General features: G+C 49.4%; 1 protein-coding gene across 1 annotated transcript; it reads left to right on the forward strand.

Annotated features, from left to right (window-relative positions):
• The first annotated feature begins 21,636 nt into the window (after positions 1 to 21,636).
• Positions 21,637 to 40,727, forward strand: NUAK2 (NUAK family kinase 2). The gene is made up of 7 exons (XM_038749122.1): positions 21,637 to 21,867; positions 30,596 to 30,716; positions 32,406 to 32,557; positions 34,178 to 34,243; positions 36,101 to 36,220; positions 36,652 to 36,784; positions 38,261 to 40,727. The coding sequence occupies exons 1-7, from the start codon at positions 21,646 to 21,648 to the stop codon at positions 39,373 to 39,375; spliced, it is 1,929 nt and encodes a 642-aa protein (XP_038605050.1). The 5' UTR covers positions 21,637 to 21,645; the 3' UTR covers positions 39,376 to 40,727.
• The last annotated feature ends 9,965 nt before the right edge of the window (positions 40,728 to 50,692 follow it).

Genomic DNA, 50,692 nt, shown 5'->3' on the forward strand with positions numbered 1-50,692 from the left:
GCTCAATCAATCAATCAATGGTATTTATTGAGCCCATGAGGAGAGTACTATGCAACAGAAGTAGCATACATGTTCCCTGCCTATAAGCTGACAGTCAAAATCAAGACCCATAAAAATCTTAAATAATTCATGATAAAGACGTCACCAAATAATTGCTTTGATAAAAACAAATCTCACAGTCAATTAAAAAATCAGCAGCATAAAAGTAAAGGAAATATGCAAAATTGAAAGACCATTACAAAATGACTAGGTTTCCATTATACAGTTAATTACAGGAAAAAAATACAGTACATTTTTGTGGCTGCTTTTTCAACACAACTTACATTTTAAATTACAGCTCTTGAAACCACAGTAATAAAAAATACTACTTTACCATAAAATGAATTCTACAATTATTCTTTGAAGAAACACTCAAAAAAACCTAAAAACTAAAAATCAACCACTCAGTTGTTTTTAAATTAGTTCTGTCAATGACTTAAATGACCTCCTGTGAGCGGTCTTTTAGACTGGGAGTCCGTTATTGGGTAAGTTTTGTCTCTATTTGTTGCTGAATTGTACTTTCCAAGTGCTTAACAGTGCTCTGCACACAGTAAGTGCTCAATAAATACAATTGAGTGAATGAATAAACCAATGACCAAGTAATCATCTAGAGCAGGCCAGGGGGCCAGCGGATATTTCCAGACTGCTGTCCGTATCAGAGACCAAAGTGAGATGTCGTTATATGTTTGTACAGATTTACTACTCTATTTTACTTGTACATATTTACTATTCTATTTTGTTAATGATGTGCATTTAGCTTTAATTCTATGTGTTCTGACGACTTGGCGCCTGTCCACATGTTTTGTTTTTTTGTCTGTCTCCCCCTTCTAGACTGTGAGCCCATTGTTGGGTAGAGACCATCTCTATATGTTGCCAACTTGTACTTCCCAAGCGCTTAGTACAGTGCTCTGCACACAGTAAGTGCTCAATATTCATGATTAAATGAATGAATCCACCCAACTGTTTGACATATTAAGCACTTAATACCACAATTATTATTAATTATTATTAAAATCAGATCAGACGTGGGGCTCAATCCCTCAAGTAGCCTACTATAGATCTCTTTTCTGTGAATTTAGTGAAACCTCCTATTCTGTCTGCCCCTCTCTGGCCTAGGCAGCCCCTGGAGGAGGAAAGGAGACTTCAGAACAGGCATCCATCTTCTCCAAGGTCTGGACTATGCTGTTTCCTAGCTATGTGAGCAAAGGTAAATTGCTTCATCAATGGACCTGGGTTCTAGTGCGGCTTGTCACAACATAATTTAAGTCTCTTGACTTCCCTGGGCCTCAGTTTCCTCATCTATAAAATGGGGATTAAGAACCTGTTCTTATTAGCTAGACTGTGAGACCCATGTGGGCCAGGGACTGTGTCAACCTGATAATCTGATACACTAGTGCTTAGAACCGTGCTTAGCACATTCATTCATTCAATCGTATTTATTGAGCGCTTACTGTGTGCAGAGCACTGTACTAAGCACTTGGTAAGTACAAGTAGGCAACATATAGAGACGGTCCCTACCCAACAGCAGGCTCACAATCTAGAAGGGGGAGACAGACGACAAAACATATTAACAAAATAAAACAAATAGAATAAATATGTACAAATAAAATAAATACATAAATAGAGTAATAAATACGTACAAACATATATACAGGTGCTGTGGGGAGGGGAAGGAGGTAAGGTGGGGGGAGGGGGAGAGGAAGGAGGGGGCTCAGTCTGGGAAGGCCTCCTGGAGGAGGTGAGCTCTCAGTAGGGCTTTGAAGGGAGGAAGAGAGCTAGCTTGGCAGATGTGCAGAGGGAGGGCATTCCAGGTCAGGGGGATGACGTGGACCGGGGGTCGACGGCGGGACAGGCGAGAACGAGGGACGGTGAGGAGATTAGTGGCAGAGGAGCGGAGGGTTCAGGCTGGGCTGTAGAAGGAGAGAAGGGAGGTGAGGTAGGAGTGGGCGAGGTGATGGACAGCCTTACATAGAACTTATCGAATACCACAATAATAATGGTGGTATTTGAGCTTACTATGTACAAACCCTGTATTAAACATGTAGGTAGAAACAAGATAATCAGATCCCATGGGGTTCACAGTCTAAGTAGGAGACTGAACTCCTTATCTTCCCTCCCAAACCTTGCCCTCTCCCTGACACTACCATCCTTCCCATCTCACAAACCCACAACCTTGGTGTTATCCTTGACTCCACTCTCTCATTCACCCCACACATCCAATCCAACACCAAAACCTACCAGTTTCACCTCCACAACATCGCCAAGATCCGCCCTTTCCTCTCCATCCAAACTGCTACCCTGCTCGTTCAATCTCTCATCCTATCCCGATGGATTACTGCATCAGCTTCCTCTCTGATCTCCCATCCTCCTGTCTCACCCTGCTTCAGTCTATACTTCACTCTGCTGCCCGAATTATCTTGTACAAAAACACTCTGGGCATGTCACTCATCTTCTCAAAAATCCCCAGTGGTTGCCTGTCAACCTACATATCAAGCAAAAACTCCTCACTCTCAGCTTCAAGGCTGTCCGTCCCCTCAGCCCCTCCTATCTCACCTCCCTACTCTCCTCCAGTCCAGCCCTCACCCTCTACTCCTCTGCCACTGCTAACCTCCTCACTGTGCCTCATTCTTGCCTGTCCCGCCGTCAACCCCTGGCCATGTCCTTCCCCTGGGCTGGAATGCCCTCCCTCCACACATCCGCCAAACTAGCTCTCTTCCTCCCTTCAAAGCCCTACTAAGAGTTTGCCTCCTCCAGGAGGTCTTCCCAGACTGAGCCCCCTTTTTCCCCTCTACTCCTCCCCATCCCCCCTGCCCTACCTCCTTCCCCTCCCCGTAGAACTTGTATATATTTGTACGGATTTATTACTGTATTTATTTTACTTGTACATATTAACTATTCTATTTTGTTAATGATGTACATATAGCTCTAATTCTATTTATTCTGACAATTTTGACACCTGTCTACATGATTTGTTGTCTCTCTCCCCCTTCTATCAATCAATCAATCAATCGTATTTATTGAGCGCTTACTATGTGCAGAGCACTGTACTAAGCGCTTGGGAAGTACAAATTGGCATCACATAGAGACAGTCCCTACCCAACAGTGGGCTCACAGTCTAAAAGGGGGAGACAGAGAACAGAACCAAACATACCAACAAAATAAAATAAGTAGGATAGAAATGTACAAGTAAAACAAATAAATAAATAAATAAATAGAGTAATAAATATGTACAACCATATATACATATATACAGGTGCTGTGGGGAAGGGAAGGAGGTAAGACAGGGGGATGGAGAGGGGGACGAGGGGGAGAGGAAAGAAGGGGCTCAGTCTGGGAAGGCCTCCTGGAGGAGGTGAGCTCTCAGCAGGGCCTTGAAGGGAGGAAGAGAGCTAGCTTGGCGGATGGGCAGAGGGAGGGCATTCCAGGCCCGGGGGATGACGTGGGCCGGGGGTCGATGGCGGGACAGGCGAGAGCGAGGGACGGTGAGGAGATTAGTGGTGGAGGAGCGGAGGGTGCGGGCTGGGCAGTAGAAGGAGAGAAGGGAGGTGAGGTAGGAGGGGGCGAGGTGATGGACAGCCTTGAAGCCCAGGGTGAGGAGTTTCTGCTTGATGTGCAGATTGATCGGTAGCCATTGGAGGTTTTTGAGGAGGGGAGTAATATGTCCAGAGCGTTTCTGGACAAAGATAATCCGGGCAGCGGCATGAAGTATGGATTGAAGTGGAGAGAGACACGAGGATGGGAGATCAGAGAGAAGGCTAGTGCAGTAGTCCAGACGGGATAGGATGAGAGCTTGAATTAGCAGGGTAGCAGTATGGATGGAGAGGAAAGGGCGGATCTTGGCAATGTTGCGGAGGGTTCTAGACTATGAACCCGTTGTTGGGTAGGGACCGTCTCTATATGTTGCCGACTTGTACTTCCCAAGTGCTTAGTACAGTGCTGTGCACACAGTAAGCACTCAATAAATACAATTGAATGAATGAGGATGAATGGGTATTGAATCCTGATTTTGCAGATGAGGGAACCAAGGCACAGAAAGTGACTAGCCCAATTTCACACAATAGGTGTGGAACTCAGGTCCTCTAACTTCCAGGCCTATGCTTTTTCCACTAGGTCATGCTGTTAAATTACTGCTATTAATATATTCATTCATTCATTCAACCGTATTTATTGAGCACTTACTGTGTGCAGAGCACACTGTAGTGTATATAGTATATACTTTAGTAGTATATAATACTGCTAGTATAGTATTAGTAGTAGTAGTATATAATTTAGCATTATTATTACTTAGGCTGTGAACCCATGTGGGTCAGGGGTTGTGACCCACCTGATTATCTTGCATCTATCCCAGCACTTAGTACGGTGCTTGGCAAATTCCGCTATCATTATCATAATCAACTTTCTAATGAGCATTGTTATTATACCCCAGTGTTGTCTTCAGGAAAGACATCGCAGAAGGTTATTGTGCTGAAGAATTCAGGTTTTTATTCAAAATGAAAGAGGACAATATGGTAGTTCTTTCCACCTCAAGGGCAAAAAGCAACCTCTTCTTTCTCTCCCGTTCTTTTTTTTTCTCTCTCTCCCCTCCCTGGCCCTGAGGCTAGTTTCAATGGCTCTTTTCCTGGCACTTCCCTTATCTTAACTTTTCCCTTGTCCAGATCAGTTTGATCACTTACAGTCAATAGGACCCTTCCTGTTCTGAGCCCCAGAGCCCCTGGAGGCTTTGGAGGAGGGGCTCTCCTAAGGCTGGGAAAGAATTTGAGGGAGTGGGGAAACCCGGATACCAACTTCCCCTCCCTCCCTTCATTCCCATCCTCCTCCCCCCTCAAGTCAGTCTGTAAGGTGTGGCTCTTCACTGAGGAAGGGATTTGAAGGGTGAAGGTTACCTTTGGGAAATGGAAATGTATCTAGGAAAAAGAGTGAATTCGTCTCCCAGCTGGACTGGTCTCACAGGCAGGTTGAAGCCTCTTTAATGCCTCAGAATCCCGGAAGTGGGAGGAACTTTGGCTTCATCTGGTCCATCCCCTGTCTCCAAAAGTCCTCAAGAATCTTATAATAATAGTAATAATTGTAGTATTTAAGTGCTTACTGTGTTCCAAGCACTGAACTAAGTGCTGAGGTAGATACAAGATAATCAGTTCCCAGACAGGACTCAGTCTGAGAAGAACGGAGAACAGGTATTGAATCCCTGTTTTGCAGATGAGGGAACTGAGTCCCAGAGAAGTTAGGTGAGTTGCCCGAAGTCACACAGCCAGGTTTAGAACTCAGGTTTCTGACTCCCAGGCTCTTTCCACTAAGTCACGTTTCTTCCCTAATCTGTATAAATTCTCTAGGAATGATGACTACCAATTTCTTCAATTACCTGTGTAGACTAAATTGTTGTGGGCAGGGAATATGTCTGTTCTATTGATACATTGTACTCTCCCAAGTGCTTAATATAGTGCTTGGCATACAGTAAGCACTCAGTAAATAGGATTGACTGACTGACTGACCTGTCCCAAGGCAACCCTCTTCTGTCTTCCCAATTCTGTTTGCTGCACTTTCAGGCCATTTTCCACTCAGCCAAGGCTAGTTCTCCCTCCTGTTGTGATTTGGGGGGAATCAGAGAGCTGGGGTTCCCCACATTGGTGGCTGATCAGATGCTCCTGGTGGTTCAATGGTTCACTGAATATTTTCAGCTCAAGAGATAGGGCTTGGTTGTCTGCAGCCAACAGTAAGGGGTAGGGGTAAGGGGTAGGCCCTGGCCAGATTGCTGCCCTGCTCCCTGACATTCTGTATAAAACCACTGATTCTCCTGCTAGCTTGCTGTTGAAAAGGTGTGGCTGGGAGTCAGAAGGACCTGGGTTCTAATCCTGACTCTTTGCTTGCTATGCAACGTTGGGCTGGTCACTTAACTTCTCTCTGCCTCAGTTTCCTCAACTATAAAATGTGGATTCAATACCTGTTTCCCTCTTTCTTAAACTGTGAGCCCCATGTGGGACAGGGACTGAGTTTGACTAATTAACTTGTACCTAACCCAGCCCTTAGAACAGCATTTGACCCATAGCAAGCACTTGGGCACTGTACTAAGCATTGGGGTAGATACAAGAATCAGGTTGGACGCAGTTCCTGTCCCACACAGGGCTTCCAGTCTTAATCTCCACTTTAGAAAGGAGGGAACTGAGGCACAGAGAAGTGAAGTGACCACACTGGTTCTCTTCAACAGAAACTAGTGGGAAAGACAAAGGTTTTGGATAGAGTGGAAGGGAGCGGGGTAGTAATCTGGCAGGGGGGACCAAGAGGTTCCAGACTGCAGACAACCTCCCCACATTCCCTGAGATACCTAAATTCTACAGTTTTATTGTGTCTTCTGTACCCTCTGGCTTTTATCTAAACAGGAGATGGAGCCCGTGAGTTAGCTTTCCTAGTTGTGCAGCCCTTACTAATTTACTGTTTCATTCCAGAGATTGCCACTACCACTGCTGACTTCTGGGCTCCCAAAATCAAGTCGTATTTAGTGAGTACTTACTATATGCAGAGCACTGTACTAAGTGCTTGAGTGAGAATAGTACAACAGAATTCGCAGACACGTTCCCTGCCCATAACGAGTTTACAGCCTAGAGGGGCAGACCACCATTAATATGAATAAAAAGTAACTCGTATTATATAACTTAAAAATAGGTACATAAGCGTTGGGGCGGGGGAGAATATCAGGTGTCCAAAGGATATAGAATCATAGAATCTGAGAGCTATAAGGGAGCTTCAGAGATTCCCCTGCCTCAATCAATGCTATTGATTGAATACCTCAAACTGTGTTGGGGGAAGAGCACTGTATTAAACACTTGGGAGAGGAAAGCAAATGGTCACCAGCCTTAATCAGTCAGCCTTAATCAGTGAGAAGCAGCACAATTTAAGTGGAAAGAGCATGGGCTTTGGGGATCAGATGACCTGACTTTTAATCCCAGCTCCGCCATGTACCTTCTGTGGGACTGTGGGCAAGCCACTTCAAGTCTCTGTGCCTCAGTTCCCTAATCTGCAAAATGGGGATTCAAAACCTGTTCTCCCTCCTACTTAAACTGTGTACCCCATTGTAGGATTTGATTATCTTATATCTACCCCACCACTAAGTAGTGTGCTTGACACGTAGTAAATGCTTAACAAGTACCACAATTGTTATGATTAGTATTCACTGAGTGCTACTATTGAGCACTGTATTAAGCACTGTTCTAAATTTTAGGACTTACTATCACTTTAGACCCCTGCTTAAGAGAAAAATTCCCCAGAAAGGAAAGCATTAAGCATAAAGTGGGCAGTGTCCATGGTCTTCTGGCCCATCCCTAGGGGATGAATCACCAGTCCTCATAGATAACTAAGGGGCTCAAAGATAATGACTAAAGACATGGGGGAGAAGAGGTGGGGGAGGGGATGAGGGAAGGCTGCCTGTGAAGTTGCCATCCCCAACTCGAATCTTCCAGGGACCAGATCACTTTTGCTCCTGCAGAGCAGCCTGAGCGATGAGTCTCAAAATTCCCATTTCAACACTCCTAATAGTCCAAATCACGCCTCCTCCAAGCATCTCTGTCCAGAGCCCAGCCCGGAAGCACAAGAGTTTGCTGGAGTCCCAAAGAAAGACACTGTGTCATCTTACAGCACAATAGCTGAAAATTCTGGGTTGTCTGTCGGGGTGGTGAACACTATCGCTCCTTGGGCTGAGGTGGAGTCTGTAGAGGTTGTGCTTTGAAATTCTACTCTACCCAAATTATCCCAGGAGTCTGTATAGGCTCATTCAGACTTTGCCCCTGGGTTTTTCACCTTTCTCATCATCCTCCCAACTCAAACCGGTTTCATTTGGGAAAACTGTACATTGTCAAATGGCTAAGATGAAAGTGGAAACGGAAGAGAAAAATCAGACAGCGTAATGGTGATCTGGTCCAACTGGGAAGCAGACAAATGATTAGAGCATTTGTCCTGGGAATCAGAAGGACCCGAGTTCTATTCCCGATCCTCCACTTGTCCGTTGTGTAACCTTGGGCAAGTCACTTCACTTATCTGGGCCTCAGTTACCTCATCTGTTAAAATGGAGCTTACAACTGTGAGCCCCATGTGGGTCATGAACTGTGTCCAACCTCATTAATTTGTGTCTACTCCATCATTTAGTGCAGTGCCTGACATGCTATAAGCATTTAACAAATACTGTAAAAAAGAGAGGGTATCATCGATTAGTCTATGCGGTTCTCCTTCCAAATCTGCCACTCAGACAACAAAGAACCCAGCTCTCCTGCATGTTAGACATATGTGATAAGGAGACTGTACATGTAGCAGTAGGTATGAAATGTGAACGTGTGTTAAATTGTTGGGGTGTGTGTGTGGTTATGTTTGTATGTATTTATCTATCCCCCTCTAGACTGTGAGCTTCTTTTGGGCAGGGATTGTCACTTTTTATTGCTGTATGGTACTTTCCCAAGCACTTAGTATAGTGCTCTGCGCACAGTAAGCCCTTAGTAAATACGACTGAAGGAATGAATCAATGGGCTGGTGAGTTTGGGGGACATTCTTTGCACAATCTCTTTATGCTCTCTGGAGAGCCACCTGAAATATCCAGCTGGGCCTGTCCTCCTGTCTGCCTGCTTATGTGTCTGGTGGTCAGAGCTGGGTTTTGTCATTTCCCAGTCCAGGCTGCCTCTTCTCCCCTATTATGCGAGAATCTACAGAAAACTGCCGTGAGGCAGCAATGCTTACTCAAAGCTTCCTGGAGCCTGGACCCACAGCCCCATTATAACCTAGGGGATTTCCAGTCCACCTGAGACTGTCCTCCCCAGCACATGATCTAGGAATTCCATTGAAATCGGCTCAAGGCCGTGTGATGTAAGCAGATTCCATAGTCCGGAACTTTCACTGGATTGTTCAGTCTCCCTTTATCCAGAGCGAGTTGGGTTTCAGCGATTAAGATCGGCTCCCGCTCGTACAACTTTCCGGTCCTCAAGAGTCCGTTTGTGTGACCATCTCCTTCTCTGGGCAGAGATCCAAGAAGTTGCCTGTCAAATGAGAAGCTATGTGGCCTAGAGCTCAGGTCTGAGAGTCAGGAGACCTAGATTCTAGTCTCAGCTTCACCATTTTTCTTCTGGGTGATATTGGGCAAGTCACGTCACCTCTTTCTGCCTCAAGTTTCTTCCTCTGTAAAAATGGGGATTAAAATACCTGCTCTCCCCACTTCTTCGACTGTGGGCCCCTGGGACTGTCTGATTTGATTACCTCAGATCTACCCCAGCACTTAGGACAGTGGATGGCACATAGTAGATGATTAAGCAATACCATCATTAGTGTTTTGGGCTGGGTCAGATCACACAATAGATGTCCCGTTGGCACCTCAAGCTCACTATCTCCAAATTTGAACTCATCTTCCCTCACAATCCTCTCTTCCACTTCACTTTCCCATTACAGGTTAGCAATACCATCATCCACCCCATCTCTCTAGCCTGAAACTGTGGCATTATCCTTCCCTTTCTCTTTCAACCTCCATATTCAGTCACTAAATCCTGTCAATTCTTCCTCTTTATAGTTTCCTCCCCTTTCTCTCCACATGACCACCATGCTGGTGTAGGCACTTGCCACATCTGGTTTGACTACTGTATTGGCCACCTCCTTCCTGCCTCCAGTCCATACCTCACTCTGCTGCCCAGATCATCTTTCTAGAAAATAGTTCAGCATACATCTCCCCACTCCTCAAAATCCTTCACTGGTTGTCCATTCCTCTCTGCCTCAAACAGAGCTTCCATCACCATCCAGAAGCAGTGGGGCTCAGTGGAAAGAACACGGGCTTGGGAGTCAGAGGTCATGGGTTCTAATCCAGACTCTGCCACTTATTGACTATGTGAATTTGGGCAAGTCACTTAACTTCTCTGTGCCCATTACCTCATCTGTAAAATGGGAATTAAGACCGTGAGCCCCACGTGGGACAACCTGATCACCTTGTATCCCCCCAGCGCTTAGAACAGTGCTTTGCATATAGTAAGAGCTTAACAAATACCATTATTATTATTATCTACTCTCTTCTCCCACTAGACCCCAGCTTGCACAATTTACATGCCTCACTGGTCCTCATTCTCATTTTCCCTGTCACTTACCTCTAGCTCAGTCCCTCTCTTCAGCCTGAAAATCCTTTCCCATCTTACAGACCACTGTTCTCCTATTTTCAAAGCTCTTCTGAAATTACATCCCCTCCAGTAATCCTTTCCTGATTGAGTTCTAATAGCCCCACCTTATATCTCATTAGTTCATGTCCCCAAAGCATTGGTTCTCACCTCCTCCTACCCCACCATAGCACTTATGTGCAGGTCTTTATATCAATCGTAGAGAAGCAGTGTGGCTCAGTAGAAAGAGCCCAGTCTTTGGAGTCAGAGGTTATGGGTTCAAATCCTGACTCTACCAATTGTCAACTGTGTGGCTTTGGGCAAATCACTTAACTTCTCTGGGCCTCAGTTACCTTATCTGTAAAATGGGGATTAAGACTGTGAGCCCCCATGGGACAACCTGATCACCTTGTAACCTCCCCAGTGCTTAGAACAGTGCTTTGCACATAGCGCTTAATTAATGCTATTATTATTATTTTTATTGAGCACCTGCTGTGTGCAGAGCACTGTACTCAGTGCTTGGGAGAGTACAATATAACAGAGTTAGTAGACACATTCACTGCCTACAGTGAGCTTGGTCTAGAGGGGGAAGACTTTAAAATCCTATTACTCCCTCCTATCTGTAATTTATTTTAGTAAGCTCATTGTGGGCAGGGAATGTGTTTGTTATATTGTCATCTTCCAAGTACTTAGTACAGTGCTGTGCACAAAGTAAACACTCAATACAGTTGACTGCCTGACTGTTCACCCTCCACCCCACTACCAGATGGTAATTTCTAGAGGCTAGAGATCATCTTAATAATAATAATGGCATTTGTTAAGCACTCACTATGTGCAAAGCACTGATCTAAGCACTGCAGGGGATATAAAGTGATCAGGTTGTCCCAGTCTTAATCCCCATTTTACAGATGAGGTAACTGAGGCTCAGAGAAGTTAAGTGACTTGCCCAAGGTCACACAGCAGACGTGGCGGAGCAGGGATTAGAACCCATGACCTCTGACTCCCAAGCCCATGCTCTTTCCACTGAGCCTACTAATTCTATTTTACTCTCCTGAGTACTTAGTACAGTGCTCTGCCCACAGTAAGAGCTCAATAAGTGCTACAGATTGATTGATCTCCCAAAGTGGATTTGGGGTGGAGGAGTGTTTGGATCAGGGACAGGAAGTTTGGAAGTTGGGATTGTGAGGGTTGAATCTTTTCCCCCATAGTACTTTCAGGCATCAGTCTCTCCATCAGGGGAAGCTGAAGGCCCAGAGTGGTTGGGGGACTTGCCCTAGCATGTCAATGGCAGAGCTTGAGCTAGAACTCAGGATTCCTCACCCTCTCAATCCAGTATTCTTTCCACTAGATCAAACTGCCTTTCATCAACTTTTTATTCAGAAAAATCGATGACATAGAGCCTTTAATCCTTAACTTACCAGAAAAAGTAGACTTCTATTCAACTGTATATTTAAAAATTTTGAAGATCCAATCTTATTCCAAGGAAGGAGGGGTTCCAACAGGGAACTGCCAGGAAAATGGATTCTCTTCCTTGTGTTGTGTTCTCTTCCCTGTAGTCTCCATGTGTGAGATTCCCTCCTATCCCCTACCTTCTGGCCACAAGTAGTGAGCTGAGGGTAGGAGGAAGGTTGAGAAATGATGAGCACATGTCTCTCTCTCTCTCTCTCCCAGTCCAAACCGTCCCCAAACCCTGACCCAGAAAGCAACAGCCAGTTAAGGGATCTCACCTAGAAGCCTAAGTGCTGGCCTTCCAGGGCCTCCCCAGACTGAGAAATCAGGGTTTGGGGGAGGTCGAAGTGGGACGAGAAGTTGCCTGGGAATGTCAAAACCACACAGTTTCCAGCCCAAAGGAGGGTCTGACTTTAGAAGTTTAACTAGGCACCTCCCCCCACCCTGTTACCCTCTGAACTAAATGGAGGATAGAAGGGTGAGTGGGGGGGGGGGGGGGGGTAGGGGAGGTGGGGAGGCCCTGGCAGAACTATCTCTCTAAAGCAGAGAGAAGCACAATGGTCTAATGGATAGAGCATGGTTCTGAGAATCAGAAGGACCTGGGTTCTAATCCCTGCCCTGCCAATTGTCTGCAACCTTGGGCAAACCACTTAACTTCTCAGTGCCCCAGTACCTCATCTGCAAAATGGGGATTAAGACTGTGAGCTCCATGTGGGAGCTCTGCTCCCTGACCCCCCCTTAACTGGCCCACCCTACTCCAGCTCTTAATAGTTTGTATCTGCTCTCTGTGGCATCATTGTCTGCCAATTCTATTATTGCCATAGCATATTGATTGCTCAACTACACCCTGTGATGCCATCGCCTACTTTTATCATTGCTACTGTTTTATTGCTTCTGCATCTCAATTGTTAACCCCCCCGCGGTACTGTCACTCCCCCTGCTGACCTCACCATGAACTTTCAGTTCCCTTGCTCCCAACTGCCATTCCCATTCCTCACCTTCCCCTTCCCCTCTCCCACCCAGCTGTTTCCCTCCCTCTCACCCACCAAGACCGCTCCCCCTCAACCCCTACCAAGGATTCCTCTGTACCAGCGCAGGTCCTCCGCTTCTCCCTCCCGGCCCCCCTCCTCCCCTTCTCCCCGCCCCCACCCCATCCCAGTTCTCCTTTCCCATCGCCACCCCCCTTCCCACTCTCCCCGCCCAGGCCCCCGCCAACTCATCCCAATCCAAACCCTCCCCACCCCTCGCACCCTTCCCTCTCCCTCCCCACCCTCGACAGCTGATGCCAAGTGTGGCCTCTGGAACCCCCGCTCCGTTTTAAGTAAGATCCCTTTCATCCTGGACCTTTTCCTTTCCAGTTCTCTACTCCTCCTCGCCCTAACTGAAACATGGCTGTCGCCGGACGACACGGTCTCTTCTGCCGCTCTCTGCAGTGCAGGCCTCTTCTTCTCCCACTCCCCCAGACTCACCGGAAAAGGAGGAGGTGTCGGTTTCCTTCTCGCCCCCCAATGTCGCTTTCGCACTATCCCTCCTCCCCCTTCCCTTTCCTTCCCTTCCTTTGAAGCCCACATTATTCGCCTCTACCACCCCCTCCAGATTCTTGTAGCCGTCATCTACCGCCCTCCGGGCCCCACTTCCAACTTCTTTAACGACTTTGACCCCTTCCTCACATTCCTTCTCTCCTTCTCCATGCCCACTCTGATCCTCGGAGACTTCAATATCCACATGGATATCCCTAACGACTCCTCTGCCGCCCGCCTTCTATCTCTCCTTGACGCTGCTAACCTCTTCCTCCACCCCACCTCACCCACTCACCAACTTGGTCATACCCTCGACCTCATCATCTCCTACCGCTGCACTGTGTCCACCCTCACCAACTCTGTGATCCCTCTCTCTGATCATAATCTTCTCACCTGCCTCCTCACTCACACTCTTTTCCCCTGTAAATCCGTATTACTCCCTCACAGAGATCTCTGCTCTCTGGACCCCACCCATCTTTTGGAGCGCCTCACACCCCACCTCGCTGCCCTCTCCTCTCTACCCAGTCTTGATGATCAGATTACTGCTCTCAACTCTACCCTTTCTACTCAGCTAGACTCGCTCGCTCCCCTTTCCCTTCGCCGTTCTCGCACCACTAACCCACAGCCCTGGATCACTGCCACTGTCCACCTCCTTCGCTCTTATGCTCGAGCTGCCGAACGCTGCTGGCGAAAGTCTAAACACCATGCCAACCTCGTTCACTTCAAGTTTATCCTTTCCTGCCTTAACTCAGCCCTCTCTTCTGCCAGACAAAACTATTTCTCCTCCCTTATTGACACCCATGCCCATCACCCCCGCCAGCTCTTCTGTACATTCAACTCCCTTCTCAGGCCCCCGGTTCCTCCCCCTCCTCCTTCCCTCACCCCCAACGATCTGGCCTCCTACTTCATTAACAAAATTAAATCCATCAGGTCCGACCTCCCCAAAGTCTCTTCCCCCCTTTCTCCAACCCCCCGGCTCTCAACACTCTCTGCTACTCTCCCATCCTTCCCAGCGGTATCCTCAGAGGAACTCTCCTCCATCCTCTCAAGTGCTACTCCGGCCACCTGTGCTTCTGACCCCATTCCCTCTCATCTTATGAAATCGCTCGCTCCATCCCTTCTCCCCTCCTTAACTTCCATCTTCAACCGCTCACTCTCCACTGGTTCCTTCCCCTCTGCCTTCAAACATGCCCATGTCTCTCCCATCCTAAAAAAACCCTCTCTTGACCCCACCTCACCTTCTAGTTATCGTCCCATATCCCTCCTACCATTCCTTTCCAAACTCCTTGAACGAGTTGTCTACACGCGCTGCCTAGAATTCCTCAACAACAACTCTCTCCTCGACCCCCTCCAGTCTGGCTTCCGTCCCCTTCATTCCACGGAAACTGCCCTCTCAAAGGTCACCAATGACCTCCTGCTTGCCAAATCCAACGGCTCATACTCTGTCCTAATCCTCCTCGACCTCTCAGCTGCCTTTGACACTGTGGACCACCCCCTTCTCCTCAACACGTTATCTGACCTTGGCTTCACAGACTCCGTCCTCTCCTGGTTCTCCTCTTATCTCTCCAGTCGTTCTTTCTCAGTCTCTTTTGCAGGCTCCTCCTCCCCCTCCCATCCTCTTACTGTGGGGGTTCCCCAAGGTTCAGTGCTTGGTCCCCTTCTGTTCTCAATATACACTCACTCCCTTGGTGACCTCATTCGCTCCCACGGCTTCAACTATCATCTCTACGCTGATGACACCCAGATCTCCATCTCTGCCCCTGCTCTCTCCCCCTCCCTCCAGGCTCGCATCTCCTCCTGCCTTCAGGACATCTCCATCTGGATGTCCGCCCGCCACCTAAAGCTCAACATGTCGAAGACTGAGCTCCTTGTCTTCCCTCCCAAACCTTGTCCTCTCCCTGACTTTCCCATCTCTGTTGACGGCACTACCATCCTTCCCGTCTCACAAGCCCGCAACCTTGGTGTCATCCTCGACTCTGCTCTCTCATTCACCCCTCACATCCAAGCCGTCACCAAAACCTGCCGGTCTCAGCTCCGCAACATTGCCAAGATCCGCCCTTTCCTCTCCATCCAAACCGCTACCCTGCTAATTCAAGCTCTCATCCTATCCCGTCTGGACTACTGCACTAGCCTTCTCTCTGATCTCCCATCCTCGTGTCTCTCTCCACTTCAATCCATACTTCATGCTGCTGCCTGGATTATCTTTGTCCAGAAACGCTCTGGACATATTACTCCCCTCCTCAAAAACCTCCAATGGCTACCGATCAATCTGCGCATCAGGCAGAAACTCCTCACCCTGGGCTTCAAGGCTCTCCATCACCTCGCCCCCTCCTACCTCACCTCCCTTCTCTCCTTCTACTGCCCAGCCCGCACCCTCCGCTCCTCCACCACTAATCTCCTCACTGTACCTCGCTCTCGCCTGTCCCGCCATCGACCCCCGGCCCACGTCATCCCCCGGGCCTGGAATGCCCTCCCTCTGCCCATCCGCCAAGCTAGCTCTCTTCCTCCCTTCAAGGCCCTGCTGAGAGCTCACCTCCTCCAGGAGGCCTTCCCAGACTGAGCCCCTTCTTTCCTGTCCCCCTCGTCCCCCTCTCCATCCCCCCATCTTACCTCCTTCCCTTCCCCACAGCACCTGTATATATGTATATATGGTTGTACATATTTATTACTCTATTTATTTATTTATTTATTTTACTTGTACATTTCTAGCCTACTTATTTTATTTTGTTGGTATGTTTGGTTCTGTTCTCTGTCTCCCCCTTTTAGACTGTGAGCCCACTGTTGGGCAGGGACTGTCTCTATGTGATGCCAATTTGTACTTCCCAAGCGCTTAGTACAGTGCTCTGCACATAGTAAGCGCTCAATAAATACGATTGATTGATTGATTGATTAAAGCCTTATTTAAAGTCCTTTTAGACTGTGAGCCCACTGTTGGGTAGGGACTGTCTCTATATGTTGCCAATTTGTACTTCCCAAGCGCTTAGTACAGTGCTCTGCACATAGTAAGCGCTCAATAAATACGATTGATGATGATGATGTGGGGCATGGATTGTGTCTAACCTGATTAGTTTGTATCTCTCACGGTGCCTGGTACACAATAGTATTTAACACATGACCTTGTAACCTCCCCAGCGCTTAGAACAGTGCTTTGCACATAGTAAGCACTTAGTAAATACCATTATTATTATTATCATCCCATTAAAGAAAAGAATAGCTTTTGGTTGGCTCCAGTAATCAGAATCATCTTGTTTGTGGGTGAATGCTTACTATTTCAGAGCACTGTGCTAAGCGCCTGGGAGAGTGCAATGCAACAGAATTAGTGGACATGTTCCATGCTCATAATGAACTAGGTTGTTCTCAACTTGTACTTCCCAAGCACTTAGTACAGTGCTCTGCACACAGTAAGCACTCAATAAATACGACTGAATGAATGAATTCGGCCCAGCTCTAGAAATAAACTGAAAATACCCCATCATCCTACTTCTAGATTCATTTTGTAAAGAAAGAATAGAGACGTGATCAGGCAGAGACTTAAGTATCTTCCCTTCTCCCCATTGCCTGGGGAGAGAGGTGGAAATCCACAATCAGTCTCCCTGATCTTAATGGAATAATTGGGAATCCTCTGAACACCAAACTCGGGATTTCAACCATCAGAAAACGATTAATTGAATCCCGGAGGGTGATTGTTTAGTAAGGTTCAGAATGCCAGGCTGCCTGAATTATGTTCCTCCCACCTTCATAATAATATTAACTGCGATATTTGTTAAGCACTATACTACGTGCCAAGAGTTGGAATAGATACAATCTAAGCACATCAGGCCCAGTGCTTGTCCCACCCTTGACTCTCAGTCTAAGAGGGGGTCAGAACATGTATTGAATCCCCATTTTATAGATGAAGAAGCTGAGGCCCAGAGTGGTCAAATCACTTGCCCAAGGTCACCCAGCAGGCGATTGTATTATACAATTATTATTGTACAATTATTATACAATTATATATACATTGTGTATATATGGTTGTACATATTTATTACTCTATTTATTTATTTTACTTGTACATATCTATCCTATTTATTTTATTTTATTTTGTTGGTATGTTTGGTTTTGTTCTCTGTCTCCCCCTTTTAGACTGTGAGCCCACTGTTGGGTAGGGACTGTCTCTATGTGTTGCCAATTTGTACTTCCCAAGCGCTTAGTACAGTGCTCTGCACATAGTAAGCGCTCAATAAATACGATTGATGATGATGATGATGATGATTGGTTGGGCCTAGATTACAAGCCAGATCCTCTGACTCCCAGTCCTGACCTTCCTCCTTGTTCATCTTTCCCATAGGAAACCTCTCGACGTTCCCAGTTCTCCTGCATACATTTCTGAGCTCGGGTAAAGAAAGCTGGTCCTTTCTTATTCAAACCGTTTATTCTCAGCGGAAGCCTTTAGCCGCTGAGATCTCCTCCCTCCTTATCTCCAAAGAAAACATCACAATGGAGACGGAGCCCGGGGCTTTCTCGGGGCAGGGGCAGAGCCCGACCTCTAGGTATCTGTTGCCCAATTGTACTTTCCAAGAGCTTAGTACAGTGCTCTGCACACAGTAAGCGCTCAATAAATACGACTGAATGGATGGATGGATGAATGGAAGCCCCCCCAACCCCAATGCCGGCCTTGACGCCCCAGGTGGGGCATCATCATCATCAGTCGTATTTATTGAGCGCTTACTATATGCAGAGCACTGTACTAAGCGCTTGGGAAGTACAAATTGGCAACATATAGAGACAGTCCCTACGCAACAGTGGGCTCACAGTCTAAAAGGGGCAGAGGCCTGGGTCCAACCCGATCTGCTTGTATCCACCGCAGCGTTCAGCACAGTGCCAGACGCACAGTTAAGCGCTTAACAAATACCGTCAATGTCATTATTATTAGAGAAGCAGCGTGGCTCAGTGGAAAGAGCCTGGGCTTTGGAGTCAGTGGTCATGGGTTCAAATCCCGGCTCCGCCAATTGCCAGCTGTGTGACTTTGGGCAAGTCACGTAACTTCTCTGGGCCTCAGTTACTTCATCTGTAAAACGGGGATTGACTGTGAGCCCTCCGAGGGACAACCTGATCACTCTGTAGCCTCTCCAGTGCTTAGAACAGTGTTTTGCACATAGTAAGTGCTTAATAAATGCCATTATTATTATTATTACTATTATTATCATTAAAGATCACAGGCTTGGGAGTCAGAGAGGTCATGGGTTCTAATCCCGGCTTTGCCATTTGTCCGCTGTGTGACTTTGGGCAAGCCACTTAATTTCTCTGTGCCTCAGTTCCCTCATCTGTAGAAGAAGCAGCGTGGCTTAGTGCAAAGACCCCGGGCTTGGGTGTCAGACGTCGTGGGTTCTAATTCCACTCCGCCACTTGTCGGCTGTGTGACTTTGGGCAAGCTGTTTAATTTCTCTGTGCCTCAGTTACCTCATCTGTAAAATGGGGATGAAGACTGTGAGCCCCACATGAGCCAACCTGGTAGCCTTGAATCTACCCCAACGCTTAGAACAGTGCTTGGCACATAGTAAGTGCTTAACAGATGCCATCATTATTATTATTATAATATGTAAAATGGGGATGAAGACTATGAGCCCCACGGGGGACAACCTGATGACCTGCTAATGACCCCAGCGCTTAGAACAGTGCTTGGCACAGAGTAAGCGCTTAACAAATATTATTCTTATTATTCATTGACACCTCGGCCGGGGGCGACTGTGAGAACCAGTCCTTCCCCCCCTTCTCCTCTCCCCCTTCTAATAATAATAATAATGGCATTTATGAAGTGCTTACTATGTGCAAAGCACTGTTCTAAGCGCTGGGGAGGTTACAAGGTGACCAGGTTGTCCCACGTGGGGCTCCCAGTCTTCATCCCCATTTTCCACATGAGGTAACTGAGACCCAGAGAAGTTAAGTGACTTGCCCAAGGTCACACAGCTGACAATTGGCAGAGCTGGAATTTGAACCCATGACCTCTGACTCCAAAGCCCGGGTTCTTTCCACTGAGCCACGCTGCAGGTGTTCTAGACTGTGAGCCCACTGTTGGGTAGGGACTGTCTCTACATGTTGCCAACTTGTAATTCCCAAGCGCTTAGTACAGTGCTCTGCACACAGTAAGCACTCCTTCCTCTCCCCCTCCTCCCACCTCCATCTCCCCCCTTACCTCCTTCCCTTCCCCACAGCACCTGTATATATGTTTGTACGAATTTATTACTCTATTTTGCTTGTACATATCTATTCTATTTATTTTATTTTGTTAATATGTTTTGGTTTTTTTTTCTCTGTCTCCCCCTTCTAGACTGTGAGCCCACTGTTGGGTAGGGACCGTCTCTATGTGTTGCCAACTTGTACTTCCCAAGCGCTTAGTGCAGTGCTCTGCACACAGTAAGTGCTCCTTCTTCTCCCCTTCCTCCCCCTCTCCATCCCCCCCCCACAGCCTTACCTCCTTCCCTTCCCCACAGCACCTGTATATATATATTTGTACGGATTTATGACTCTTTTTATTTATTTATTTTACTTGTACATATCTGTTCTATTTCTTTTATTTTGTTGATATGTTTTGTTTCTTTTTCTCTGTCTCCCCGTTCTAGACCGTGAGCCCACTGTTGGGTAGGGACCGTCTCTATATGTTGCCAACTTGTACTTCCCAGCGCTTAGTACAGTGCTCTGCACACAGTAAGCACTCAATAAATACGATTGATTGATTGATAGGGACCGCCTCTATATGTTGCCAACTTGTACTTCCCAAGCGCTTAGTACAGTGCTCTGCACACAGTAAGCGCTCAATAAATACAATTGACTGATTAATTGATAGGGACCGTCTCTATATGTTGCCAACTTGTACAGTGCTCTGCACACAGTAAGCGCTCAATAAATACGATTGACTGATTGATTGATAGGGACCGCCTCTATATGTTGCCAACTTGTCCAGTGCTCTGCACACAGTAAGCGCTCAATAAATACGATTGACTGATTGATTGATAGGGACCATCTCTATATGTTGCCAACCTGCACTTCCCAGCGCTTAGTACAGTGCTCTGCACACAGTAAGCGCTCAATAAATACGATTGATTGATTGATAGGGACCGTCTCTATATGTTGCCAACTTGTCCAGTGCTCTGCATCATCAATCATATTTATTGAGCACTTACTGTGTGCAGGGCACTGTAGTAAGCGCTCAATAAATACGATTGACTGATTGATAGGGACCCTCTCTATATGTTGCCAACTTGTACAGTGCTCTGCACACAGTAAGCGCTCAATAAATAATAATAATAATAATAATAATAATAATTTTGGTATTTGTTAAGCGCTTACTATGTGCCAAGCACTGTTAATCAGTCAATACGATTGACTGATTGATAGGGACCGTCTCTATATGTTGCCAACTTGTACCTCCCAAGCGCTTAGTCCAGTGCTCCGCACACAGTAAGCGCTCAATAAATACGATAGATTGATAGGGACCGTCTCTATATGTTGCCAACTTGTACCTCCCAAGAGCTTAGTACAGTGCTCTGCACACAGTAAGCGCTTAATAAATACGATTGACTGATTGATAGGGACCGTCTCTATATGTTGCCAACTTGCACTTCCCAGCGCTTAGTAAATTGCTCTGCACACAGTAAGCGCTCAATAAATACGATTGATTGATTGATAGGGACCGTCTCTATATGTTGCCAACTTGTCCAGTGCTCTGCACACAGTAAGCGCTCAATAAATACGATTGATTGATTGATTGATAGGGACCGTCTCTATATGTTGCCAACTTGTACCTCCCAAGCGCTTAGTACAGTGCTCTGCACACAGTAAGCGCTCAATAAATACGACTGATTGGTTGATTGATAGGGACCGTCTCTATATGTTGCCAACTTGTACTTCCCAAGCGCTTAGTACAGTGCTCTGCACAGAGTAAGCGCTCAGTAAATACGATTGATTGATAGGGACCGTCTCTATATGTTGCCAACTTGTACATCCCAAGCGCTTAGTACAGTGCTCTGCACACAGTAAGCGCTCAATAAATACGATTGACTGACTGATTGATAGGGGCCGTCTCTATATGTTGCCAACTTGTACCTCCCAAGCGCTTAGTCCAGTGCTCCGCACACAGTTAAGCGCTCAATAAATACGATTGATTGATAGGGACCGCCTCTATATGTTGCCAACTAGCGCTTCCCAAGCGCTTAGTCCGATGCTCTGCGCAGAGCAAGCGTTCAATAAATCGGATTGAATGAATGAACGAACGGACCAGCCAATCCGGGGCGTCGGGGTCATGTGCCCTCCCCGGGCTCGGCCAATGGTGGGCGAGGGGGGCGTGGCCGGGCCCGGCTGGGTATATAAGGGGCGTTGGCAGAGCTGGGCAGCTGGAGACGGTGCGGGGTGGAGGTGGTGGGTGGCAGTGCCAGGCTGGGGGACCGTCGCCCACCTTGGCGGCTGCTGATCGGACCCCCTCGCCCTCCTCCCTCGCCCTCCTCCCTCGCCCTCCTCCCTCGCCCTCCTCCCCTGCCCTCCTCCCCTGCCCCATGGAGCCCTCCCTTGGATGCCCTCGCCCTGCTGCCAGCGTCGAGCTCGCCCCCCCAGCGGGCGAGGCCCTGACCCTCTCGCCCAGACCCCCCATGAAGAAGCAGGCGGTGAAGCGACACCTTCACAAGCACAACCTGCGCCACCGCTACGAGTTCCTGGAGACCCTGGGGAAGGGCACCTATGGGAAGGTGAAGAAGGCGCGGGAGCAGTCCGGGAAGCTGGTGAGCGCTCGCCCTTCCAATTCCTTTCTCCCGGATCCCCTTTCCTAAGCTGGCAGGTGGGGGGGTGGGTGCGGCATCTTTGGGGGTCCCCCCTGCAGAGAGGGCTGGGGCCGAGGAAAGGTAAGCTTGAATAATAATAATAATGGTATTTGGGAAGGCCTTACTATGTGCCAAGCACTGTTCTAAGCGCTGGGGCGGTTACAAGGTAATCAGGTTGTCCCATGTGGGGCTCACAGTCTTAATCCTCATTTTAAAGATGAGGTAGCCGAGGCACAGAGAAGTAATAAGCCCCTGAGCCCCTTCCTTCCTCTCGCCCCCCTCCCTATCCCCCCATCTTACCTCCTTCCCCTCCCCACAGCACCTGTATATATGTATATATGTTTGTACATATTTATTTATTTTACTTGTACATTCATTCATTCAATCGTATTTGTTGAGCGCTTACTGTGTGCAGAGCACTGTACTAAGCGCTTGGGAAGTTCAAGTTGGCAACATAGACGGTCCCTACCCAACAATGGTTTATTTTGTTAGTATGTTTGGTTTTGTTTCCTCGCCCCTCCAATTCCTTTTTCCAGGATCCCGCATCCCCTTTCCTGAGCTGGCAGGGGTCGGGGTGGGGGGGTGGGCGCGGCATCTTTGGGGGTCCCCCCTGCAGAGAGGGCTGGGGCCGAGGAAAGGTAAGCTTGAATAATAATAATGGTATTTGTGAAGGCCTTACTATGTGCCAAGCACTGTTCTAAGCGCTGGGGCGGTTACAAGGTAATCAGGTTGTCCCATGTGGGGCTCATAGCCTTAATCCTCATTTTACAGATGAGGTAGCCGAGGCACAGAGAAGTAATAAGCCCCTGAGCCCCTTCCTTCCTCTCCCCCTCGCCCCCCTCCCCATCCCCCCATCTTACCTCCTTCCCTTCCCCACAGCACCTGTATAATAATAATAATAATAATAATGGCATTTATTAAGCGCTTACTATGTGCAAAGCACTGTTCTAAGCGCTGGGGAAGTTACAAGGCGATCAGGTTGTCCCTCAGGGGGCTCACAGTCTTAATCCCCATTTTTCAAATGAGCTAACTGAGGCACAGAGAAGTTAAGTGACTTGCCCAAAGTCACACAGCTGCCAATTGGCAGAGCCGGGATTTGAACCCATGACCTCTGACTCCAAAGCCCGGGCTCTTTCCACTGAGCCACGCTGTATATATGTATATATGTTTGTACATATTTATTACTCTTTATTTATTTTACTTGTACATTCATTCATTCAATCGTATTTATTGAGCAATTACTGTGTGCAGAGCACTGTACTAAGCGCTTGGGAAGTACAAGTTGGCAACATAGAGAGACGGTCCCTACCCAACAATGGTTTATTTTATTTTGTTAGTATGTTTGGTTTTGTTCTCTGTCTCCCCCTTTTAGACTGTGAGCCCACTGTTGGGTAGGGACTGTCTCTTTATGTTGCCAACTTGTACTTCCCAAGCGCTGAGTACAGTGCTCTGCACACAGTAAGTGCTCAATAAATACGATTGATTGATTAATAATAATGATGGTATTTGTGAAGGCCTTACTAGGTGCCAAGCACTGTTCTAAGCGCTGGGGCGGTTACAAGGTAATCAGGCTGTCCCATGTCGGGCTCACGGTCTTAATCCTCATTTTGCAGATGAGGTAGTTGAGGCACAGAGAAGTTAAGTAATAATAATGACGGTATTTGTGAAGGTCTTATGTGCCAAGCACTGTTCTAAGCGCTGGGGCGGTTACAAGGTAATCAGGTTGTCCCATGTGGGGCTCGCAGTCTTAGTCCTTATTTTACAGATGAGGTAGCCGAGGCACAGAGAAGTAATAATAATGATGGTATTTGTGAAGGCCTTACTATGTGCCAAACACTGTTCTAAGCGCTGAGGTAGATACAAGGTAATCAGGCTGCCTCACCTGGGGCTCACAGTCTTAATCCCCATTTTACAGATGAGGTAAGTAAGGCACAGCAAAGTTTAAAATGTCTTGCCCAACGTCACACAGAAGACAAGTGGAGGATTCGGGATTAGAACTCACGTCCTCTGACTCATTCATTTCATTCATTCAATCGTATTTATTGATGGCTTACTGTGTGCAGAGCACTGTACTAAGCGCTTGGGAAGTACAGCCCGTGCTCTTTCCCCTGGCCAGGATGTTTCTGCTGCTTTCACGCTGCAGCCTTGAATGTGACCAAGGCCGAAGCCCCGGGGCCGAGGAGAGGTGGGCTTGAATGTGACGCGGGCGATGCCTTGCGGAAGGGCTGGAGACCTTTGAGGTGCCAGGTTTACGTTGAAAAAAGCAGGAAAACCGGGACAGTCGCCTTTTATCTGGCCGAGGAGACCCGGGTTAAGGACGGGGTGCCCGTTGAAATGAAGACGGGAAAGAAAGCGTGATGGAAAGAGCCACATAAATAAAGGCACACTAAGGCACCCCTTTCCTAAATGTGATCCTTTGAGTTTGGTGAGGTTTAAGTGCCATCTGGGGGCGCTCAATGGGTATGAGGTGTGTGGGCAGATCATTCCCATGTGCGGAAATTGGTAGCCCTTTCTTTGGGCCCCAGGGAAAACTATATGGCATCTCAAAAGTGTTGATTCTAATACCTCTGCTCCTGTTCTGCAGAAGGGGAAACTGAGGCCTTCTTTCCCTGCAAGTCCCTCTGGATCAGGACTGCCCCTTTCCCTTTAAAACCTTCAGGAGGAGGGGGCATCAGGGGGGCAGAATCAGCGTTAACCTGGCCTGCAAGAGGGGAACAAGGCAACTCTGGGCGAGGAAGGGGCACAACCTGCCAATCCCCTCCCACTGCCCCCTCCCCGCCAGCATGCCCAGGGTTCAGGAGCACCCTCGGGGCTCGACCCGCGGCGGGTGGGTGGGAAAGAGGGGGCACGGACACAATTGGCCGAGGGGAGGAGGGGGCTGGGCCCCTGAAGAGGCAGAGTGAATGGAGCAGGGGGTTTTGAGTGGTGGTCAGCCTTGGGCTGAGAAGGGAGAATGTTTGGCTAGGGGGTTTCTTTGTATCCCTGGAGGCTAGTTTCCCGAATTGCTCTCACACCAATCTTTACCCAGCCAGTGTTTGCCTTTGCAGCCTGTGCTGATTTGAAATTCAAAAAGTCATCTCATTGGTGCAGGGAGGTGAGGGGAGGAGGAGGGAGGGGGGCAGTGGCTAGTGAAGAGATTGTCCCATCAATAGAGGAGAGAGAGAGAGAGAGAGAGAGTGTGTGTGTGTGTGTGTGTGTGTTTTCCTTGTTAGTGTTTGTGCCAGGTCCTGGCAGAATCCCCAGCTGCCTGCTGCCAAGGGACAGTTGTTGGGTAATACTGTATTTTCCTACTTAACTTTTCATTCTGATCCTTAAAGTACAAGAGCTGGCCCAGAACCTGTGGCCCCGCGATCAGGATGAACAGGTCTGGGGATTTGGTGTGTGGCCCTGGATTGCTAATGAGCAGCTCCACCTCTAGGAGCCCATGTGGAAACAAGCTTTCCCCCCTCACCATGGGGAAATTTGGGCTGTGCAGTGACAGTTGGGAAACAGCCAGGCTTCTGGGTCACTACTGGACTGACTGCTCACATCGCCCAGGGTCCGTTGGGGATCTGTTCTTCCATTGAATGGCCCAGGAACCAGCTTCTTAACAAACCTCAGCTTTGTCTTCTAGGGTAGTTTGAGGTTTTCCAGTTTTAACTGTATTAGAACAGTGGGAGAAGCCACTTCAGCTGTCCCCAAAAGCCTCTCCGCTCAGGGAGTGCAGCTGAGGAGGCAAGGAGACTTGTGCTTGGGAACTATGCCCTAGTGGAAAGAGCACAGGCCTGGGAGACAGAGCACCTTGGTTCTAATTCTAGCTCCACCATGTACCATCTCTATGACCATGGGCAAGTCAGTCGATTTCTCTGTGCCTCAGTTCTTTCACCTGTTAAATGGAGATTCAGTACCTCGTCTCATTCCTTATTAGATTTTGAGCCCCATGTGGGACCTGATGATCTTGTATCTGCCCCAAATCTTAGTACAGTGTAAGGCACGTAGTTAGTGCTTAACAAATACCACAGTTATTATTGCTCAATTGAAATCCCCTCATCCATTTGCAGGGAGAAGAGGGTCCTTAGATGAACAGTTAGCCAGGCCTTCCTGTCTTGGACATATATACCAGACTCTGATCCCCTTCACTGTAACCCAGGATAGGTGATAACCGGTGGGAGGGGGAATAAAACACTCTAGATGCCTGTGTTCCCATGAAAGGCTAGCAGCCCAGGTTCACCTGGTTGTGGCTATCCCTTAGCGGACTTGTCTGCTTGGAAAGATGGGAGAGTGACACACAGATAGGGTCCCTGTTAGACATGCTTTCCTTCTCCTTCCCCTCCCCCATTTAGGGCAAGACAGATGAAACCAGGGCCCTCCTCCTGCCGGAGAGGAGGTAGGAGGGTAATGGATGTCCCAGAAGGCCATCAAAGGGAAGACAAATATTTGTTCTTGATCCTTTGGGCTGCTGAATACACTCTTGCCCCCAAATGACATTTCCTCCTGCCTGGTCTCCCTGCTTCCCAGCCCCCTTCCCAGGGATGGCCTAGCCACGGCTCACCGGGCACTGACCAGGGCCTGCTGGGCCACACCTGGAGGTGAACGGTTGGGTGTCATTTTCATCTGGCTGGCAGCTGGGGGATAGATTAGAGGACTGGTATGTGCTTGGCCCCCTCAGCTCCCCTGTGGTTCCCTCAGAACACTGCCCAGGATGGCCACACAGAGATCTCTAGGGTGGGTGGAAGTCTGTTGACCTGAATTCTTCAGGGTCCAGGGGTCAGCCTCTCCTGGAAACATGGGAGCAGAGAGAGCAAGGCAGAGTCCAGCCCACTCCACTGCCCTATTTCAGGCCAATTAAGCAAACTGGTTCCTGTGAATCACCACTCCATTTTCTGCCTTTCTCTCTCATTCTTGTGTTTCTCGGCTTCCTCATGCCCAGCTCACTAACCTCCCCACCCACCCCCGAGTGTTCCTTGTGGTCTGACGAGTCTTCTGTTTCCTGCCCACTGACCTTCTTCCCTCCTTTGTTTCCGTATTTCTTCCTCTCTTCCAGTATCTCTCCCACCTCCGGCCCTTGAGCACTCTTAATTTTCTGGATTTCCAGCTCTGAAGCTTTAGAAAATGGGGTACCGTCCCCTTACACTTTCCACCCGCCCTAATTCCCTCTATTCCCCAGTCCCTGGGGAAGTGTGGGAACCTCAGGCCTAAGCTGCAGTGCTTTTTTTTTTTCTCCTGCCCCAGCATATGGGTGGGTGGAGCTTGGCTAGATGGGGTAGCCTATCCCTGACCCCAGCCCCCTGGCACTTCTGGTAGAGCCAACTTCTAAACCCCAGTGCCCAGTGTGGCCAATCCCAGGCCGGTGGCTGGGTGTCTCCATTGCAAACGCGCCTGGGTGGTGTTTTGTTCTCTCCCCAGCTCCCGTTGCCAAGAGCCGGGGCCCAACCGGCTGTTTCACTTCCTTGTGTGGATCTCTGCCGCTGCACGTCCCAAAAGCCGGCCCGGGGCCCGGCCTCGAGCCCACCTGGCCCTCCCCTGCACCTGCTGGTGTGGCCGCCTCGGCGTCTGTCCGTGGGCTGGGGTGGGAGGCTGACTGCCGGCAGGGCTTGTTCCTGGGCCTCGGCCAAGCCAAACGGCAGAGCTGGGCCGGGACGCTGCTCGCCTCGGGGCGACGACTCCACGGCCCTATGAATAGGGAGAGGAGGGCGCTTCTGCCACCATGGGTGGTTTTCGAATAAATGGTCTTTTCTCTTGGAAGCCCATCCTTTCTGCTCGGGCTGTGAAGGCAGCAGCAGCAATGCAAGGCCCAGAGTTGACTCGTCTTCTTATCCAAATGGGCCATCTTTGCCATCTCTTTCCCTTCTCCGCCTCCTCCACAGCTATCAGCTCTGTGGAATTCTCCCTTTGCAGAAACAGATTCTCCTCTAGTGGCCTCTTTCTTACCTGGCCCCGGACCCGTCACCCCTGGCCTGCTCTGTCTTTCGAACCTTCTGATGGTACCTGAGAGTGGAGGTGAGCCAAGGTGAACCGAGCCTGCCCACAGCCGGTCCTCGGGCCCAGCTGGGCGTAGGGGGCTGGGCACCTGGGGATGCCAGAAATTCCCTCTTTGTGGTGTAAGGGCTGACGGGGAGGCAGATGGGAGGCCCAGATTGCCAGATGTGGCTTCTAAGAGTCGATGCCCCAAGGCCCCAGATTCAGTCCTCACTCAGAACCACCAGAGTTAGAGCAACCCGAAGACTTGTCTTTTGGGGCTGGGTTTACCTCAGGTCCCACCTGTGCTTCTGCCAGGAGGCTTAAGTCTAGCCCTCTAAAGTGACAGGGAATCATTCCTGACCCATGTAGGAGATGATGCAGAAACCATGAAGAAGAACTGGGAGATGGTCATTTCTGACCCTCTGATGGAGCTGTTGCAGAGATGCCACCCTCCCTCCCGACTCTCTGAGCTCCCACTCTCTGGAACTGGCTTCTAGGCAATCTGTGTTTGTTCAACCACTCTCCCCAGGGAGAGGGCAGAGTTCCCCTGGGCGGAGCTGGTGCAGTGCACCATTGATCTCCCTGGCAGCCATCCCTCTGATAAGCAGCTGCAGATGGACCTGGCCCAATGGGTGGGTAAAGAATAGAGTGAGGAAACCGAGGCTCCTGGGCCTGCTGGAGGAGCAGCGGTACCTGAGGATCTGCCTCCCTTGGAGAGGAGAGGCTGTCTCCATCTATCCACTGTTACGGGGCCAGGAAATGGCTCTGACAACACTTGTTCCATGCTAGGAAACCCACTGAGTTCTCTGGCTCTTGAGCAGAGAAAGCAACCTGGCCACCAAAAATAAGGTCTTACCATGTGGCCCCGGGGGGCTGGGGGCTTGAAGAGGGGTCCAGGGCTGCGGACAGACTTTCCATTTAAGTCCTACTTCCCTGCAGCCTGATTTTGTTTCGGCCTGGCCCAACTTATTTCAGACTCTGGAACTATAGACCCTTGTTATTTGTGAGTCACAGCTCTCTCTACTGTATGTGGATTTAATTTTTATTAGAGGAGAATGATAATTTGGCTTTCATTATAGGTTTTCTTCCAGTGAAATCAGAAGGCTTCTGTTCCATTTGTTCTCCCAGCATCCCTGAGAGGCGGAGAGGGAAATAACTATCTTCCCCCATTTACAGATGGGATCCAGAAAGGTGAAGTGACTTATCCAAGGTCACGCATCACATCAGGGTCAGAGCTAGGGCTAGCACTCAGGTCTCTCTCCACTTGATTCAGATCTCAGGATGGTCCGTGATGAGGCAGGTGGGGTCGAGGGAGGTGTGTTAGAAGGAATAGATGGGTAGATCCCCTGGCCAGGGGAGTCTGTGGGCTATGCCAGCCCACAGCCCTCCTGGCCTTAAGCACCTGCTCCTGATAAACTTCAGAGCAAGACTCTGAGAGAATCCTGCTGCCTCTCCTTACCATTGTCCCGTCTCTAACATCGGTGGGGGGGTGCTTGGGTGGGGGGGCAGCTCTGCTCCCCCGAGGTCATGGAGGGCTCTAACCCAAGAGTGTGGGGCTGGTCCGTTGCTGGGAGACTAGGCAGCTGCATTGTGAGCGGACTACCGCTTACAGGATCAGGGCTGTTCCGCATTCTTGTCTGGGGGACGGCTCTGGGGGACTGAGGGTTCTGGTGGATTCAGTTGTAAATGCCCTCCCTGGGCTGCATTGTCTGGCTTTTGAGTCTTTTGAAAAAGAGGATTAGAGGCACCTCCTTTTCTGCACCCCCTTCCTCTCCTCCCGCGCCCCCTTCCCACCCCCCCACAACCTCCTCCCATTCTGGATCTCCTCCAGAAGAAGCATTTGGGGCTATGGTGGAGCAACCCCAGGAGAGTGATAACTGTTTCCTGGCAGCCCATGTGGCTTTCCCAGGTCCTGGCTACTCAGCCCGGCTGTAGGAGGAAGTCTGGTGTTTGCTGTTTCTCTCCCAGGAGATGTTGTTTGGGAGTCTAATGCCAGTGGCTTTGGCTTTTCTGTGAATAGCCTAGAATGTGAACCTCAAGATCCCCCTTCTAGACACTGCCTCCTCATCTGGCTTCCTTGTCGTCTATGCCCTGTCCTCTGCCCTCAGATAGCTCTTGCTGTCATGTGCTGAGTGTTCTGCTATTTCATGCACTGTGGTCTTCCTAGAAAGATTTAGCCTCTTGGATAGCTTTTATATCCACTTAACCTCTTTCCAATAATTCATTACCTAGCTCCCCTCGAGGCCCCGACTGTATTGCTTGCTCCTTATTTGCAGCTGAGAAGGCTGAGGCTCAGAGTGGGTCAGCAATCAGCTTGGCACATAGCATCGCCTAGGTGGGATTAGAATTTCTGGCCCTGCTGCTCACATCATGTAAGGATTAAATCATCACCAGAGCTTGAGATGGAACTGGGCTCCTGCCTCAGTTTCCCCAGATGTGAAATGGGGGTCACTGGACTGAGCATGAATCATGAGTGAAGTATTGATGGAAGGATGAGTTCTTCTGTCAAGGGCTTGGTATCAAGAGAGTTGGAATCCAGCGGGGAAGCAAAGTGTGCAATTTGATGAAAGGAATTGGGAGGGGGATAGAGGTGATGAGGGAAGATTTGCACAAGTGTTTTGAAGCTGCTTGAGAGCTAAGAGCTCTCAAAGTGGGTTGTGTGTCTGTAAAATCGTTTCTAGGGAAAATGTGGCTTTAAAATAAACAAAATACCAAATCCTTGTTTCTTCTTTCTTTCTCTCTTTGCTAGGTGGCTATCAAGTTAATCCGAAAAGATAAAATCAAGGATGAGCAGGATTTGATGCATATCCGGAGGGAAATCGAGATCATGTCCTCTCTCAATCACCCACATATCATCTCCATCCATGAAGGTAGGGTTGGGAAGGTGGTGGTGGAAGGATGGGGGATCCAGGATTCTTTGGTAATGCAGCTCAGAGTTCTGTCCATCTTCCAGTCTATTTAAGCACAGAGCCTCTTCCCCTCCCCAAGCATAAAACTCTTTGATTCCCAAATGATCTACTAAACAATCTACCCAGAGTCCCAACCGAGTATGCCCCTCCCACGCTCCTTCTTCCTTGCCCTCCCACCTCCCCACCCCCTCCCCAGCTGGAGCTTGAGTCAACTTGTGCCGGGGCTTAGTTTGCTCGCCAGCTTTCCTTTTCTCTGCTCCCTACCGACCTCTCGCCCTGTCAGCTCCTCCGAAATTCCAGACACCCTCTCCCGTGCTCCAAACAATTGAGGGCCAGGGAGGGCAGAGGAGGAGGGGGGCACGGGGTGGATCAGGCACCTGCTGCATCATTGGGACTGGACGGGGGTGGGAATTGGGGAGCCGTGGACAATTTCCTTCACCCCTCCTGGGGGCAGGGGTCCCAGAATCCCCTGCTCTCTGATTGTCCCTATTCCTTTGTCTGCAGATTCTGTGTCTTGTCTCCCTTCCCCAGTGTAGCTGTTGGATATTTGGGACTCAACTGCCTGAGGGAGAAAGACAAAAAGAATCAATATCATCCCCCATGGAAGCTGTTGACTGGGGGGTCCGGGGGTTGATTGGGAAGCTGACTGTATTCCCCTCTACCCACCCCCCAACTCCCCAGTAAATGGTTTTTGGCAGCATGAGAGGACAAGGGTGATGACGACAAACTGTCAGTGCCAACTACTTGCCCCTGGGGAAGCCATGGTGGATGGCAGGGACTTCATTAGTAGGGGTCTCTGGGGCTCCCAAAGGGGCACAGTTGAGCTGACACTGGAAATTGATTTTGAGTGTGTGAGTTTATGTGCCTCCCCCCGAGGGGTCTCTAGAGAAAGGGGTATGTGCTGCTTCCCTCCCTCCCTCCCTCCCAAGACTCTGCCCGGGCTCGTGCCCAGCTCTCCCTTTCTTGGTTGGACATGCCACGGCTGGCTCCCTGGGCGTGGGGCAAGCATGCCTTTTATGTGCCAGGTGATGGGCAGGTTTCCTCCACCCTCCTAGGCAGAGATGCCAGAGACTCTGAGGGTGTGGGCTTTTGCTCCCATCCCATGAACGCCTTGGCAGCAGTGGCTGGGCCGTGAGCGAGGGTGGGCCCTGGGCCAAGCCTACAGGAGGCATTCCAGGTGGCTGGACGGGCCTTCTCGGTCCCCTCTCTGGTTCTCCGGCCTTTGGTGGCCGGTGGGAAGGGATTGGAGGGAGAGCGGCTGCTGAGGGCTTCCTAAGAGCACACCGCTAGCTCGGGCTGGGTGTCGCCCAGCTGGCATTATCAAGGTCCCCAAACTGGTCTGTCGTGAGCACGTTGGACGGCAGCCTTGAGCTGTGGTGTGAGGGGAGATGTGTGTTTGTATGTGGTGTGACACACTCTGTTGGTATCAAAAAAGTTTGCTTTTGCTGTACTCTCCCAAATACATAATCTATTACACCACCCTCAGTAGGCGCTCAGTAAGTGCCTCTGGCTGAGATAGTTCCGTGGTTTCACCTGCCTGGGGAGTGCTCTCATGACCTAATGTCAGTCTCTTCTCTGGGGACCCTCAGCCCCGGGAAGAACACAGATAGGGTTCCCACCCTGACCCCACCCTTGCTCTGTCTACCGTAGTCTTTGAGAACAGCACCAAGATCGTGATCGCCATGGAATACGCCAGCCGTGGGGACCTGTACGACTACATCAACGAGCGCCAGCGGCTCAGCGAACAGGATGCCCGCCATTTCTTCCGCCAGATTGTCTCGGCCGTCTACTACTGCCACAAGGTGAGTAGCTCCCCGACAGCTGGAGACACTAACTCCTGCCCGGGTTCCCAAAGCATTTCCCCGCTCAGCTAATTCTAGTAATAATGATTTTTATTAAGCTTACTTATGCTTACAGTGCAATCAGATCAGACATAGACCCTGAGAGGAAACTGTAGTACAGAGCAGTTACGCGATTTGCCCTAATGGAAAGAGCACGGACCTGGGTTCTAATTTTGACTACCACTTGTTTTCTGTGCCCATGCCTCCATCGAAGCTGCACAGATGTCCATTACCTTATTGAAAGCACACCTCCTCCAAGGGGCCTTCCCTGTTAACCTTCTTCCTTTTCTCCACTCCCTTCTTTGTCTCCCTGATTTGCCCACCCACCTCCCAGCCCCCAACACTTATGTAAATATCCATAATTTATTTTATTTATGTTAGTATGTTTCCCTTTCTAGACCATAAGCTCATTATGGGCAGGGAATGTCTGTTATATTGTACTCTCCCAGGTGCTTAGTACAGTGCTCTGCACACAGTAAGTGCTTAATAAACAGACTGACTTCTGTGTAACTTCATACAAGTCACCTAACTTCTTGGCCTCACCTTTCCCTATCTGTAAAATGGGGATTACATACTTCTCCCTCCACGTGGGACAGGGACTATGTACAGCTTGAAAGTGGCCCTGGCCTAGTGGATAGAGCATGGGCCTGGGAGCCAAAAGGACCTGGGTTCTAATCCAGGCTCAGCCACTTGTCTGCTGTGTGACCTTGGGCAAGTCACTTCACTTCTGGGCCTCCGTTGCCTCATCTGTAAAATGGGGATTAAGAGTATGAGCCATTTGCTTTGTTTTGTTGTCTGTCTCCCCACTTGTAGACAGTGAGCCCGTTGGGGATAGGGATTGTCTCTGTTGCCGAATTGTACTTGCCAAATGCTTAGTACAGTACTTTGTACACAGTAAGCACTCAGTAAATATGATTGAGTGAAGTGAATGAATGAAGGCGACTGTGCCCACCCGATTTAACTTGTATCTACCCCAGTGCTTAGAACAGTGCTTGGGACATAGTGAGTGCTTAACGAGTACCTTAATGATTATTATCTTGTATTTAGCTCCACCACTTAGTGCAGTGTTTTTCACATACAGAGTAAGAGCTTAACAAATGCCACTTGCCCAAAGTTACCAGACAGGCAAGTGAGGGAGCCGGGCTCAAAACCCAGATCTCCTGATTCCCAGTGCTGTGCTCTTTCCACAAATTAGGCCGTGCTTCTCCTTGCTCATTTCTTCTCACAACAGCCCTGGGAGGCAGGGATGGGCAAAGAATGGGTCTCCTCATTGTACAGATGGGGTAACTGTTGTCCAGAATTGTTGAATAATGAAGTCAGAGCATCAGGGGGGACTCAGAATCAGGGTTAGAACCTAGAATCCCTTCTGCCGCTGTCTTCCTCCAGATTGCCTTTTACCCGAGGAATCCCTTGTCACCGTGAGCCTCGGAGGAAAACCTTGGATTTGATTACATTTGGACCAATGGGGAGCGATATCCCCAGCCATCTATACCCATCTCTTGCTCCCCTTGGATGGATCCAAGCAGGGCTGGTTCCAGCTGGGGCTCCCCTCCTCCTCACCCTTGCCCTCCTCTCTTTCAGAATGGTGTTGTCCACCGGGATCTCAAGCTGGAAAACATCCTCCTGGACTCCAATGGCAACATCAAGGTGAGAGTCTCACCGAGACCTCAGCTACTTCCGGTACTCCTGGGAAACTTCAGGTCCTTAGGATGGGCTCAAACTGAGGAAAAAAAAACCCCTTATCCCCCAGACTGTGTCTGCCCCCACTGAGGATGCCGCTGGGATATGCAGGGTGACTGTGGACTGCTCCTGTGTCAGAGTTTCGCCAGTGAGTCCCTTGTCCTGCTCCTGGTTCTGCTCTGCTCGGAGGCTATAAATCAGCATCTTTGCAGAGGGTACGCAGAGTGCGTTGGGCCCTGCCTGCCACCTGGCATCCAAGGGCACTGTCCACGATTCTTGGGTGAGCTAACTAGCCCCCTAGACTGCTCTGGGCTGTTCTGGGGATTCTTGACCTGGAGCCTTGGGGTGTAGCCGTTGGGTCAAGTGTCCGCCCAGGGTCATCACCACCTGCCCAGATAAGGAGAACGTGCCGCTACCAGGTGCATGTCTTAGCCCCTGGTAGCCACGGGCGATGTCCACAGATCCATATGTACCAGAAAAGGCGGGTCCTTTCTTGCCACTGGGTCAATAAACCCAGGGTGACTTCGCTAGGGCTCAGTTGTTTGTTCTCAGGCCCGATAAGGCACCAATAAACCCATAAAGAGGTGGCACGAGGGCATCAGTTGTGCATAACCTTAGATCAAGGGGCTGGACCTCTCCCACTGTTCCCAGGGAGAGGTCTTTGCCCTCTACACGACTGTTCACCTGGGAAGTCCTGCCACCACCCAGCCTGCCCCAACTCCAGGGTGTCCAGGGAACCAGATGTGGTGGGGAGTCCAGCTCGCATCCCTCCAGCCCCCCAAAATGCCCCTTTCTCTGCCAGTGTGTGGGGGCTTTGTGGATGTGCTCACCTGAACAGGAGAGCTTGACCTGGTGCTCTGGGTTCTGGCCCCACCCGTGTGGTGAGGACACAACCTTTATCAGGGAGGAGCCAGAACAGGCAATCCATTTCAGCAGCAATTTGGTGGTGCCTCCCTGAGCCGGAGCCAGCCTACTCTTTTGTCCGCCTGGGAATGGACTCTGGCTCTCCTGTGGAGCAGCTGCTGCATCCAATGGCTTTTTTCTGGCCTGGCCTGAAGACACGCTTCCACCTCCCAAGCCTTCCTTTTCCCCACTGCTCCCCACACCTCTGTCAGGAACAAGCTCTTCTACTCTCTGCTAGGGCCCCATATCCAGAGGCTGCTTAGAGAAGCAGCATGGTTCAGTGGAAACAGCACGGGCTTTGGAGTCAGAGGTCATGGCTCCACCAATGTGACTTTGGGCAAGTCACTTAACTTCTCTGGGCCTCAGTTCCCTCATCTGTAAAATGGGGATGAATCAATCAATCAATCAATCGTATTTATTGAGCGCTTACTATGTGCAGAGCACTGTACTAAGCGCTTGGGAAGTACAAATTGGCATCACATAGAGACAGTCCCTACCCAACAGTGGGCTCACAGTCTAAAGGGGGGAGACAGAGAACAGAACCAAACATACCAACAAAATAAAATAAGTAGGATAGAAATGTACAAGCAAAATAAATAAATAAATAAATGAAGACTGTGAGTCCACCATGGGACAACCTGATCACCTTATAACCTCCCCAGTGCTTAGAACAGTGATTTGCACATTAGTAAGCGCTTAATAAATGGCATTATTATTAATATTATTATTATTAGATGAATCTAGTAAGTCTGATACTGCCTCAGTTTGGGGACCATTCTCGGGCCCTGGGATGGGAAGAAGGGAGAAGGCAAGCCGTGGTGTCAAGAGTGAGAGATGGGGTGACTCCTCAGTGCCCCTGTCCCACAGTGTAACCATCCCCACCCCCCCACACAATCACCCATCTCCCTCCTGCCTCCCCAGATTGCAGATTTCGGCCTCTCCAATCTATACGAGCGAGACAAGTGCCTTCAGACATTCTGCGGGAGCCCCCTCTACGCCTCACCTGAAATAGTCAACGGGAAACCCTACACAGGCCCTGAGGTGAGAAGACTGGAAACTCTCCTGCTTGTCTCTGGGGTTCACTTGGGAATGTCCGCCTCTGTCCAAGTGCTCCCTGCTCCAACCCTGGACTGCTTCTGGTTCAGGCAATCCAATAATGACTCCTGCTTATAGCCAGACTGCTGTGACCAGCATTCCCACTCACTGTCTCTCTAAGTACTCCCTTCCTGTGACTGGCCCAGAGCCTCAAACTCTGGCTGTGGAGGAATGCCTCCCTCTATTTCCCAGGCCTGGGCCTCTCCATCTTTGTAGGTGTGGGTCCTTTAGGCTCCTGGTTCGACCTAACCTTCAGATCTTCCGGGCCCCATGCTTTGTCTTTCACTGCCACATGGTCGCCCTTGGGGTTGGGAAATTCTTCTTTTAGGCATGAGTCGATCTTGTGCTGGCCAGTCCTGACCTGTCTGTGTTTCTAGGTGGACAGTTGGTCCCTTGGTGTCCTCCTCTACATCCTAGTGCATGGCATGATGCCCTTTGATGGGCAGGACTACAAGACTTTGGTGAAGCAGATCAGTAATGGGGAGTACAGAGAGCCCACCAAGCCCTCAGGTAAGTAAGCCAGGTGGGAAGGACCATGGGTGTGATCAAGGCTACTGGTTTTAGGGGGAGATGGTGGCCATAGATTCTAATCCTGCCTTCAGTGTGCTGCATGTCTTAGTGAGTCTCTTTCCCTCTCGGGTTGGCCCACCGCAAACAGTGGGGTACACTGGGAAGTGATCAAGGAGAACAAGCGTGAAGGAATCAATTGGTGGTGTTTGAGTGTTTATAAGAGTGTCTCTGCACTTGGGTTAGACGATGGAGATGCTGGACACAGTCCCTGCCCCCAAGGAGTTTACAATCTAGTTGGCGAGGCAGATATTAAAACAAATTACAGATAAGAGAAGCATATGTACTGAAGTGCTATGGGGGTGGAAAGCAGAGCAGAGGTGCAGAGAATTTTAGTTAGTGAAGGATCCTCTGGGTGGAAATGAATTCTCTAGGATGAAAAGCCCTCCAGAAGTCACATGGTGCAAACTTCCCACCTCTTCATCTTCCCCAGAAATTTGGTAGTCTCTCATTGATCTCCCTTGGCCTCCGTTTTGCGATTGAGGGAGGCACTTCCTGATGTCTAAGTAGAGTCTCTCCTGCTGCAATGTCAACCTCCTCCCTCTTTTTTATGGTATTTGTTAAGCACTTACTATATGTCAGATATCATTGGTTGATTTGGTGTCCTTGTTTCTGTGCTTTTTTTTTTTTAATGATATGTAAGCGCCTACTGTGTGTCAAACACCGTTCAAAGTGCTGGGGTAGATGCAAATGAATTAGGTTGGACACAGTCCCTGTCCCACATGGGGCTCACAGTAGGAGGGAGAACTAAGGCACAGAGAAGTGACTTTCTCTGGGTCATGCAGCAACAATTGGCAGGCAGAGTTGGGATTATACATTCATTCAATCATATTTATTGAGCGCTTACTGTGTGCAGAGCACTGTACTAAGCGCTTGGGAAGTACAAGTTTGCAACGTATAGAGACGGTCCCTATCCAACAGCGGGCTCACAGTCTAGAAGGGGGAGACAGACAACAAAACAAAACATGTGGACAGGTGTCAAGTTGTCAGAACAAATAGAATTAAAGCTAAATGCACATCATAAAATAAATAGAATAGTAAATATGTACAAGTAAAATAGAGTGATAAATCTGTACAAACATATATACAAGTGCTGTGGGGAGGGGAAAGAGGTGGGGGGGGGAGAGGAAAGAGGGGGCTCAGTCTGGGAAGGCTTCCTGGAGGAGGTGAGCTCTCAGTAGGGCTTTGAAGGGAGGAAGAAAGCTGGCTAGATTAGAACCCAGGTCCTCTGTATCCCAGGCCCTTACTCTTTCCGCTAGCCCATGCTGCTTCTCTTCTGGTCTTGATGGAGGGGGAGAACGACAAAGCGCTCTTCCCTCTGGAGGTTTTGTACCTTGTGAGAGGGCATGGGTGCAGAGGCAGGGAGAAGGAAGGGGCATCCGAGAGCCTAATCCGATTTCTTGGTTTTGTCTTTCGCAGACGCCTGTGGCTTGATCCGCTGGATGCTGATGGTGAACCCCACACGCCGGGCCACCCTTGAGGATGTAGCCAGCCATTGGTGGGTCAACTGGGGCTACCTAACCCCACTAGGGGAGCAGGCCCTGGGCGAGGGCAACATCGGTGGCAGTGGCAGCAGCGATTCGCCACTGGCCTCTGTGGCCGACTGGCTGAGGCGATCTTCCCGCCCCCTCCTGGAAAATGGTGCCAAAGTCCGCAGCTTCTTCAGACACGGGGCGGGGGCTGGCGGGCCAGGAGGCGGGGGGCTGGAGCGCCAGTGCTCCCTCAAGAAGTCCCGCAAGGAGCACGACGTGACCCACACCCTCCTGGAATGGCCGGCCGGGGAGGCCCCAGGACCGGGCAAGGGCATCCTGAAGCTGCCCAAGGGCATTCTCAAAAAGAAGGCTTCACCCCCACCCGACGGGCGGAAGGAGGAGAATGGGGTGCCCGCTGTGCCCCTTCCCCAACTCCCTGCCCTCCCAGAGCCGCCAGCCCCTTTAGCCCCCAAAAAAGGCATCTTGAAGAAGCCCCGGCAGAGGGAATCGGGCTATTATTCCTCCCCAGAGCCCAGCGAGTCTGGGGACCTCTTAGATGCAGGGGATGTGTTTTCCAGCAGCCCCGCCCCTCAGGAGGACCCCCCACAGCCTCCGGGGCTTCCCTTCCACCGCAAAGGGATTCTGAAGCACAATGGCAAATACTCTCAGGGGAAGGCGCTTCCCACCTCGGCCTTTGGCTCTTTGGATGAGCTGGCCCGGCCCTTGGCAGCCCCCTCCCGGCCCAGCCGCCCCTCCAGTGCCATCAGCGAGGACAGCATCTTGTCCACCGAGTCCTTCGATCAGCTGGACCTCCCGGAGCGACTGCCGGAGCCGGCCCTGCGGGGCTGCGTCTCGGCGGACGACCTCCTGGGACTTGAGGAGGAGGAAGAGGCAGCATCGGCTGCGGGGTCAGAGATGGGGTCAGGACAGCGGCCCCTCAGGCGCTGGGCCGCGAGCCGAGGCCGGGAGCCCCTCCGGGACAGCTGCTTCTCCCTGACGGACTGCCAGGATGTCACGGAGGTGTACCAGCAGGCCCTGGCCATAGGCATGAAACTCAGCTGAAGGGCTGGAGATGGTGGGAAGGGCCACTGATCCGCACCTCCCAGCAGGGGAGAGAGAGAGAGAGACACACACACACGCTTCCTCCCCTGCATGGATCACTTCCTCAGGCAGGCAGTGAGTCCCACTCTTCTGGCTCAAGCCTCCCAGAGGTGGGGCTCGAAGGGGAGGGCAGGATGTCCCCCCGTTCCTGGGAATTTTTTATGAAGAGGTTAAAGCATGTTTGAGGCAGCAGGGCCAGGGGTGAGGTGGGGTGGCTATAGAGAGGGCTAGGAAGGAGGGAAGAAGACATCCATCATGAAGGGAGACAGCCTCATCAGGAAATAGGAGAATCTGCCTCTTGCTGTCTCCAGTTGGGAATCTGGGCCTAGAGCAGGCCTGGGCAGAAGATGAGCAGGCAGGGAAATGTTGGGAGAGAGCCAGAGCTGTGTTTCAGGGGTCGCCTGCATATTTGAGAGAAACAAATATTACGATTGATTGTTGTTGATGATGCCAGAGGAACACAAACCCCTCCCCACCCAGCAACAGCCTGTGGGTACGCCCCAGACAGTGGCGAGCCGGCCTTTTGACCATCAGGCCCTTGGTTCTATTGCCCCAGACCTAGCCCTGTGGCCAAACTCCGGGCTCTAGACTTCCCCAATGAAACTGGAAAAATGGCAGGGGTTTAATAGCTATGTAGGATTGATCTCCTTGGGGAGGGAGAGGGCCTGGGTTCTAATCCCAGCTCTACCACTTGAACCCTTGCACAGGGCATGGCTGGTGAGAGGAATTCATACCCAACTGTCTTCCTTCTAATGCCTGAGCGTGAAGCTCCAAACAGACTCCCCCTGCCCCACCCCCTCCCCTGGGACAGTTAACCACTGGAATAGAAAGAACTAGGTTTTGCTGCTGCCCCTCCCCTCATCTTGCTCACTCAGGGCTTGTGCTGGACACTCATCTCACTCTGGGCTTCTGATAATGGGCAGAACCTGGAGCATCCTCCATCCCCACATCCACCAGCCACATCCAACACCCAGTCTTAGGCTCTTGGCTACTGGCCTCTCAAGGGCCAGCATGTCACTGGGGCAGGGGTCCTCACCCTCCTGGGCTGGCCAGGTGGGATCTTCTGATTCTCAAAGACAAAAAAAGAATGGCCTTATTTATTTTATTTCCAGTATTTTTTTATGAATTGCTGATTGTGTTGTAGTGTTCAAGTGTTCGTTCTGGGGTCAGTTTATGAGATTACTGTAGTATATATTTTTTTATGCCCTCCCGATGTCTTGTTCATGAGAAACATCTTGTTTCAGATGCTGCTGTTCACTGCACTGTCTCCTGGTGATTTCTGACTCCCCCTCACTCCTCTACCTCCCCCCCCCACCTCCTCCTTGAATGTTGTGGATTCGTCCATTTTCTGGGCTCCAGAAAGATCCACTGTATTAAAAAGCAGAATGGAGGTCTGAGCACAGTATCTTGTTGGTCTATCTTGGCTTGGGGAGGGGAAGAGGAAGGAGGAGGGAGAAGGTTACCCTAGATTCCTGCCTCGAAGCCCCAGGCCCAGTGAGTCTGCAGTTCCCCCTCCCCAGCTCTCAGGATTTGAGGGCAAGGGGTCAGGAGGGGAATGATGCTGTTTCAGGGACACAGTAATTTTATTTATTAAGCACTTACTATATGTAGTCTGAGGGAGAACAGGTATTGAATCCCCATTTTGCAAATGAGAGGACTGAGGCACAGAGCAGTGGGATGATTTGCCGAGGGTCACACAGCAGGTATTAGAACCCAGGTTTTCTGTCTTCAGGTCCATGCTCTTTCCACTAGATTCATTCATTTGAATGCATGTATTGAGCGCCTACTGTGTGCAGAGCACTGTACTAAGCATTAAATCACACTGCTTCTCAAGAGGGAAGAGTGGGGAACATTTTTCCAAGAGAAGCAACCCTAAAGTAGTGATGCCCCAGCTTCTGAGGGTTCTTGGCCCCAAATGAGAGGCAGGAAGTCCTTGAGCTGCAGAGGATAGGGATTTCAGGCCCCTGCCCTCCAGACAGGTGAACCGGCCCTGGTCAGAACAGATGGGTGTCTGTTCATTGTTTGGCATCTCCACAGACAGGAACGCCACCCATCACCCTATTTCACTTATTTGTTCATTCAGTCGTATTTATTGAGTGCTTACTGTGTGCAGAGCACTGTACTAAGCTCTTGGAAAGTATAATTCAGCCACAAATCCCTGCCCACAACGGGCTCACAGTCTAGAAGGGGGAGACATCAAAACAAGTAAACAGGCATCTATAGAAATTATGATGCGTATAAAATAAATGGAATTATAAATACGTGCATATATACACGCCACCTAATGGGAGAGCCACCAACTCTGGCCTGCTTTGCTCTCAGAAAAGGCTGGGTCTGGGGAGAGCTGACCAGGTGGCCCTCCCCACCCCTCCTCCCACCCTCACTGTCCCCAGCGTATTGAGCCCTTACTGTGTGCAGAGCCCTGGACTAAGCGCTTGGGAAAGTGTAGTAGCATTGGTGGACAGGATTGCAAGCTCAGAGAGTCAGATTCCCCTCGAGGCAGCCGGACCCCCTCTGTCCCCAGGGGAAAGAGACAAAACAGCCGGAAAGGATGGGAATGTCTGGAATTTCCCCCCTCCCCCCTCTGCCTCTCGTTAGCGGGCCCTGAGGGCTGAGGGCAGTCAGCCCCCTGCGGTGCATTCCCCGCGTGCTTCCCGCTCCATTAAGAAACTCCATCTGAGGACACAACAGGCCACGAGGACAAAAATCCCCTCCAGCCTCTGAAAAGGGTCTGCCCTGCACCTTGCCCTCATTCCTGAGGTTGCCTGGCATTACTGGTTGCTCACGCCTGGGCCCACCTCCTTGGAAACATCCCCACCCCCATCTTCTCTCGTGTCACACTAACACCAACACACCAACTCCTCCCAGTCACTGGCTATGGTTCTTCCACCTCTAGCATGCCCCTGAGGTACCCCATTGCTTTCACAATCTCCCCCAAGACCAAGGGAGTGGGCTAGTCCAGCAGCAAGTTGGGGTCAGGCTGGGTTTTAACTCCCAGTCTTTGGACTCCCTAGTCCTCTTCTCAATGAAACCAGTTACCTCCCTGTTCTGCAGAGCCTGTGTGTCGCAAGCGTAAGGCGTATTGTACATTAATAGAAAAAATGGTATTTACTGAGCACCTACTGAAAGCAAAGCACTATGGAAAGTACCACAGATGCACACAGCCCATCCCCACCCAGGAGAGCAAACAGGAGTCAGGCCTAAGAATATTTAAAGTTGGTGGAATCAGAATAAATTAAATGTACAGTGCACCCAAGCACTGAGGAGAGGGTAGAAATAAATTCTTGAATGTTCACGGAGTTGGTAGGTTTATACAGCTTGGGGGATTGGAAATTCATCAGGGAAGCCTTGGAGAAATAATAATAATGATGGCATTTATTAAGCACTTACTATGTGCAAAGCACTGTTTAAAGCGCTGGGGAAGTTACAAGGTGATCAGATTGTCCCACGGCGGGCTCACAGTCGTAATCCCCATTTTACAGATGAGGTAACTGAGGCACAGAGAAGTTAAGTGATTTGCCCAAAGTCACACAGCTGAAAATTGGCGGAGCCGGGATTTGAACACATGACCTCTGACTCCGAAGCCCAGGCTCTTTCCACTGAACCACGCTGCTTCTATTTTATTAGGGCTTTGAAGGTGAGAGGACTGAGGTGAGTCCACTGTTGGGTAGGGACTGTCTCTATATGTTGCCAATTTGTACTTCCCAAGCGCTTAGTACAGTGCTCTGCACATAGTAAGCGCTCAATAAATATGATTGATGATGATGATGAGGTCTGGTGGATTTGCAGAGAGGGGACGTTCCATGCTGGGAGGACAGAGTGGGCAAGACAAGGGACTGGTAAGCTGGGGAGTAGCCAGTGAAGAGCACTAATCGTTTTTATTTTTTATTTAATGGATATTTATTAAGCACTTACTATGTGCCAGGCACTGTACTAAGCAGTGGGGTAGATACAAGATAATCAGGTTGGGCACAGTCCGCATCCCAGATGAGGCTCATAATCTTAATTGCCATTTTATAGATATGATAGCTGAGGTTCAGAGAAGTGAACCAAGGTGACACAGCAGACTCGTGGTGAAGCAGGGATTAAAATCCAGGTCCTCTGGCTCCCAGGCCTGTGCTCTTTCCACTAGGCCACACTGCTTCCCATTTGTAAGGTGGAGAGAGCCCCCGGAGAGCCTTAAAGATGACATTTAATACAGAAGACAAGTTATCATTAGAGGGTTCCGAGGAGGAGATTGAGCTGGTGCTGAGCAATGTTTCAGGAAGAAGAACTGGGTAGTAGTGAGAAGTATGGACCAAAGTGAGGAGAGACTGGAGGCAGGGAGAGCAAAAACGAGGTCCCTAAAGCAGTCTTACTGAACTGTGATAAGAGTTTGAACTAGGGTGTTGGGCCGGATGGAGAGGAAGGGACAAAATGATCTGGAGGAGTCAATCCATCTTATATGGCATTTTAGAAGATGATGATGGTGGTATTTGTTAAGCACTTACGTGTCAAGCACTGTAGAATTCATTCAATCGTATTTATTGAGCGCTTACTGTGTGCAGAGCACTGTACTACACACTAGGGAGAGTAAAATACAACAATAGACACATTCCCTGCCCACAATGAGGGTACAGTCTAGATACAGATAACCACCGCCGACACTGTTCTCGTCCCATGTCACATTCATTCATTCATTCATTCAATCGTATTTATTGAGTGCTTACTGTGTGCAGAGCACTGTACTAAGCGCTTGGGAAGTACAAGTTGGCAACATATAGAGCCAGTCCCTACCCAACAACGGGCTCACAGCCTAGAAGTGGGACACAGACAACAAAACAAAACATGTGGACAGGTGTCAAGTCATCAGAACAAATGGAATTAAAAGCTAAATGCACAACAATACCATCATTATTATTATTATCATTAACAAAATAAATAGAATAGTAAATATGTACAAGTAAAAGAAATAGTGAAAAATCTGTACAAACAGTGCTTTGCACATAGTAAGTGCTTAATAAATGTCATTATTATATACAGGTGCTGTAGGTAGGGGAAGGAGGTAGGGCGGGGGGATGGGGAGGAGGAGAGGAAAAAGGGGGCTCAGCCTGGGAAGGCCTCTTGGAGGAGGTGAGCTCTCAGTAGGGCTTTGAGAACAAGTATTGAATACCCATTTTTTAGGTGATGAAACTGAGCCACAGAGAAGTTGAGTGGCTTTCCCAAGGACACACAGCAGGCAAGTGACAGAGTCAAGATCAAAACCTAGGTCCTTTGATTTCCAGGCCTGGGGTCTTTCCACTCAGCAACATGGCTTCTCGTCAATGAGATGAGAGGTGAAAGGGGAGCGAGAAAAAGAAGCAGCAAAGGAGCTAAGAGGTAGAAGAACCAGGAGATTGTCTTGACTGTGGGAGGAACCCTGAGAACAGGTGGAGGGAGGGCCTTGTGGATTCTCTGGGGATTCCTGAGAAAGGGGTAAATAGACAGTATGTCCTCAGTGGTTGGGGAGGGTGGAGAGAAGGAAAGGAGGGCAACATCCTGATTGAAGCATTAGAGCAAGCAGCCTGGCTCAGAGGAAAGAGCCCGGGCTTGGGAATCAGAGGACGTGGGTTCTAATCCCGTCTCCGCCACCTGTCGGCTGTGTGACCTTGGGCAAGGCACTTAACTTCTCCGTGCCTCAGTTACCTCATCTGTGAAATGGGGATTAAGACTGTGAGCCTCACATGGGACAACCTGATGACCTTGTATCTTCCCCAGTGCTTAGAACAGTGCTTGGCACATAGCATAATTTTTATTAATTATTATTATTGAAGGATTGAGGTAGCTCCTTGGCTAAGTTCTTTCCCTGGCACTTTGGTAGGAGCTCACTGGGTTCAGGGCCAGCAGACTGTGAGACCGTTGTTGGGAAGGGACCGTCTCTATATGTTGCCAACTTGTACTTCCCAAGCATTTAGTACAGTGCTCTGCACACAGTAAGCGCTCAATAAATACAATTGAATGAATGTAAACTGAGTCTTCACCCCTTTCTACCCTGGATGACGCTGCTCAGCAGGGTGAGGAGGACAGCTGGGATTTCAGGGGAAGTAGGGCTAAGGGTGGCATCCTGAGACCTTTGCTCTTTTTTTTCAGCTGTTTAACCTTTTTTGTCCTACAGTTAGTTTCTCGTGCTTAAAACTTGGGTAGAGACTGGTGGCTAGCTGGAGGAAGCCGGAGCAGGGGAAGGATGGGATGGGATGGAATGGAATGGGATGGGATTGGATAGGGTCTAGCACATGGAAACCCCTGAGCTCAGAATGGGACCCAGGCATTGCTGTAGATTGTAAACTCCTTGTGGGCAGGGATCGTGACTAGCAATTCTACAGCGAGAAGCAGCTTGGCCTATCGGAAAGAGCACAAGCCTGGAAAGCAGAGGACATGGGTTCCAATCCCAGCTCTGCCAATTTCTTGCTGTGTGACCTTGGGCAATTCACTTAATTTCTCTGTGACTCCATCCCTTCATCTGTAAAATGGGGATTCAATACCTGTTCTCTCTCCTACTTGGACTGTGAGCCCCATTTAGAAAAGGAGCTTTGTCCAACCTGATAAACATGTATTTATCCCAGGGCTTGGAAGAGTGCATGACCCTTAGTAAACTCTTAAGGAATGCCATTGCCGTTATTATTGTTATAACTTTCCCAAGCTCTTAGTACAGTGCTCCACACACACAGTAAGTGCTCACTAAATGCCATTGATTAATTCATTGATTGGCCCTTGTCTTCCCAAATGGAAACTTGGTCCCTGGGAGGAGGAAGCTGGATTGTAGGAGGTGTGGAGTGGCAGGAATGTTGATTGTTGGACCAGTGAGTTTCCATGGAAAGGTGAATTCCCTAAGGAGGGCAGGGGGCCGGTGGTGGGAGGGAGGCCGGCAGGCTACTTCCGTCCTGTGCAGGAATGTGGCTAACCAGAACCGTGACCTTGCTTGACCTTGGAGTCTCAGAACAACTTGTTCTCAGCAAGGGGTAGGGAGGCAGCCTCCCTGAACCTCCTCTCAGGTGAAGCTCTGGCCTGCAATGCTCCCCACGCCCTCCCAGCCTACCCTGCTGAGCCTCTTCCTTCCTCTTCTGCCCTTTCATTTCCACTTTTCATGAGAAGCAGTGTGGAGGGCCTTTCTAGGGAGAATGCTGACCTGTTGTTTCCCTGTCCACAGGGGAATGGATGTGAGCAACTGGGCTTACAATGCAGCAAGAGATAGTGGAGTGGAGTGGAGTGGATAAGGAAGAACTTCCTCACCTTTCAGGGGAATTAGACAAGGGAATTAGATTTATGAGGTTGGGAAGTCTCCATTCCTAAGAAAATCTAAAAAACAAGATAAGACACTCTTCTGTCCTAAACGATTTAAGAATCCATCAATTAATAGTATTTATTGAGCGGTTACTGTGTGCAGAGCACTGTACTAAGTGCTTGGGAGAGTACAACACAACAATATAACAGACACATTCCCTGCCCACAACAAGCTTACAGTCTACATGGGGAGACAGACATTAATATAAATAAATAAATTATGATTGCATACGTAAGTGCCGTGGGGCTGGGAGCGGGAGGGGATAAAGGGAGAAAGTCAGGGTGATGCAGAGGAAAGTGAGAAAAGAGGAAATGAGGGCTCTCCAAGGCCTCTTGGAGGAGATGTGCTTTCAATAAGGCTTTGAAGGTGGGGAGAGTAATTATCTGTCAGATATGAAAAGGGGTAACGTTCAACTTTATGGAGGCAGGGGGCTGGACTAGATAATTTCTTGTGGTTTCTATGAGCTAAGAAAGTCTAGGACCTATAAGGGCTGGTAATTTATCCTGTTAGTTGAGGTTAAAGCCAAAGTGTATTTTAATTAATTATTTAAGTAATTAAGCTGAATCAATTGGGTGATATAATCCCAACTACTGAAAAAGTTTGGGGCAGTGTACAGGCTGGAAGAGTTTAAAATGTCAAGTCAGGGGAAGAACTGGATGGAGGCAGGTTCTAGTCTGTGGGCCCCCGTACATTCATCAGTCTATCACTCAATAGTATTCTCTGAGCATTTACTCTGTGCAGAGCACCATACTAAGTGCTCCGGAGAGGGCAATAAAATTAGTAGCCAGGACCCCTGCCTTCAAAGAATTTACAATCTATTGGCCCGAGGAGACAGACATTAAAGTAAATTATAGAGGGGAAGCAGTGGAGTATAAAGATAATGTACCCTGTGGGGGTGGGCCATAACTGCTTAGGACTCAAGGGTGAGGGAGAGGGGAGGGAGAATAGGGTGAGGTGATAAGAGGTTAGTCAGGGAAGGCTTCTTGAGGGAGATATGATTTTAGTAGGGCTATGAAAATGGGGAGTGTGGTGGTCTGTCAGATATAAAGTGGGAGGGAATTGCAGGCAGGAGAGAGGATGTGAGCAAGAGGGATTTCAAGCCCTGCTCCACCACTTACCAACTGTATAACCTTGAGCGAGTCACTTACCGTCTCTATGCCTCCTTTTCCTCATCTTTAAATGGGAATGTAATACAGAAGCAGCATGGCTCAGTGGAAAGAGCCCGGGCTTGGGAGCCAGAGGTCATGGGTTCTAATCCCGGCTCTACCACTTGTCAGCTGTGTGACTCTGAGCAAGTCACTTGACTTCTCTGTGCCTCAGTTACCTCATCTGTAAAATGGGGATTAAGACTGTGAGCCCCCATGTGGGACAACCTGATTACCTTGTATCCCCCCCCAGTGCTTAGAACAGTGCTTGGCACATAGTAAGCGCTTAACAAATGCCACTGTTATTATTATTATTATTATACTTTTTCTCCCTCCTGTTTGGATTGGGAACCCCACGTGGGACAAGGATTGGGTCTGACCTGACAAACTTGTATCTACCTAGCATGTAGTACAGTGCTCGGCACATAGTAAGTGCTTAACAAAAGCACAGCGAGTAAGCTGGTCTCAGAAGAGCGAAATGTGCAGGCCTCATTATAGGGGGAGAGGAGGAAGGCACTAGAAGATTGCAGGCACTCTTTTCCTTATCTGACGGGTAATCCAGCCTTGCAAATACATACCCAACAGTGATCAGCCCCCACAAGCCCTTCATAATGACGCCAGTGATAAAAATAAACAACTCTGGCCTCTCTTCCACCTCTCCCAGGATAAATTGTTCCTCAGATGACTCTAAGTGGACTCCTGGGTAGAAAATACCATCTGGAGAGAAGTGGGGTTGGGGAGAAACAGTGGTTTCCTCTCACACATCATGTTGTTTCTTGGAATTGGGCCCTGGAGCCCTGAGAACTTCCTAGTTACTGGGGTCCTCATATCTGTTTGTTTCTCTAGGCTATAAATCCTGCTCCCCCTCTTTCTTGGAATATAAGCCCCATGAGGGACCTGATTTCCTTGTATCCACCTCAGCGCCTAGTACAGTGTTTGGCACATAGTAAGTGTTTTTAACGAATACCACAATTATTATTGTGAGCAGGGAGTGTATCTACCAACATTTTTGAAAAATGTATTTGTTAATAAATCAATCGGTGGCATTTACTGAGTGCTTACTATGTGCGGGGCAGTGTTCTAAGAGGTTGTGGGAATGCAACACAACAGAATTAGCAGTCACGTTCCCTGCCCGTAATGAGCTCACAGTGCTTATTATGTGCCAGGCACTGTATTAAGCACTGGGGGGTAGATACCGGCTAATCAGGTTGGACAACTGGGTTAGATACAAGCTAATCGAGTTTGACAAAGTCCATGTCCCATGTGGAGCTCACAATTATTATCTCTATTTTACAGATAAGGTAACGGAGAAACAGAGAAGATAATTGACTTACCCAAGGTCACACATCCAAGTGGCAGAGCCCGTATTAGAACCCTGGTCCTCTGACTCCCAAGCCTGTGCTTTTTCCACTAGGCCATACTGCTTCTCAACTCCGTTGTATTGTACTTTCCAAGTGCCTAGTATAGTGCTCTGCACACAGTAAGCACTCAGTAAGTGCCACTGATTGATTGATTCTGCTCTCTCAGCACCTCAGGGTTGTTCTGCCCCAACTCTACTCCATCCCTACCCAACCCTACCCTAATCCTACCCTAATTCTACCCCTCAGTGGTTCTAAGTGAATGGTGTCATCGACGCCTGCCCAGAGCCCCAGTTGCCCGACCTAAGGAATGAAGAAGAAGCTGGAGCTGGAACTGAAACTGGGCACTGTTCTCCCCAATGCGTCTCCTCCAAGCACTGGGAGTGGATTCCTTCCTCTCTCGGAGAGAAACTCATCAGCTCTGACCCTCTGGCAACATCCCACCTAGTGACAGCTGAGTGTTCCCGGATTTGTCCAGGTCCTTTAGCAAAATTTTAAAAAAAATCTTCCATCTATCAGGAAATGTTTGCCCTCTTCCTTGGCTCTTCCTTCAAGAACTCAGAATCTACAACCATTCCGCCAGAGCAGACGGAGGCCCAGAGGTCGCAAAGGTTTTAGAATGGACAAGAATCCCCTCCCTTCTCACACACTTCTCCCTGCCCCCAATTTTGGGTCACGTTGAGGGCGAGCCTGTCCATAGGCAGGGGGCTGGGCAAAAGAAGCAGCGTGGCTCAGTGGAAAGAGCGTGGGCTTGGGAGTCAAAGGGCATGGGTTCTAATCCCGGCTCCGCCACTTATCAGCTGTATGACTTTGGGCAAGTCACTTAACTTCTCTGTGCCTCAGTTACCTCGTCTGTAAAATGGGGATTAAGACTGTGAGCCCCATGTGGGACAACCTGATTACCTTGTATCTCCCCCAGAGCTTAGAATAGTACTTGGCCTATGGTAAGCACTTAACAAATACCAAAATTATTATTATTATCTCTTTTGAGGAGCCTTTCTGATATTTCAAGGCAGTGGGCAGTCTGGACAGAGGAAAGAGAGGAAGAGTTTTCTTCCTCTAGAGAATGACGGGAAAAGCTCCCAGAGCACTAAATTGCTTCCTGACTTTATGGCTATTCTGCTTGGAGAAGGTTGGCAGCTCTTACAGCTTATTCTGGTCCAGACATCTCTACATGCTGGACATCTGCGTGAATCCACCATAGCTGCTACCCTCCCACCATGACATCCAGGGTGCCTCCACTATACCAAACTGCCGTGTTATCTCCCTGGGACCCCACCCCAGCTCTCTTCTGAGTCACCAGAGAGCCTCCTTCCTGACCAGTCTCCCACCACCCTGATGGACAGAGAGAAGCGGCCGTGGCCTGGAGCCAAAGCCACAAACCTTCAGGAAGACCAGGCAGCTACTGGCGTAGTGGCCATGGTTGTGATTGTTGACTCGAAGGCCTGAAATTCTGCCACAGCACCCTGTTGAGC

Source organism: Tachyglossus aculeatus, chromosome 7, assembly GCF_015852505.1.
Source record: "Tachyglossus aculeatus isolate mTacAcu1 chromosome 7, mTacAcu1.pri, whole genome shotgun sequence".
NCBI lineage: Eukaryota > Metazoa > Chordata > Mammalia > Monotremata > Tachyglossidae > Tachyglossus > Tachyglossus aculeatus.

What these genes read in the sequence shown, in the direction of transcription:
- NUAK2 (XM_038749122.1), top strand. Translation starts at nt 21,646, where the DNA reads ATGGAGCCCTCCCTTGGATGCCCTCGCCCTGCTGCCAGCGTCGAGCTC. An exon ending in TATCATCTCCATCCATGAAG is followed by an intron (nt 30,717 to 32,405) that starts GTAGGGTTGGGA and finishes TGTCTACCGTAG; the next exon opens with TCTTTGAGAACAGCACCAAG. An exon ending in AACCCTACACAGGCCCTGAG is followed by an intron (nt 36,221 to 36,651) that starts GTGAGAAGACTG and finishes CTGTGTTTCTAG; the next exon opens with GTGGACAGTTGGTCCCTTGG.